The 70611-nt window shown below is 49.9% G+C and overlaps 2 protein-coding genes across 2 annotated transcripts; one reads left to right on the top strand and one right to left on the bottom strand.

The window, feature by feature from the left end:
• Positions 1-18218: 18218 nt before the first annotated feature.
• On the bottom strand, positions 18219-33945 carry LOC133626578 (nuclear pore glycoprotein p62-like). Its single transcript, XM_062006594.1, has 12 exons — positions 33862-33945; positions 31983-32377; positions 30392-30502; positions 29830-29958; positions 28412-28507; positions 27249-27357; positions 26965-27109; positions 26521-26570; positions 26265-26399; positions 25639-25750; positions 24702-24768; positions 18219-24278 (listed from the first exon to the last, which is right to left on the bottom strand). Exons 2-12 carry the CDS (start codon positions 32374-32376, stop codon positions 24199-24201), a joined length of 1428 nt encoding a protein of 475 aa, XP_061862578.1. The 5' UTR covers position 32377; positions 33862-33945; the 3' UTR covers positions 18219-24198.
• A 454-nt stretch (positions 33946-34399) lies between these two features.
• LOC133626593 (dynein axonemal assembly factor 6-like) lies at positions 34400-48297 on the top strand. Its single transcript, XM_062006687.1, has 5 exons — positions 34400-34617; positions 35073-35146; positions 37636-37699; positions 39105-39210; positions 48038-48297. The coding sequence occupies exons 3-5, from the start codon at positions 37657-37659 to the stop codon at positions 48207-48209; spliced, it is 321 nt and encodes a 106-aa protein (XP_061862671.1). The 5' UTR covers positions 34400-34617; positions 35073-35146; positions 37636-37656; the 3' UTR covers positions 48210-48297.
• Positions 48298-70611: the final 22314 nt, after the last annotated feature.

Genomic DNA, 70611 nt, shown 5'->3' with positions numbered 1-70611 from the left:
CGTGATCCCTTGAGATGGACAGTTCTTCACTCTCTCAGACTTTCCCCTCAGTGATGCCAAGATAGACTATTTTTAGAATGATGTGACTTAATTTGCCATCTCTCAAGACTGATGGTGAGAATACTTCCTTCTTTGGTGATGAAGTGCTCTGTTGGGACTTGAAGGGTTCTGGACTGCCAGGAAAAAAGTTGGGAAGCTGTGTTAAGCCCAGTTACAGGAGTTCATTCATCCATTGCTTTGTTCTGGTTTTGCTACTGTTGTTGGGAGCTTTAGATGCTAGTGTACAGTCCTGGCCGGTTCACACGGGTGCAAAAAGAATGTCATGATGTATCATGAAGTATTCAGGGGTTGGCTTTTAAGATGAAGTGTCATGAGCGTAACTTGGTCACCACCAAAAACTGCCTTAACATCAAAATGATTCACTGGTCTTGGAGTTTGATGGAGGTCTAAACTCTTTTCTTCCAGGGATGTTTCACAAAGTAAGGCAGAGTGTAACTCTGCTGACGATTGCTGGTTTTACTCTGATTACTGGTTGTGGATGACATCTGGGGATGTTCCCTCACTTTTCAGACCTGCTTGGAGAGAAGGTAAAGCATGCTGTCCTGCTCCATCCTACAGCCCGGATGTTGAATGGGTCTCAATCTGAAGTGAGTCTGGTTTTTATTTGTCTTTGTCTTTTTGTACTGAATTTTCTATATTGACCTGATTTTTCACTTAATGTTTCGACTTTAATTTTCCTTTCAAAGCCTCCATCTGTTTACCTTTTAAAATGGAAATGTAATATTCTTTATTTGATGAAGTATGATGAAGATTTTTACTTCAAGAAGTATTTCCAGTAATTTTGGATAAACTACTGGATCTAGTTGAAGCAAGAGAAGAGTGTACTAAGAAAAGTTGGCATCCCTTCAAAATAATTTACTGTGCAGGTTGATAAAGCATTCTCCTAGAAGTACCTGACTGACACTGGTCTAAGAAGCTCATCTTCCAGAGAGGCTGCAGAGATAAAGTTCAGGGAGATAAAAATATTTGGGAATTAATAGAGATATTTTAAGTATCTTTGAGTGAGACTGTTCTGGGATAGTCAGTACATGGCCCATAGGACTATGATTCCTTTACCAAAGGATTTATGGCAGGACAGGGATGACGTTTGTTAGTGCAAGTGAACATCTGTTTCTGTTGCATGCTGTGACTTTTCCAGTTGTGCGTGGTTAGGTAGGTAGTACAAGCACTTGATTAAAGTTGAATCTTCCTCTTGAGTCTGTAATGTTTAGCTCGACAAATAAGCAAGTCTAAGGTTTCTTTTTCATTGTGCAGGGGTTCTTCTTTGTTGCGTGAGACGAGAGTGACCAGACACCAATATGATGTGCATCAGTTCCATTTTATTGTCACATAATCATCACTTATATACCTTTTCCAAATCCTGTATAAGTGCTACAATTCATGGCATGTAGTTAATACTAAGGATCACGCTCTATGCATAAGACCTCAAAGTTTCATTTTTGTAACAACTTAGACACCGTCCTTATTGTGCTAAAATATCAGCCTTATTGTGCTTCAAATATCACCCCATCTGTTTGGTCTTCAGTTAGTTTTCTCTAACATTACACTGTGGTTATACTTACCTTATATTTACTTAACATTATACTAATGCGCTATTCAATCTTCTAACAATACTTAGTTTAATGCTCTGTCCCGTCTACTTGCTTGGACCTTGTTTCTGTTACAGTCTGCAGTTTCAGTTTCCCCATTGCTCAAGCTTGCTATCACAGAGGCATTCTTTTCCTTTTCTGCTGCAGAAGACGATTCAAAGACAAACTGCTGCCTTTCTCTGTTTCTGTCTGACTCCATAATATTCATTATAGCCCAGGCCCCAACAGACATCATAGCATATCTAGGCACTGGAAGGGGGCTGTGTGACATCACAGAACATCTTGGCATTACAGCAGTACTCCGTGAAACCACAGCACTCCAGGACACTGCAGCCGGGGTTCTGTGACGTCACATCAGCACTGGGCACTGCCACAGTTCTCTGTGAAATCACAGCACGTGTGCACTGCAACAGGAGTGTCTAACACAACAGCACATCTGGGCACTCCATCACTGCTCTGAGATATAACAGTATATCTGGGCAATGCAAGAGTGCTCTGTGACATCACAGGACATCTGGTCACTGTAGCAGTGCTCTGAGCCTTCACACAATATCTGGGCACAGGAACGGGACTCTGTGGCATCACAGCAGATGAGGGCACTTTAACAGTGCTCTATAACATCATATCTCAACTGCATATTGCTACAGTGCTCTGTGAAAACACAGCATATCTCGACACTGCACCAGTGCCCTGTAACATCATAGCATATCTAGGCACTGGAAGGGGGCTGTGTGACATCACAGAACATCTTGGCACTGCTGCAGTGCTCCGTGAAATCACAGCACTCAAGGACACTGCAGTGGGGTTCTGTGACATCACAGCACCACTGGGCACTGCAACAGGGCTCTGTAACATCACAGCATATGTGCACACTGCAACATGATTCTGTAAGAAAAAAGCACATCTGGGCTTTACAGCGGGGCTCTGTGACATGACAACACAGGACATCAGCGCACTGTAGCAGTGCTCGGAGACTTCACATAATATGTGAGCACTGAAACGGCACTGTGTGGCATCACAGCATATGTGGGCACTGCAACAGTGCTGTATGACATCATATCACAACTGCACATTGCTACAACGCTCTGTGAAAACACAGCATATCTCAGCACTAAACCAGTGCTCTGTGACATCATAGTATATCTAGGCACTGGAAGGGGGCTGTGTGACATCATAGAACATCTTGGCACTGCAGCAGTGCTCCGTGAAATCACAGCACTCCAGGACACTGCAGTGAGGTTCTGTGACGTCACATCACCACTATGTACTGCAACTGTGCTCCATGAAATCACAGCACTTCAGGACACTGTAGCATGATTCTGTGATGTCACATTACCAATTGGCACTGCAACAGTGCTCTGTGACATCACAGGACATCTGGGCACTGTAGCAGTGCTCTGAGACTTCAGATAATATCTAGGCACTGAAAGGGGACTCTGTGGCATCACAGCCCATGTGGGCACTGCAACAGTGCTCTATAACATCATATCACAACTGCACATTGCTACAGTGTTCTGTGAAAACACAGCATATCTCGATAGTGCACCAGTGCTCTGTGACATCATAGCATATCTAGGCACTGCACCAGTGCTCTATGACATCATATCTCAACTGCACATTGCTACAATGCTCTGTGAAAACACGGCATATATAGACACTGTAGCAGTGCTCTGTGACATCATAGCATATCTAGGCACTGGAAGGGGGCTATGTGACATCATAGAACATCTTGGCACTGCAGCAGTGCTCCGTGAAATCACAGCACTCCAGGACACTGCAGCGAGGTTCTGTGACATCACAGAACCACTGGGCACTGCAACAGTGCTCTGTGACAAGACATCTGGGCACTCCATCACTGCTCTGATATATAATAGCATATCTGGGCACTGCAATAGTTAGTTAAGTTAGTTTTCTTCTTAATACATACATTCTCCTCTTGCCTGCCAAAGGAGTTTTTTGGCCTTGATGTTTAAGGAGATGTGTAAATGAGGTGTTTGAGACTGCATCAATTACAGTGGATAAAGCTTCAGATTCTGTCAATATTTCCCTGTGGTAATGTGTATTGGTTCTCATTGCTACCAATTTCTGAGTTTCTAAAGGAAAATATTCTCTCTCTAAAGAGAAGAAATGTAGTGAACTAGAGAAAAAAGGAAACCTTAACACTAAAACAACACTTTAGTTTCTGTGAACTGAATTTCCAGCCCCCTGGAGACATTCTGTTGGTTACCACCCCAGTGTATTCTCCTGTCAGGCTAAATGGTCTTCCAGACAAAATTATGGCTTTGCATGTCATGGAAGAAAAGTCCACTGAAGATTTCTTAATACCTAATCATTGTTTTAGAATAGCAGTAAACCATTGATACCCCTAACTTTGTGTAGCAATGGGTTGTACATTTGAACTCCTTACTATGTGAAGAACAACCTGGCATCTTCTTTTGATGCCTCTGAGGCTTTCTCTTGGAAAGTTCGTCTCCTCAACTTTTTTGTCCTACCTTACTTTTAATTTGGTCATTTGTTTACCAGCTAAAGAGTACTTGTCTATTTCTCTTTCATAAAGAAGCTATTTATTATCTTAATTGCCTTTCTCTGAACCTTCACTAGTTCAAGTTTGTTTTCTGTGACAGGAGGAAGCAAAGCTCACACAATTTTCATGACACGGGTGCATTTTGAATTGCAGAGCTGCAAGATGGCATTTTTTTCTCTATTCCTTTTGCAAAAGGATATGAAATCCTGAGAAGGTACTCCCAAGCTGAGCAGCAATGGTCAGTATAGAGCCCATGATGGTGCATATAAAACTTGAATCCCCCTTTCAGCACGTTCCCTATAAACATGAATTTTCTCTCATTGAATTTAGTCGGCTGTTTTATTTCCCAGTCAAAGCTGAGGTATGACAGTTGCCTTAGGGGCAGACTGTCCTGATAGAACTGAGTGTGGAGATCTCTTATATTAAACAAATAGAGACTGATTACTGCTGGCCTTCATCTTGCCACTCAGAGAGTCAGACTATCTGCTTGACTTCTTGAAGAACACCTTTGGCAGGAGTTTTCTTGCCAGCTCCTGGAGCCGTCAAACCATTTCCGCTCACGCTGAGGGAGGAAATTGTAACCTGCCTTGGACTTGATGAAGCTGAAACTCCTCGTACTTCCAAATTCAGTTTTGAGGACTGATTTTAGTGAGGCAAACACCTTCACTCCAATAGAAGGATTTACTTGGGTCTCAAGCAGGAGGCTTACTTCCCATGCATGGGGAACACCTCTGAAGATTGCTTGCAGAAATTTCCCATTAAGCTTTCTGAAGAGTCAGCCGGCAGTGGTCAGCACCAGAAACTCACTGAGCACACCCTGAACTCAGTCTCAACAAGGGCTTGCAATCCTAGGGCCAAGGGCTACTCCCAAATAATGAGGAAGAGCTGGCAGCAGCTGCAAATTTGCCCTGTTGTGCCACAGGGAATCAGTCTTCTGGTCAAATAGTGATTTACATCCCATTTTTACACATCTTGCCTGTGTGTTGCTGAAGACCACGTGATCCCTTGAGATGGACAGTTCTTCACTCTCTCAGACTTTCCCCTCAGTGATGCCAAGATAGACTATTTTTAGAATGATGTGACTTAATTTGCCATCTCTCAAGACTGATGGTGAGAATACTTCCTTCTTTGGTGATGAAGTGCTCTGTTGGGACTTGAAGGGTTCTGGACTGCCAGGAAAAAAGTTGGGAAGCTGTGTTAAGCCCAGTTACAGGAGTTCATTCATCCATTGCTTTGTTCTGGTTTTGCTACTGTTGTTGGGAGCTTTAGATGCTAGTGTACAGTCCTGGCCGGTTCACACGGGTGCAAAAAGAATGTCATGATGTATCATGAAGTATTCAGGGGTTGGCTTTTAAGATGAAGTGTCATGAGCGTAACTTGGTCACCACCAAAAACTGCCTTAACATCAAAATGATTCACTGGTCTTGGAGTTTGATGGAGGTCTAAACTCTTTTCTTCCAGGGATGTTTCACAAAGTAAGGCAGAGTGTAACTCTGCTGACGATTGCTGGTTTTACTCTGATTACTGGTTGTGGATGACATCTGGGGATGTTCCCTCACTTTTCAGACCTGCTTGGAGAGAAGGTAAAGCATGCTGTCCTGCTCCATCCTACAGCCCGGATGTTGAATGGGTCTCAATCTGAAGTGAGTCTGGTTTTTATTTGTCTTTGTCTTTTTGTACTGAATTTTCTATATTGACCTGATTTTTCACTTAATGTTTCGACTTTAATTTTCCTTTCAAAACCTCCATCTGTTTACCTTTTAAAATGGAAATGTAATATTCTTTATTTGATGAAGTATGATGAAGATTTTTACTCCAAGAAGTATTTCCAGTAATTTTGGATAAACTACTGGATCTAGTTGAAGCAAGAGAAGAGTGTACTAAGAAAAGTTGGCATCCCTTCAAAATAATTTACTGTGCAGGTTGATAAAGCATTCTCCTAGAAGTACCTGACTGACACTGGTCTAAGAAGCTCATCTTCCAGAGAGGCTGCAGAGATAAAGTTCAGGGAGATAAAAATATTTGGGAATTAATAGAGATATTTTAAGTATCTTTGAGTGAGACTGTTCTGGGATAGTCAGTACATGGCCCATAGGACTATGATTCCTTTACCAAAGGATTTATGGCAGGATAGGGATGACGTTTGTTAGTGCAAGTGAACATCTGTTTCTGTTGCATGCTGTGACTTTTCCAGTTGTGCGTGGTTAGGTAGGTAGTACAAGCACTTGATTAAAGTTGAATCTTCCTCTTGAGTCTGTAATGTTTAGCTCGACAAATAAGCAAGTCTAAGGTTTCTTTTTCATTGTGCAGGGGTTCTTCTTTGTTGCGTGAGACGAGAGTGACCAGACACCAATATGATGTGCATCAGTTCCATTTTATTGTCACATAATCATCACTTATATACCTTTTCCAAATCCTGTATAAGCGCTACAATTCATGGCATGTAGTTAATACTAAGGATCACGCTCTATGCATAAGACCTCAAAGTTTCATTTTTGTAACAACTTAGACACCGTCCTTATTGTGCTAAAATATCAGCCTTATTGTGCTTCAAATATCACCCCATCTGTTTGGTCTTCAGTTAGTTTTCTCTAACATTACACACCTTATATTTACTTAACATTATACTAATGTGCTATTCAATCTTCTAACAATACTTAGTTTAATGCTCTGTCCCGTCTACTTGCTTGGACCTTGTTTCTGTTACAGTCTGCAGTTTCAGTTTCCCCATTGCTCAAGCTTGCTATCACAGAGGCATTCTTTTCCTTTTCTGCTGCAGAAGACGATTCAAAGACAAACTGCTGCCTTTCTCTGTTTCTGTCTGACTCCATAATATTCATTATAGCCCAGGCCCCAACAGACATCATAGCATATCTAGGCACTGGAAGGGGGCTGTGTGACATCACAGAACATCTTGGCATTACAGCAGTACTCCGTGAAACCACAGCACTCCAGGACACTGCAGCCGGGGTTCTGTGACGTCACATCAGCACTGGGCACTGCCACAGTTCTCTGTGAAATCACAGCACGTGTGCACTGCAACAGGAGTGTCTAACACAACAGCACATCTGGGCACTCCATCACTGCTCTGAGATATAACAGTATATCTGGGCAATGCAAGAGTGCTCTGTGACATCACAGGACATCTGGTCACTGTAGCAGTGCTCTGAGCCTTCACACAATATCTGGGCACAGGAACGGGACTCTGTGGCATCACAGCAGATGAGGGCACTGCAACAGTGCTCTATAACATCATATCTCAACTGCATATTGCTACAGTGCTCTGTGAAAACACAGCATATCTCGACACTGCACCAGTGCCCTGTAACATCATAGCATATCTAGGCACTGGAAGGGGGCTGTGTGACATCACAGAACATCTTGGCACTGCTGCAGTGCTCCGTGAAATCACAGCACTCAAGGACACTGCAGTGGGGTTCTGTGACATCACAGCACCACTGGGCACTGCAACAGGGCTCTGTAACATCACAGCATATGTGCACACTGCAACATGATTCTGTAAGAAAAAAGCACATCTGGGCTTTACAGCGGGGCTCTGTGACATGACAACACAGGACATCAGCGCACTGTAGCAGTGCTCGGAGACTTCACATAATATGTGAGCACTGAAACGGCACTGTGTGGCATCACAGCATATGTGGGCACTGCAACAGTGCTGTATGACATCATATCACAACTGCACATTGCTACAACGCTCTGTGAAAACACGGCATATCTCAGCACTAAACCAGTGCTCTGTGACATCATAGTATATCTAGGCACTGGAAGGGGGCTATGTGACATCATAGAACATCTTGGCACTGCAGCAGTGCTCCGTGAAATCACAGCACTCCAGGACACTGCAGTGAGGTTCTGTGACGTCACATCACCACTATGTACTGCAACTGTGCTCCATGAAATCACAGCACTTCAGGACACTGTAGCATGATTCTGTGATGTCACATTACCAATTGGCACTGCAACAGTGCTCTGTGACATCACAGGACATCTGGGCACTGTAGCAGTGCTCTGAGACTTCAGATAATATCTAGGCACTGAAAGGGGACTCTGTGGCATCACAGCCCATGTGGGCACTGCAACAGTGCTCTATAACATCATATCACAACTGCACATTGCTACAGTGTTCTGTGAAAACACAGCATATCTCGATAGTGCACCAGTGCTCTGTGACATCATAGCATATCTAGGCACTGCACCAGTGCTCTATGACATCATATCTCAACTGCACATTGCTACAATGCTCTGTGAAAACACGGCATATATAGACACTGTAGCAGTGCTCTGTGACATCATAGCATATCTAGGCACTGGAAGGGGGCTATGTGACATCATAGAACATCTTGGGCACTGCAGCAGTGCTCCGTGAAATCACAGCACTCCAGGACACTGCAGCGAGGTTCTGTGACATCACAGAACCACTGGGCACTGCAACAGTGCTCTGTGACAAGACATCTGGGCACTCCATCACTGCTCTGATATATAATAGCATATCTGGGCACTGCAATAGTTAGTTAAGTTAGTTTTCTTCTTAATACATACATTCTCCTCTTGCCTGCCAAAGGAGTTTTTTGGCCTTGATGTTTAAGGAGATGTGTAAATGAGGTGTTTGAGACTGCATCAATTACAGTGGATAAAGCTTCAGATTCTGTCAATATTTCCCTGTGGTAATGTGTATTGGTTCTCATTGCTACCAATTTCTGAGTTTCTAAAGGAAAATATTCTCTCTCTAAAGAGAAGAAATGTAGTGAACTAGAGAAAAAAAGGAAACCTTAACACTAAAACAACACTTTAGTTTCTGTGAACTGAATTTCCAGCCCCCTGGAGACATTCTGTTGGTTACCACCCCAGTGTATTCTCCTGTCAGGCTAAATGGTCTTCCAGACAAAATTATGGCTTTGCATGTCATGGAAGAAAAGTCCACTGAAGATTTCTTAATACCTAATCATTGTTTTAGAATAGCAGTAAACCATTGATACCCCTAACTTTGTGTAGCAATGGGTTGTACATTTGAACTCCTTACTATGTGAAGAACAACCTGGCATCTTCTTTTGATGCCTCTGAGGCTTTCTCTTGGAAAGTTCGTCTCCTCAACTTTTTTGTCCTACCTTACTTTTAATTTGGTCATTTGTTTACCAGCTAAAGAGTACTTGTCTATTTCTCTTTCATAAAGAAGCTATTTATTATCTTAATTGCCTTTCTCTGAACCTTCACTAGTTCAAGTTTGTTTTCTGTGACAGGAGGAAGCAAAGCTCACACAATTTTCATGACACGGGTGCATTTTGAATTGCAGAGCTGCAAGATGGCATTTTTTTCTCTATTCCTTTTGCAAAAGGATATGAAATCCTGAGAAGGTACTCCCAAGCTGAGCAGCAATGGTCAGTATAGAGCCCATGATGGTGCATATAAAACTTGAATCCCCCTTTCAGCACGTTCCCTATAAACATGAATTTTCTCTCATTGAATTTAGTCGGCTGTTTTATTTCCCAGTCAAAGCTGAGGTATGACAGTTGCCTTAGGGGCAGACTGTCCTGATAGAACTGAGTGTGGAGATCTCTTATATTAAACAAATAGAGACTGATTACTGCTGGCCTTCATCTTGCCACTCAGAGAGTCAGACTATCTGCTTGACTTCTTGAAGAACACCTTTGGCAGGAGTTTTCTTGCCAGCTCCTGGAGCCGTCAAACCATTTCCGCTCACGCTGAGGGAGGAAATTGTAACCTGCCTTGGACTTGATGAAGCTGAAACTCCTCGTACTTCCAAATTCAGTTTTGAGGACTGATTTTAGTGAGGCAAACACCTTCACTCCAATAGAAGGATTTACTTGGGTCTCAAGCAGGAGGCTTACTTCCCATGCATGGGGAACACCTCTGAAGATTGCTTGCAGAAATTTCCCATTAAGCTTTCTGAAGAGTCAGCCGGCAGTGGTCAGCACCAGAAACTCACTGAGCACACCCTGAACTCAGTCTCAACAAGGGCTTGCAATCCTAGGGCCAAGGGCTACTCCCAAATAATGAGGAAGAGCTGGCAGCAGCTGCAAATTTGCCCTGTTGTGCCACAGGGAATCAGTCTTCTGGTCAAAGAGTGATTTACATCCCATTTTTACACATCTTGCCTGTGTGTTGCTGAAGACCACGTGATCCCTTGAGATGGACAGTTCTTCACTCTCTCAGACTTTCCCCTCAGTGATGCCAAGATAGACTATTTTTAGAATGATGTGACTTAATTTGCCATCTCTCAAGACTGATGGTGAGAATACTTCCTTCTTTGGTGATGAAGTGCTCTGTTGGGACTTGAAGGGTTCTGGACTGCCAGGAAAAAAGTTGGGAAGCTGTGTTAAGCCCAGTTACAGGAGTTCATTCATCCATTGCTTTGTTCTGGTTTTGCTACTGTTGTTGGGAGCTTTAGATGCTAGTGTACAGTCCTGGCCGGTTCACACGGGTGCAAAAAGAATGTCATGATGTATCATGAAGTATTCAGGGGTTGGCTTTTAAGATGAAGTGTCATGAGCGTAACTTGGTCACCACCAAAAACTGCCTTAACATCAAAATGATTCACTGGTCTTGGAGTTTGATGGAGGTCTAAACTCTTTTCTTCCAGGGATGTTTCACAAAGTAAGGCAGAGTGTAACTCTGCTGACGATTGCTGGTTTTACTCTGATTACTGGTTGTGGATGACATCTGGGGATGTTCCCTCACTTTTCAGACCTGCTTGGAGAGAAGGTAAAGCATGCTGTCCTGCTCCATCCTACAGCCCGGATGTTGAATGGGTCTCAATCTGAAGTGAGTCTGGTTTTTATTTGTCTTTGTCTTTTTGTACTGAATTTTCTATATTGACCTGATTTTTCACTTAATGTTTCGACTTTAATTTTCCTTTCAAAACCTCCATCTGTTTACCTTTTAAAATGGAAATGTAATATTCTTTATTTGATGAAGTATGATGAAGATTTTTACTTCAAGAAGTATTTCCAGTAATTTTGGATAAACTACTGGATCTAGTTGAAGCAAGAGAAGAGTGTACTAAGAAAAGTTGGCATCCCTTCAAAATAATTTACTGTGCAGGTTGATAAAGCATTCTCCTAGAAGTACCTGACTGACACTGGTCTAAGAAGCTCATCTTCCAGAGAGGCTGCAGAGATAAAGTTCAGGGAGATAAAAATATTTGGGAATTAACAGAGATATTTTAAGTATCTTTGAGTGAGACTGTTCTGGGATAGTCAGTACATGGCCCATAGGACTATGATTCCTTTACCAAAGGATTTATGGCAGGGTAGGGATGACGTTTGTTAGTGCAAGTGAACATCTGTTTCTGTTGCATGCTGTGACTTTTCCAGTTGTGCGTGGTTAGGTAGGTAGTACAAGCACTTGATTAAAGTTGAATCTTCCTCTTGAGTCTGTAATGTTTAGCTCGACAAATAAGCAAGTCTAAGGTTTCTTTTTCATTGTGCAGGGGTTCTTCTTTGTTGCGTGAGACGAGAGTGACCAGACACCAATATGATGTGCATCAGTTCCATTTTATTGTCACATAATCATCACTTATATACCTTTTCCAAATCCTGTATAAGCGCTACAATTCATGGCATGTAGTTAATACTAAGGATCACGCTCTATGCATAAGACCTCAAAGTTTCATTTTTGTAACAACTTAGACACCGTCCTTATTGTGCTAAAATATCAGCCTTATTGTGCTTCAAATATCACCCCATCTGTTTGGTCTTCAGTTAGTTTTCTCTAACATTACACACCTTATATTTACTTAACATTATACTAATGTGCTATTCAATCTTCTAACAATACTTAGTTTAATGCTCTGTCCCGTCTACTTGCTTGGACCTTGTTTCTGTTACAGTCTGCAGTTTCAGTTTCCCCATTGCTCAAGCTTGCTATCACAGAGGCATTCTTTTCCTTTTCTGCTGCAGAAGACGATTCAAAGACAAACTGCTGCCTTTCTCTGTTTCTGTCTGACTCCATAATATTCATTATAGCCCAGGCCCCAACAGACATCATAGCATATCTAGGCACTGGAAGGGGGCTGTGTGACATCACAGAACATCTTGGCATTACAGCAGTACTCCGTGAAACCACAGCACTCCAGGACACTGCAGCCGGGGTTCTGTGACGTCACATCAGCACTGGGCACTGCCACAGTTCTCTGTGAAATCACAGCACGTGTGCACTGCAACAGGAGTGTCTAACACAACAGCACATCTGGGCACTCCATCACTGCTCTGAGATATAACAGTATATCTGGGCAATGCAAGAGTGCTCTGTGACATCACAGGACATCTGGTCACTGTAGCAGTGCTCTGAGCCTTCACACAATATCTGGGCACAGGAACGGGACTCTGTGGCATCACAGCAGATGAGGGCACTTTAACAGTGCTCTATAACATCATATCTCAACTGCATATTGCTACAGTGCTCTGTGAAAACACAGCATATCTCGACACTGCACCAGTGCCCTGTAACATCATAGCATATCTAGGCACTGGAAGGGGGCTGTGTGACATCACAGAACATCTTGGCACTGCAGCAGTGCTCCATGAAATCACAGCACTCAAGGACACTGCAGTGGGGTTCTGTGACATCACAGCACCACTGGGCACTGCAACAGGGCTCTGTAACATCACAGCATATGTGCACACTGCAACATGATTCTGTAAGAAAAAAGCACATCTGGGCTTTACAGCGGGGCTCTGTGACATGACAACACAGGACATCAGCGCACTGTAGCAGTGCTCGGAGACTTCACATAATATGTGAGCACTGAAACGGCACTGTGTGGCATCACAGCATATGTGGGCACTGCAACAGTGCTGTATGACATCATATCACAACTGCACATTGCTACAACGCTCTGTGAAAACACAGCATATCTCAGCACTAAACCAGTGCTCTGTGACATCATAGTATATCTAGGCACTGGAAGGGGGCTGTGTGACATCATAGAACATCTTGGCACTGCAGCAGTGCTCCGTGAAATCACAGCACTCCAGGACACTGCAGTGAGGTTCTGTGACGTCACATCACCACTATGTACTGCAACTGTGCTCCATGAAATCACAGCACTTCAGGACACTGTAGCATGATTCTGTGATGTCACATTACCAATTGGCACTGCAACAGTGCTCTGTGACATCACAGGACATCTGGGCACTGTAGCAGTGCTCTGAGACTTCAGATAATATCTAGGCACTGAAAGGGGACTCTGTGGCATCACAGCCCATGTGGGCACTGCAACAGTGCTCTATAACATCATATCACAACTGCACATTGCTACAGTGTTCTGTGAAAACACAGCATATCTCGATAGTGCACCAGTGCTCTGTGACATCATAGCATATCTAGGCACTGCACCAGTGCTCTATGACATCATATCTCAACTGCACATTGCTACAATGCTCTGTGAAAACACGGCATATATAGACACTGTAGCAGTGCTCTGTGACATCATAGCATATCTAGGCACTGGAAGGGGGCTATGTGACATCATAGAACATCTTGGCACTGCAGCAGTGCTCCGTGAAATCACAGCACTCCAGGACACTGCAGCGAGGTTCTGTGACATCACAGAACCACTGGGCACTGCAACAGTGCTCTGTGACAAGACATCTGGGCACTCCATCACTGCTCTGATATATAATAGCATATCTGGGCACTGCAATAGTTAGTTAAGTTAGTTTTCTTCTTAATACATACATTCTCCTCTTGCCTGCCAAAGGAGTTTTTTGGCCTTGATGTTTAAGGAGATGTGTAAATGAGGTGTTTGAGACTGCATCAATTACAGTGGATAAAGCTTCAGATTCTGTCAATATTTCCCTGTGGTAATGTGTATTGGTTCTCATTGCTACCAATTTCTGAGTTTCTAAAGGAAAATATTCTCTCTCTAAAGAGAAGAAATGTAGTGAACTAGAGAAAAAAGGAAACCTTAACACTAAAACAACACTTTAGTTTCTGTGAACTGAATTTCCAGCCCCCTGGAGACATTCTGTTGGTTACCACCCCAGTGTATTCTCCTGTCAGGCTAAATGGTCTTCCAGACAAAATTATGGCTTTGCATGTCATGGAAGAAAAGTCCACTGAAGATTTCTTAATACCTAATCATTGTTTTAGAATAGCAGTAAACCATTGATACCCCTAACTTTGTGTAGCAATGGGTTGTACATTTGAACTCCTTACTATGTGAAGAACAACCTGGCATCTTCTTTTGATGCCTCTGAGGCTTTCTCTTGGAAAGTTCATCTCCTCAACTTTTTTGTCCTACCTTACTTTTAATTTGGTCATTTGTTTACCAGCTAAAGAGTACTTGTCTATTTCTCTTTCATAAAGAAGCTATTTATTATCTTAATTGCCTTTCTCTGAACCTTCACTAGTTCAAGTTTGTTTTCTGTGACAGGAGGAAGCAAAGCTCACACAATTTTCATGACACGGGTGCATTTTGAATTGCAGAGCTGCAAGATGGCATTTTTTTCTCTATTCCTTTTGCAAAAGGATATGAAATCCTGAGAAGGTACTCCCAAGCTGAGCAGCAATGGTCAGTATAGAGCCCATGATGGTGCATATAAAACTTGAATCCCCCTTTCAGCACGTTCCCTATAAACATGAATTTTCTCTCATTGAATTTAGTCGGCTGTTTTATTTCCCAGTCAAAGCTGAGGTATGACAGTTGCCTTAGGGGCAGACTGTCCTGATAGAACTGAGTGTGGAGATCTCTTATATTAAACAAATAGAGACTGATTACTGCTGGCCTTCATCTTGCCACTCAGAGAGTCAGACTATCTGCTTGACTTCTTGAAGAACACCTTTGGCAGGAGTTTTCTTGCCAGCTCCTGGAGCCGTCAAACCATTTCCGCTCACGCTGAGGGAGGAAATTGTAACCTGCCTTGGACTTGATGAAGCTGAAACTCCTCGTACTTCCAAATTCAGTTTTGAGGACTGATTTTAGTGAGGCAAACACCTTCACTCCAATAGAAGGATTTACTTGGGTCTCAAGCAGGAGGCTTACTTCCCATGCATGGGGAACACCTCTGAAGATTGCTTGCAGAAATTTCCCATTAAGCTTTCTGAAGAGTCAGCCGGCAGTGGTCAGCACCAGAAACTCACTGAGCACACCCTGAACTCAGTCTCAACAAGGGCTTGCAATCCTAGGGCCAAGGGCTACTCCCAAATAATGAGGAAGAGCTGGCAGCAGCTGCAAATTTGCCCTGTTGTGCCACAGGGAATCAGTCTTCTGGTCAAATAGTGATTTACATCCCATTTTTACACATCTTGCCTGTGTGTTGCTGAAGACCACGTGATCCCTTGAGATGGACAGTTCTTCACTCTCTCAGACTTTCCCCTCAGTGATGCCAAGATAGACTATTTTTAGAATGATGTGACTTAATTTGCCATCTCTCAAGACTGATGGTGAGAATACTTCCTTCTTTGGTGATGAAGTGCTCTGTTGGGACTTGAAGGGTTCTGGACTGCCAGGAAAAAAGTTGGGAAGCTGTGTTAAGCCCAGTTACAGGAGTTCATTCATCCATTGCTTTGTTCTGGTTTTGCTACTGTTGTTGGGAGCTTTAGATGCTAGTGTACAGTCCTGGCCGGTTCACACGGGTGCAGAAAGAATGTCATGATGTATCATGAAGTATTCAGGGGTTGGCTTTTAAGATGAAGTGTCATGAGCGTAACTTGGTCACCACCAAAAACTGCCTTAACATCAAAATGATTCACTGGTCTTGGAGTTTGACGGAGATCTAAACTCTTTTCTTCCAGGGATGTTTCACAAAGTAAGGCAGAGTGTAACTCTGCTGACGATTGCTGGTTTTACTCTGATTACTGGTTGTGGATGACATCTGGGGATGTTCCCTCACTTTTCAGACCTGCTTGGAGAGAAGGTAAAGCATGCTGTCCTGCTCCATCCTACAGCCCGGATGTTGAATGGGTCTCAATCTGAAGTGAGTCTGGTTTTTATTTGTCTTTGTCTTTTTGTACTGAATTTTCTATATTGACCTGATTTTTCACTTAATGTTTCGACTTTAATTTTCCTTTCAAAACCTCCATCTGTTTACCTTTTAAAATGGAAATGTAATATTCTTTATTTGATGAAGTATGATGAAGATTTTTACTTCAAGAAGTATTTCCAGTAATTTTGGATAAACTACTGGATCTAGTTGAAGCAAGAGAAGAGTGTACTAAGAAAAGTTGGCATCCCTTCAAAATAATTTACTGTGCAGGTTGATAAAGCATTCTCCTAGAAGTACCTGACTGACACTGGTCTAAGAAGCTCATCTTCCAGAGAGGCTGCAGAGATAAAGTTCAGGGAGATAAAAATATTTGGGAATTAATAGAGATATTTTAAGTATCTTTGAGTGAGACTGTTCTGGGATAGTCAGTACATGGCCCATGGGATTATGATTCCTTTACCAAAGGATTTATGGCAGGGTAGGGATGACGTTTGTTAGTGCAAGTGAACATCTGTTTCTGTTGCATGCTGTGACTTTTCCAGTTGTGCGTGGTTAGGTAGGTAGTGCAAGCACTTGATTAAAGTTGAATCTTCCTCTTGAGTCTGTAATGTTTAGCTCGACAAATAAGCAAGTCTAAGGTTTCTTTTTCATTGTGCAGGGGTTCTTCTTTGTTGCGTGAGACGAGAGTGCCCAGACACCAATATGATGTGCATCAGTTCCATTTTATTGTCACATAATCATCACTTATATACCTTTTCCAAATCCTGTATAAGCGCTACAATTCATGGCATGTAGTTAATACTAAGGATCACGCTCTATGCATAAGACCTCAAAGTTTCATTTTTGTAACAACTTAGACACCGTCCTTATTGTGCTAAAATATCAGCCTTATTGTGCTTCAAATATCACCCCATCTGTTTGGTCTTCAGTTAGTTTTCTCTAACATTACACTGTGGTTATACTTACCTTATATTTACTTAACATTATACTAATGCGCTATTCAATCTTCTAACAATACTTAGTTTAATGCTCTGTCCCCAGGCTGCTGTTGGGATGCCCCCAGGCTGCTGTTGGCTTCCTGCCCACGAGGCCACGTTGCTGCTCATGGTCTGTTATCACCCAGCACTCCCAGGACGTGCAGCTGACCTGGGGCCTGTGCTGGAGGATGACTTCAAGCCCAGTCAAAACAGCTTTATGAAGGGCACGTCCTGCTGGACCAATCTGATCTCCTTCTATGACAAGGTGACCTGCTTAGTGGGTTAGGGAAAGGCACACAGGAACTTGTCCAGCTGGATTGGAATGTCTCCAGGGAATGAGCCTCCACAGCCCATCTGGGCAACCCCTGCCAGTGCTCCCTCACCTCAACAGGGAACAAGTTTGTCCTTGTGTCTCTTTGGCACCTCTTCAGTTACAGCTTGTGCCTGTTGCCTGTTCTTCTGTCTGTTCAAGCAACAACCAGCTGGGCTGCATCTGGGAAGTCACAAATCACATTTGAGGGCACTTGTGGGCATGGAGATGTTCTACAGGGCCCAAGAATCTCTTGCATGTGTTCTCCTGTGGGGCTCAGGGATGCTGCCAGTCCTGCAAAGGCTTCAGCAGAGCTCTTGTCCTCCACACAAAGGCGGGAAGCACTTGGTTGGGGTTTTTAATACAAAGTACATAGGTGTCGTGGTTTGGCCCAGCCAGCACAGAGGCACCACGACAGCCTCTCACTCGGTGCCCCCATCCACCCCCACCCTCGTCAGGATGGCAGAGGCCCCAGAGAAAAGGGAGGAGGAAGAGAAGCAAGGTTGTTGTGGATGGAGACAAGGGCAGGGAGGGCTGGCTGCCCGTTACGGTTCCCGGCAAAACAGGCTCCAGTGCTCGACTGAGAGAGGAAAGGAGGAAAGTTTATTATGCTACCAACATGAAACAGAACGGAACAAAAGCAAAAAGGGAGCAGGATGATGAGAAAATGACAACCACGGGACACAGTCCTTGGGGAACATCTCTGGCGTGGATTCTTCACACCTCCTCTCTTTCCTCACTGACCTTGGAGTCCGCGTGGTTGTTTCTCTCACTCTTCCCACTCCTTGCATCGCCAGCAGACAGAGAAGAAGGAGGGACAGGAGGAGGAAGAAACAGGAAGAACCGTCATTTTCCAGCTTCTCCAAAAGTGATGGTGGAGGCGGCTCATTGGCTCAGCCCCAGCAGTGGGGCTGGCTCAGAGCTGGGCAGGGTTTCCAGCGACTTCTTACAGGAGCCATCTTTACAGCCCCTTCCCCCTTCCCAGAAACGGCTGTCATGTCAAACCCTGACCACAAAACATCAAACTCAGTCACTTTCCCACAGGACTCCAGCTGAGGCCTCAGCAGCTGTGGCAGAGCAGAGGGGGAGCAGAAGCTCCCTGGCCCTGCTGCCCACACTCTGCTGGATGCCCCCAGGCTGCCATTGGCTTCTTGCCCACGAGGCCACGTTGCTGCTCATGGGCAGCTTCTTATCAGCCAGCACTGCCAGGTCTGTCTCCTGGAGCTGCTCTCCAGCAGGTCACCCCCAGACTGGCCTGGTGCAGGGGGTTGTTCCTCCCCAGCTGCAGGACTCTGCCCCTGCCCTTGGTGACCCTCAGCAGGTTCCTCTGTGCCCAACTCGCAGCCTGTCCAGCTCTCACTGGGGAAACCCCCTGCCAGGGCAGCACGACCTAGAGCAGGGCACTCAGGAACTCCTCCAGCTGGGTTGGAATGTCTCCAGAGAAGGAGCCTCCACAGCCCATCTGGGTAGCCCCTGCCAGTGCTCCCACACCTCAACAAGGAACAACTTTGTCCTTGTGTTGCTCTGGAACCTCTTCAGTTCCAGCTTGTTGCCCCTTGTCCTGTCACTGGCCATCCCTGAGCACAGCCTGGCTCCAGCCTCCTCACACCCACCCTTGATGCATCTGGAACCATTCCTGAGCTCACCCCTCAGGCTCCTCTCCTCCAAAACCCAGTTGTTGGCTGGTCACCAGTGTGTTCCTCAGGGCTCAGTGCTGGGCCCTGTTCTGTTTAACACCCTTCTCAATGATCTGGATGAGGGGATTGATGCTCCCTCGGTAAATTTGCCAGGTAGAGTCAGGACCCTGAACTTTAAGAGAGTGGATGAGATCCCCTGGGAAACTGCCCTGAGGGACAAAGGAGGTGAGCAGAGCTGGGAGCTTCTGAAGGACAGTTTTTTGAGCCCAAGAGCTCCCTGCCGTGCCCAGGCCCCATGTGAGTGACTGCAGGCAGCCCTGCTGTGGGCTCTGCCAGGGCCTGCACTGGGAGAGGGAGCAGGCAGGGCTGAGCGTCCATGCTTGTGGAGAAAAACTTGAGGGAGCACAGACATGGATCCCTGGGTATAATGCTGGGCCCGTTGGGGCAAAGCATCCTGGGCTCTAGTTATATGGATTTGATGCACAATCAAGACCAGAGTCAGAGCCATGGTTAAAGCAGTTGCTGTCACGTAGACAGCAGGCCGCTTTCTGTTCCCTCAAGGTCGGACTGTTTTCGGCTAAAGGTGGTTAACAACTTTGGGGAAAAACAAGACAGGAAGGGAGGCTTGCTTATCACAGGAACTGCAAGCAGGATGAACATGAAAATGTAACCTACCAGCTGCTGTTGCTGAGCTAGCTTTGAAGCTGCTGTGTATGTAAGTTAGAGCCTGCTCTCAATAAAGGGAAGAAGATTTCTGCTATCACTCACACTGAGTAGGATTGATTTCTTCCCACCCAGCTGAGAATCGGACCCTGGGTTGATCGCCGCATGAAGTAGGCTTGGAGCTGTTTTTCTTTTTCAGGCTTCGAGCTGGTTTTTTAGGCCACGAGCTGTTTTTTTTAGGCCAAGAGCCAAAAACTTCACGGCAAATGGCGCCCGAACAGGGACTCTCACTGGGTTTTACTGGGTAAAGAGCCGGCCTGCGGGGAGCTGAGACTTGAAAACCCGGAGGCAGAGGCAGTCGTCGGAGGAGGAAGCCTGCCGGATCCCAAGCGGAGGTTGCTGTACCCGGGGGAGTGACTACAGCTTGCGGTGAGACGAGGAGCCGGCAACATGGATAAGGAGGCAGCACTCTCACTTTTACATCGCTTGTTAGAAAAGCGGGGGGTGGACTTAAAACTGACCCATTTGTCTGGTCTGTACCTGTGAAACACAGCCCGGTGCGGCCCGTACCGCTGAAACACAGCCCGGTGCGGCCCGTACCGCTGAAACACAGCCTGGTGCGGCCCGTACCGCTGAAACACAGCCCGGTGCGGCCCGTACCCCTGAAACACAGCCCGGTGCTGTCGCTGATTGGGGTGTGCAGGATGATCAGAGGAGAAGGGGGGAGCACGACCCCATGTCAGACTGGGCACCATCGGGCACGCAAGGGGAGACAAAGAAAACACAGGAGAGAGTAACAGCGACTGTGCCGCCGGCGCCGGGCCCGGCACGGAGTGAGCCAGACTCCCTCCGCCCCTTCCATCCGCAGCCGCCGCCGCGCAGCCGCTTCCCGCGCCCGGTCGGTGTCTCCGGAGCCCCCCCCCACACACCACGCTGACGCCGCCGGCCCCGGCCCTCACGGACCGCTGGGCTCGTCCTTTCCATCCTCAGTCCCTTGCCTCAACGAGTGTAAAAACTGTTGGCCGTGATGCCGTGCATTTTGCTGTAAATGTGATGATGAACAGTGGTTTTCTGACAGTGGAAACTTTCTAAGGTGGTTTAGGTGTCAGGAATGGAACTTGGAAGAACAGAACATTTGACATTGAGAAGCTAAAAGGTGGTTTGTGTTTTAGACTCATTGGTGAAGGATTGTTTTTGATCAGGAGTAAAAAAAAAATGGATTTTGTCACACTGTTGATGTTTCAAATGATTGTGCTAAATGGTTTTAGGCAATTTCAACAACCCAAGCACAACATGTGGGTTACACTGGCCAAAGCAATCAATCAGTCTACAATATGTTTATCAATGGCCACTCCAGATAATCCTTTTTCTACCTGTTTGGTGGGAGTTCCATCAGATGTGGCACAATGGCCTGTACCAAAGGCATTAAAAACAAATCCCTTAGTTAGGGGTAATGGCAAAGTTGACAGCTGGGGTTTGATCATTTCATGGTTGCCAATAATGACAACAGAGCCACAGGAGTTAGAATTATTGGGATCTATAAAGATGGATTTTTGTGTTATGTTTAATTTTACCAGCAATACCAAAACATTTGGGACAGAATGTGGATCCCATCCTGGGCATGTATAAGAACACGACATCTTGGTGCAATTATACTGCACCAAAAAGATCCAGGCCTAGTCTTGTGCCTATGCAGTTACCAAAGGGAATGCTTCTGATCTGTGGGGACCAGGCATGGCCTGGAATAGCCTCGAGATCACAGGGGGGACCACGCAGTTTGGGACAACTGACGGTCTTGATGCCTGATCACACAATGATTTGGAAACACCATCATCCAAAACAATTTGTGCATGCATTTACTGGCAAATGTGATGACCATGTTACCTTTGGTCTCCCTCAGCAATAATAGCAACTAGTATATTTGCTCCAGGTGTAGGAGTATCTGCTTCATTAACTCAGCTATGCAAATTAGGATGCTGGCTTAGCAAACAAAGTAACCAAACCTCAATGACATTAGAAGGCTTGATTAGTGATGTAAGTAGTATTAGACATTCAGCTTTGCCAAATAGAGCTGCTGGGGTCTTTCATGGGCTCAAGTGCAGACACACACTGCCCTGGGGTTAGAGAGTCATAGAATCATAGAATGGTAGGGTTGGAAGGGACCTTTAGAGATCATCTAGTCCAACCCCCTTGCAGAAGAAGGTTCACCTAGGTCAGGTCACACAGGAACATGTCCAGGTGGGTCTCAAAGACCTCCAAGGAAGGAGCCTCCACAACCCCTCTGGACAGCCTGGGCCAGGGCTCCCTCACCTCAACAGGGAAATAGTTTTTTCTTATGTTTAAATGGAACTTTTTCTGTTCCAGCTTCATCCCATCACCCCTTGTCCTGTTACTAGCTACTACAGAACAAAGGGATGTCCCAACCTCCTGACACCCACCCTTGAGATATTTATAAATGTTAACAAGATCCCCCCTCAGTCTCCTCTTCTCCAGCCTGAACGGCCCCAGGGCCCGCAGCCTTTCCTCAGAAGGAAGGTGCTCCAGTCCCCTGAGCATCTGGGTGGCCCTGCACTGGCCTCTCTGCAGCAGTTCCCTGTCCCTCTGCAGCTGGGGAGCCCACAACTGGGCACAGGACTCCAGCTGAGGCCTCAGCACATGTGGCAGAGCAGAGAGGGAGCAGAAGCTCCCTGGCCCTGCTGCCCACACTCTGCTGGATGCCCCCAGGCTGCCATTGGCTTCTTGCCCACGAGGCCACGTTGCTGCTCATGGGCAGTTTCTTATCACCCAGCACTCCCAGGTCTGTCTCCTGGAGCTGCTCTCCAGCAGGTCATCCCCAGCCTGGCCTGGTGCAGGGGGTTGTTCCTCCCCAGCTGCAGGACTCTGCCCTTGCCCTTGGTGAACCTCAGCAGGTTCCTCTGTGCCCAATTCTGAAGCTGGTTGAGACCCCACTGACTGGCAGTGAGAAGTATACAGACATTTTCTGGCAAGGTGTCACACAGCCATAACAAGCTGTACACTGCATATCCAGCAAAAAGGAGGATGGTGTGAGTGCACAGAAAGGCTGCAGAGCACTAGCAGTCACAACACAGATCAGCTGTTATTTGCACATCTCTGCTTTGGATACACAGAAGACACTGACTGATCAGCAAGTTTAAATGCACCAGTCATGGCAAGGTACAAAACATCCTGGGCACAAGCTAAGGCAATTTCTAATTTCATTCTGTGAAAGCTTATCAGAGGCTCTCCAACAGGGCCACAGCATGATGTTACAGCCTGGGGCTTGGAGACAGCCAGTCCAGGCTGGGGTTTATGTTGTGCAGCATGCCAAACCCAGAATATGGCAGTAAGAGATGAAGCAACACATTTCAGTTTGTCACTTTTCAAGGACAAAGTTGTTCCCTGTTGAGGTGAGACAGCGCTGGCAGGGGCTGCCCAGATGGGCTGTGGAAGCTCTTTCTCTGGAGACATTCCAACCCAGCTGGTTCCTGTGTGCCCTACTCTAGGTGCTGCTGCTCTGGCTGGGGGGGTTGCACTGGATGAACTCTGCAGCCCCCCTCCAGCCCTTGAGACTCTGTGAATATGAGTGTGCCCAGAAACTGGCTGTTGGGAAACAGTCCTGGAGGTGTTCCACAGGAGACAAACCTGGTAATATCACCTACAGCACAGATGTCCTAGTTCTAGTTTTGTGGGGTTTTGATTTGGTTTCCTAAGACAAAAAACAAGTTAAGGAATGTTTCCTTCCCAGGCTGTGTGAAGGCTTACCCCAACATGGTATCATTTTTCCACTAAGTGCACACAGCAACAGAAGCTCCTCTCCAAGAACCCCACAGAAGCAGGCAGATGCATTAACCTCTTTTAAAACCTTGCAATTTCTTAGCCATATTGCTTCCTTCTTGTTTGAAGGTGAACCACAGCTCAACTCTTCCTTTAGTTGTACATTTCCCAGCAAACACAATGAATCACTGTTAACTGATAAGGCAGCTTCTTTGGTACTGAATGGGTGGAAAAAATGGGTCTCCCTTCTAGGGAAATCTAAAGGAAGCAGGTTGCTATTTGCACACAAGTTCTGTAAAGTCAGAATTCTGCTGCCACAGGAGCTGCAGCAGATTTCCCAGTGAAGGCAGGTTTGGAATGTGGGAAAGTTCACACATATGTTTCAGTCCCTGCCCTAAGCCAACACTCCTATTTGAACACAGCAGGATGCCCGCTTTCGCTCTAGAAGTGTACTGGGAGCGGGCACTTTCACAGCACTGCAGGCAGGCAGAGGGATGCCGTGCTGGTGAGAGGAGCCCTGCTTTGTCCTGCTTTGTTCTGCCATGCCCCCCTGTGGCGGCAAACATCACACCAAACCCGTGCACAATTCCCGAATCCCTCACAAGGAGGCGCTCCCTTCCGAAAACTTCCTTTCTTGATTGGGTATGGTACCGGGGTATACTAGTAAAGGGTGAATCCAGGACAAGAAACAACAGTAACTACACCATCGAGTTTTCACTGTTGAGTGCATCTCCTGCTTTGCATTTCATCTCCCACGACTTCTGTGCCATTTCCACACCTGCAGATAAATGCCTGCTGCTCAGGCTGGCCTGGAGGGGGCTTGCTGAAGGAGGGGGAAGCAGAGAACACTCACCACACACACACACATCCCTCACCAATTTTCCTACTCACAAACATTTTAGAAGCTGAAATATTCACCCTTAGCTTGAGAAAACACAGCACAGGGCTTTTCAGTCCTCTGCTCTGCACTGAGGCACTGCAAGCAGTGCTTTTTGTGAAACAGTAGCAGTTGCCAGGAATTACTTCTCAGCAGAGGCCTTTAATGCACATCAAGAGATTTTGAGCACAGAAAGGACAGTGTCATTGGAGGTGAGGAGAAGACTCCTCAGGGATCTTCAGAAACTCCTTCACATTCCAAACCCACTTGAAACACATGCTACCTTCTATTTACATTCCCCAAGAGCTGCAGGATGACACTCACCTGAGTTCTGGTCAATCCACTGCAGTGAATCCATGTGAGCATTCAAGATTTTACAGATCTGCTGAAGCTGAAGAGAAAGAGAAGGTACAAGTCCTTTGTTACACTACATAAAATCTAAAAGCAGTAAAAGCCAGCCTGCCTGTCCCTGCCTTTGGAATGTGATGCAATCAGATCTCTCATATGTACAGCTCCACTCACTGAGCAGCCACCTTCCCAGGGAAGTGTGCAGCAACTGTGTTGCTTTGCTTCTCTTTACCATCAAGAAAACAGACTGGCTTAGAGCACACACCTGTGGCTTTAGGCTAATTCCAATTCAGACATAGGAACCATCACCACATTAATCATCTTGGGCTTGAGGTGGCAAAAGCAAAAAGGAATGGGGAAAAAACCAGAATCAAGTCTGCAACACTGAAGGGAAATTGTGTCTGAAAAAGAGCTTCTCAGTAAACCCTCAAGGAATATTGAGATCCATTTAATACATATCAGAAAGAGCTGGTAATTCAGATCTTGTTTTCATGAGGATACAAAAGCAGTGTGAGGAAAAAGGATCAGCTGCTACAGATGGCACCCTGAACAAGATTTAGGTTTGCCCCAGAAAGATGCAGGCAGTGGAGGAGGTAACCACATCAACATTGAGACAGGCCTCTAAAACAAGTTGTAATCCAGGGTAAAATTAGACAAGCAAATAACCAGAGTTCACACCAGAATGAAAGACCTTGAAAACTCTTAAGAGGAGTGCAGAGCAAGTAGGTGAGTCAGCCTGGATTGTGTCAGAGTAGTTTTACCCAGAAGAGATCCAACTCAGGGACAAACTACTCCTCCAAGGTTAAAGCTACAAGCAGCATTCACCATGCATTCCATTCAGACAAATGGAAGAGTTAGAACTGTTTCAATATCCTCTGTCTCCAACCAACAAACAAGGAAAGGTGGTGTTTACCGGGTCGCTGGTGTCTGCTGGGCCTCGGGATGTGTTCAGGTGCTCAGTGATGTCCTTCAGGTCTTGTGCCATCCGCTTCAACTGAGCATCGATATTTTCCGCCAGTTTAAAGCTGCACAACATGTGGGAACAAAGGGCAGAATATTGTACTTCAGCAAACCCACTCCCAGTCACACCAGCTAAATAATCACCAGTTTTCTGAGACCATTTCCCAGACAGTCAGTTAGACCCAACATCTAAAGAGCTCTTCATGCCCACTCGAGGGTTTCCAGTCACCACTCCCCTGTTTCTAATGCATAAAATCTAAGTTGCCATGCATAAAACAGGATTACATATTTGACAAAGGCCACTGATGGATCAATACTGCACAGAGCAGTGGAACAGGCTGCCCAGAGCCTGGTTGTGGAGGCTCCTTCCTTGGAGGTCTTCAAGACCCGTCTGGACATGTTCCTGTGACCTGATCTAGGTTGACCTGCTTCTGCAGGGGGGTTGGACTGGATCATCTCTAAAGGTCCCTTCCAACCCTACTATTCTATGATTCTATGTATCCCAACACTGCTTCTTGCTGACTGATCCCCACCACATCAGCCTGCTCATCACACGCTCCAAGGAGCTTCCTGCCTTACGTCCTCTCCCGTTCTTCATCCGCATGCTGCAAGTAGATGGTCCCACTCTGTTCCTTCACAGACTCCTCCAGAGGGGTCAACAAGTCTTCAAGCTCTTTCTGCTGTGATAGAATGAAGTCTAGCTCCTGATCCAGTCTGAAAAGGAAAAACATTAACTAATCAACTCAAAAGTTCTGTGAGCTCTACATCTGCCACACCACAAACACAGGAGCATGCAAAAAGCAAACAATACCATCAAGTGTTCATAGTTTCATACCTCTTCTGATCAAGTTTCACTTTCTCTACTTCTCTGTGTAATGAAGTAATCTGGAAACACAAGACACTTAATTACATTGTGAAAACTCCAAAGTGAACTCGTGAGAGCAGTGGAACAGGAAGCCAGCACCATACCAACATCTACCAGACACAAGAAATGGTTCCATAAAGACTTCCAGACCAGAAATGGAACAGTGGAAGTTTGGCTTTGAAAGCTCCACCCTAAGGGAAGTTGTTAGCATGGTGTAAGCTCACAGAACAGACTTCCAAGCTTCAGTGCCTGTAGTCCAGTACAGACACACAAGGGAGTCTTTTAAAAGCACACAGATCCAATTCTGCTTGTAAAATACAGATGGGAAAGTCCCACTAGATGTTGCATCTCTAACCCTGAAGGCCTTTAAGGATGTAAGCAAGCAAAATCAGGTTCCTCTGGACATTGCCTGACCTTCTCTCCATTCTCTATCAGCGTCCGATCCCAGGCGTTCACTTGTGTGGCTTGGTGGAGGAAGTGTTTCTCTTGGTCTTCCAGTTCCAGGCTCCACTTGTTTATCAAACTCTCCAGCTGGGCATAAGTCATCACTGGAGGGGCACTGGGAGGAAGTGCCACAAAGGCAAAAAGATCAAACCCCAAACTATAAAGGTGATAAGATCCCTCCTTCCCCCCCAGGATCCCATCACTAATAACAGCTTCTCCTCCAAAGAGGCAGGGGCTGGCTGGAACACACTCACCTGCTGGCTGTGGTGGTGGTGATGGCAGCTGCAGAAGTCACAGCTCCAATGGCACCAGTTGTAGTTAATGGCTTAAGATTCAAAGCAAAGCCAGAAGCAGTAGTAGTGCCTGAAAGAAGAGATGCAAGTCAAGCAACAGGACACATCTGCTATCTAACACATGGAGAACAGGCCAGCACACACTTCCAAACACTGGGCAATATGAACTCAAATAGGTCCCTTACACAGAAAGCAAATCCCGTATCTGCCAGGAAGGGAATGAAGGGCACCTAGACACAAAGGCAGTGCACTGTACATACCCAACTAGTAGTTCCAGTAAAGTGAGGAACTGGCAGCCCTGGACATTTGCCCACACATCCCTCTCAGTCTCATGTTTTACTATTAGACCTAACAACTACCAGCAAACCCAGTTCCTCTCCTGCATCTTGGCAAGAGATGGGATCTCCAGGTTTTCACAAAACTAAGAGCAGCCATCAGACGCTACTGTCAGCCACTCACACAGCACTTTTAGGCACCGAGCTCGAACTCTTCACACTCACATCAGAAACAAGCTTGAGAAAGACCTTGAGAGCTGAGCAGCCATGTCATCATGCTGAAAACTGACTGGTAACCCCATGCAGGAAAGGATGTGCAGTCCCAAACCCAACCATTGTTCAGCAGCAGATGCCACTGCAGGTTTTCACACGAGGGCTAACACAAACAGCACTCATCTCTGCTTTGTTTGCTTTTGAAGGAGAGTTAATAAAACCCAACACTTCAGAACTCATCATATGGAAGAAACAGATGAATGGGGTGTAACTGAATCATAAAACCTCTCTCCCTAAAAGTCCCTCTCCCTTCCCCCATCTGGACACCTCTCCCTCATCCATCAGGGCAATTCTGTACTACACAGGCAGGCCAGAACAGGGGCAGTCAATCTATTTAGTTGACTTGATCCAGATTAAACATCAAAGCCCAGGGGCCTTCCTTCAACCCAGTCCCTTTGCTGTGTGTGGCCAGGCTCTCAGAAGTCATAGGTAACTGTGCCTTTGGGGAGATGGGAAAAGAGGATCAGGGAAAGATGTGGAGAGCATTGGAAATTAGAACTGCTGCACTGCTACATTAGTGTGGCCCCATTAGTGGAGCTCCCTTCTCTTCAGCTACTTGCAGCATCTAGTTCTTACTAGTGGCAGTGCTTGTTGTACCAGCTGTTGTTCCAGGAACCTTCAGTCCAAAGCCAAGTGATCCAAGACTGGCTGTCCCAGTGGAAGGGGCAGTAACTGGAAACAGAAGACAATATTAAGAGTTTGCATAACCCATTAAACACAGCATCCCATTGAAAAGCTCTACCCTTGCCTGCTCACCCATCTCTGTCTGCTCTGTATTTGTGTTAAGGAGGATCATTGTTATTCTTCCAGGCAACTTTATCAACCCTGGTGCCAAGCTACTATTGCTTCTCTTTACCTGTTTGGAATTATCTAACATTTAACTGCTATCAAATGCTAAGAGAAGCCAAGGGTGCTGGACACTGTCAGGCAGCAAAGGCAATCTCTGCACAAGCCTACAGCTAAAGCAATACCATTGCACATACTACAGGAAACACCCTGGTCACATCTCAGCTGCCTGGGAACAATCCCCCTATTAGCATCTAACAACAAATTTCAGATACCCTGATAAACAGAGAACACCCACTTGCTTAAAAGCATTCTTAAACACTAAGATTAAGGTCAGTTTTGGAATTAGAGTAGCAATGCAAGTGCTGCAGTGCTAGGCAAAACAGAAGTTATTAAACTGCTGCACGTGGCATCTACAAATTGCAGCAGCTCATCAGCTAAACATAATCAGCATGGCTTTAACATAAAACTTGTGAAGGGCCTTAGGAGCAGCTGCCTAAATTCTTAGAGGTAGGGGTAGGACAGCATGATGTATGGAACAGTAGCATTAACCCTGGTAAAGAGCAACACTGGCTGTAGCTAGTTTCCATAATCAAAAGAAACTGAAGTGTTAATACCTCACCGAAGACTCAGAAAGGGAGCTGTTAGGACTGTCTTCAAACCTGGGCTACTGCCTTTAAAGCTATCAGAAAACTGACACTACTTGCTGCCATGAAACTCATTTTGCAAGAGGAAACTTGCCAGTTATTAGCAGGGGAACTTGCAAGCACATAGTAGTGGGAATATTTGTTTTTGGCACCCTGCATCTCTACCATCCCAGGCCACCGTAAAGACGTGCAAACACTTAATGCAAGAGTCAAGGACTGACATAACCAGACTCAAGGACAAGTAGCTAAAACAAGACAGTAGCTAAAACACCACTAGAAAGCTAATTTGTGGTGGTACTACCCAGAGAAACACCAAAACAGCTAAAAGTGCCCTGTGTTGCTTGCCCACTCTGAATCTAAAGTGTGCTTGAGCTTAAACAAAACTCTCACGCCTCACCTTTGAAGACAGTTTGCAAAGAGGGGAGGTGGCAAACAGTGAGAAGAGCTGGTCTTCTGAATTCTCTATTACCCCAGCATCTACAGCTCCACCACTACCAGCTGCCACCAACCATGCTGCTCATTTATTCCCCTAACAGATGAAACCTGCATGTTGTGACTTACGTGAGAGGCCTGTGGCGGTAGACGACGTCGGTGCTGAAGAACTCACTATAGATGAAAACAGGGTAGGCCCTGTTGTGCCAAGAATGGAGGTTGTGGTGGTGGCTGCAGTTGTGGCAGCTGTGGATCTTACTGCAAACAGAAAAAGCATCTACCTTGTACAATCAGACCACAGCAAGCTCTCACCCATTTCAGATGAGGCGTGCTGAGGAGGGGACACACATCTGCCCATTTCCACCAGGCTTTTGAGGATGGAAGGGCTTCAAACTACTCCTCCTCGTTTTCTACTTCAGGCTTATCTTTATTACAATGTACCCCTGAAACCCCTGGCTCCTTCCCACTGCACTCAAGCAAGAATTACAGAAGAGAACAAGGCACAGGGAACACAATCAAAAGCATGGGATGCTCAGGTGAATGGCTGCATGAACTGCCACAGATCACTGATGCTCTTGCAAATTCACAAGCACTTCTAGCTCATTACCAGACTCCAGCTTAGAAAACTATTCCCAGAAGGACAGCAGATTCACCAAGTCTCAAGTAATTACTTCCTGAAACAATTTCCTACCTCCAGGTTTGCTTCCAAAGGCCAGAGTAGGTCCCTGGCTGGTACTGGCAGTCAGCGTTGCTGTGGGTGCACTAGTGGCTGCTGTTGAAGTCAATGATCCAAAGCTTAGACCTGCAACAAGCAGAAGGAAATGGAAATTACAGTTGTTTTACTACAGAGACACTGTGGGTTCTGCTGATCACAACAGTCAAGGTAGAAGGGGTAGGAGTATAAGAAAAACAATGTTATTCAGTCATAGACTCACGGCATGGTGGGGGTTGGAAGGGACCTTTAGAGCTCATCCAGCCCAAGCCCCTGCCAAAGCAGCTCCCGCCTACATCAGCTCACACAGGAACATGGCCAGGAGGGTCTTGAAGAGCTCCAGAGCAGGAGCCTCCACACCCTCCCCGGGCAGCCTGGGCCAGGGCTCCCTCACCTCAGCACTGAAACACTTTCTCCTTATGTTTCAATGGAACTGTTTGTGTTGCAGCTTCATCCCATCACCCTTTGTCCTGGCACTGGATACAACAGAAGGAAAGTGCTGCCCCAAGCTCCTGACACCCACCAGTGAGAGATTTGGAACTATGAATGAGTTGCCCCCTCAGTCTCCTCTTCTCCAGCCTGAACAGCCCCAGGGCCCGCAGCCTTTCCTCACAAGGAAGATGCTCCAGTCCCCTGAGCATCTGGGTGGCCCTGCACTGGCCTCTCTGCAGCAGTTCCCTCTGGAGCTGGTGTGGTAAGTACTCTTGTACTGTCCCAGAAATGAACTGGAGCTAACACAGGCATTGTGTAAAAAAGATTTCCAAGAATAATGCTGACACAGACAAGCATCACCCTGCCCCAGAGCTGCTGACCTTCCCTCCAAGGCAGGCACTGTCACCAACAAGTAGACCAAAAGCTCTGCAGGAGGGGGCGGGTTCCTGCCATCAGGGAGGTGACCTTTGGCATTGTGGGCCAGGCTCATCCTGCAGCACCTCCTCCCCATCACTGCCAGCCCCTTCCCTCTGCATCAGCAAACCCATCCAAAACACTTTAGAAGGGCTTCAAATGCAACAAGCACTTTCTACACACATTGGCAGAACTATTTCAGCCTCACTCTCTAAACCCAAAGGCTCACCAGCAGTTGTCATTCATCACAGGTGACCCCAGGCAAGCATCTCAGAAAACCCATCAATTGCAGCTTCATTTGTCACCAGCAGCAGCTGGAGGTTGAAGAATCTAATTCATGGTTACAAATGCATCAAGGGTGGGTGTGAGGAGGCTGGAGCCAGGTTGTGCTCAGGGATGGCCAGTGGCAGGACAAGGGGCAACAAACTGAGGTTCCAAAGAGACACAAGGACAAAGTTGTTCCCTGTTGAGGTGAGGGAGCACTGGCAGGGGCTGCCCAGATGGGCTGTGGAGGCTCCTTCTCTGGAGACATTCCAACCCAGCTGGATGAGTTCCTGTGTGCCCTGCTCTAGGTGGTGCTGCCCTGGCAGGGGGGTTGCACTGGGTGAGCTCTCCAGGCCCCTTCCAGCCCTTGAGACTCTGTGGATCTCCACACCATCCCCAGCTATCCTCTGTGCTGACAGGCTTCCGGACTACAGCAGCTATCTGAAGCCCTGGCACTCACCTGGGGTCTGTCCCCCAAGACTGAAGGGGGCTGCTGACTGGGTTGCAGTTCCCAAGGTGGCAGCAGTGGTGGCAGCAGTTGCTGTCCCAAAGGTCAGCCCGGTGGATGGTGCTTGGGGAGCTGCGGTGCCGATGTTGAAGGTGCTTGTGCCAGCCTGAGTTGTGCTACCACTGGAAAAAGTAAATCCTCCAGTTGTCCCAGACTGAGCTGTGGTGGTGCTGCTGCTGCTGCTGCTGGTGGTGGTGCCAGCAGATCCAAACACAAAGCCAGTAGTGGCTGCTGCTTGACTCGAGGCCACGCTGGTTGGTGCAGACCTACCAAATGCAAAGCCCCCTGCGATTCCAGTAGCTTGTGTTGTAGCACTGCCTCCAAAGCTTAACTTTGGTGCATTCATCCTAGAGAAGAAAAGAAGCCAATCTGTTGGAGATGAATATCTACTCAATTTCAAGGCTTTCTAACAGTTTGCTGCCAGCAGAAATCACCCTTCCAAAGGCCATGCACTCAGTCAGGGGTGTGTTGCAAGTTTGGCAATGTCTACACCACAACCCTTGTCATCTGAAGTCCTCTTCAGTCTCTTTATACTAACTCCCTCTTAAATTACCTTCACCCAGCCAGGCACCAGAAGACATTTATAGCAGTGTAAGTGAAGTTGCTTACTCTCTCAGCTCTCACATCCCCTTTTGCACTTCTTCTATATAAGACTATATTTTTCAACTAACTCTTAGTGCCAGTCCCCACTGCAGCTCCCTTCCCACTGCTCCCATCTGGCAAGCTTCAACAACAGCAGGTTGGAAGAATCACTTCCAAGCTTACAGTCCCTCCCAAGGACAAAATGGTCCTACTTGGCTGAAGAAACATTCTGAGTGCTCCACATTTGGATCAAAGGACAAGATGTTTCATGCTGAGACACAAAGCTGTATCATTTCTTCATGCAAGCATCCATACCCCAATTACAGACCAAAATGTGAAACAGCTCATTCTCAATGCCCATCTGAAAAAAGGCAGCACTGACACAAACACATTGCACTAAAGATGCTTCCCAGAGTGCTCCAGTCAATTGGGGCACAAGAGCAAGGGGTTTGCTGCCTGAGAATTACTTGCAATAATTACTTGCACTTCCCAGGGGCATCGCCCACAGAAACACAGAGTCTCAAGGGCTGGGAGGGGCCTGGAAAGCTCACCCAGTGCAACCCCCCTGCCAGGGCAGCATCACCTAGAGCAGGGCACACAGGAACCAGCTGGGTTGGGATGTCTCCAGAGAAGGAGCCTCCACAGCCCATCTGGGCAGCCCCTGGAAAGCTCAGCCAGTGCAACCCCCCTGCCAGAGCAGCATCACCTAGAGCAGGGCACACAGGAACTCCTCCAGCTGGGTTGGAATGTCTCCAGAGAAGGAGCCTCCACAGCCCATCTGGGCAGCCCCTGCCAGTGCTCATCCAGTGCAACCCCCCTGCCAGGGCAGCACCACCTAGAGCAGGACACTCAGGAACTCCTCCAGCTGGGTTGGAACGTCTCCAGAGAAGGAGCCTCCACAGCCCATCTGGGCAGCCCCTGCCAGTGCTCATCCAGTGCAACCCCCCTGCCAGGGCAGCACCACCTAGAGCAGGGCACTCAGGAACTCCTCCAGCTGGGTTGGAACGTCTCCAGAGAAGGAGCCTCCACAGCCCATCTGGGCAGCCCCTGCCAGTGCTCATCCAGTGCAACCCCCCTGCCAGGGCAGCACCACCTAGAGCAGGGCACACAGGAACTCCTCCAGCTGGGTTGGAACGTCTCCAGAGAAGGAGCCTCCACAGCCCATCTGGGCAGCCCCTGCCAGTGCTCCCCAGCGCCCAGGGCCGCCCAGCACCCCCTCCCCGGGGCCCGCCGGCCCCGCGCCCCTCACCCCAGAGGGAACACGGTGGTTGTGGGAGCCGCAGTCGCCGTGGTCGGCGTCCCGAAGCTGAAGCTGGGGGGCTGCGTGGCGGCGGCCGGCTTGCTGAAGGAGAAGGGCTGGCTGCTGGCCGGCGTCTGGGCCGTGCTGCCGAAGCTGAAGCCCCCCGAGGCGGCGGGCGTGGAGAACGAGAAGCCCGTCGTGGCCGTGGTGCCGGTCGTCTTCGGTGTGCCCAAACCGAAGCCGCTGCCCGCCGCGCCTGACCCGAAGCCGAAGCTCACGGCTGCTGCGGGACGGAGCCCCAGCCCCGGAGCCAGGCCCAGCCCCGGCCGGAAGCGGAAACCCAACCGCCCCGCGCGCGGCCCAGCAAAGCACCGCCCCCTCCCTCGCCGGCCAACCACCGGCCGCGTTTTCCCCGCCCTCAGCAGTCATTGGCCGCTCCAGCCGCCACTCCCGGGAAGCCCGGTCGGATTGGCTGGTGACGTCGAGGCGAGGCGCGAGGGGCGGCGGTTCCCCGTTGCCGTGGCGACGCGGACGCGGCGGCGGTTGGGCCGGGGCCTGGCGGCGGCTGGATCGGCGCGGAGCGGGGCCCGCCCGTGCGACACACGGTGCCCGTGCCGCGGGGTCGAGAGCTGCGGCGTGTCCGTCCCCCCGCGGCTGGGCACACAACCCGTGCGCGAACGCCTGCCCGGGCCCTCGGGGGCAGCGCTGGGCCGAGGCGACCCGCCGCCCTCGCTGTGGCTGCGGTGGCTACGGATGCGTGTGGAGGTGGGGCCTGCTGTTAGCTCGGTGGCCGCTGTGAGGCTTGGGCTGCGATTGCAATAGTGCTAAAGAGTCTATAAGCTGAGGCATTGGAAGGGGCTGCCCAGGGAGCTGCTGGAGTCACCGTCCCTGGAGGGGTTTCAGAGCTGGGTGGCTGTTGCACTGAGGGCAATGGGCTGGTGGGTGATGGGGCTGGGACAGAGGCTGCACCCCATGGGCTGAAAGATCCCTTCCAGCTGAGACCACTCTGTGATTCTAGGAAAGGTGGAGTATGTTCTGTTCTATATGTTTTAACATCATGCATGTAAAAGTTTGGCTGAACTTTATCCTTTGTAGAACACCCAGTAGGAAAATTGTGCTTTCCAAGTTGTACAGGACACATTTTGTTCCTTCTTCACGTGTCACTTGTTTTTTGGTGCATAGGTGAGTGGCAGGTATTGATATGGACAGTCTTTCCTCAGGCCCTTCTCTGCAGTTGCTTGCCAAACTGCTTCATGATACTCAAGAAGATGATGATGATGATGATGAACATGTGGTGAGTCTTTCATCAGAAGTACTGCTTCTTTTACATGTTGTACCATGACCTTATTAACTGAGGAGAAGTGAAGCTCTCTTTCCCAGAGCGTGTGAAAAGGAACTTTGAAGGTCTTGGACTGACTTGAAACACAGAAACACAGTGTCACAAGCTCTTGAGGGAGAGAATAGGAAGGTGCCCCAGGAAAACAAGGAGAGATTGTGACCACAAGATGGGAGGGAGATTTCGTTTTTCAGCTTGAAAGAAATGAGAACTTGTACTTGAAAGAGCTTTAGATACTTTACACTTCCCCCTACTTCTCCCTGAAGTCTGCTGGAGGTGAAGGCAATTGCAGCTGAATGCTGCATGTGGAGGGAAAAAAGTTGCTGCTCAACTTCTGAGTAAAGACTAAAATAGCCAGAGGCAGCCAAGTGAACTCATTCTGTGTGCCAGGCGTTGAAGGACTGTAGAGATAATTGGTCATTGAAGTACAATAGATATGTTGGTGATTGTAGAATAGGAAAGGGTGGGTAATCATTTGAAGGTGAGTGGTCTGAATCACTGATGAGAGAAGCATCTTTCCCTTCTCTATCCATTCACCTCAGGACTAGGTGAAAATCACAGCTTTTGGAAATGTCCTGGTTTAGCAAGGAGCAGCTTTTGGCTTGGTAACAGGGGGAGCGGGTTGCAGTGAAGACCCTCCCCCGGCTCCTAGGTTCAGACCCACCTCCGGCCCGGCTGGGCCAATCTGGCGCCTCTGCGATCACTATTTAGGGGACGGGAATTTGAAATGCGAGTCGGGAGGTGGAGAGTGATACAAGATGGAGGCCACCACGCGGACCCTTCAGCCAGAGAGGGAGGAAGGAACGAGAAGCAGTAGACCGGAGACCCCTCTGCAAGCCGTGGCGAGAATGCAAGCTGTGCCCCTGAAACCTATGGAGATTCGTGGCAAGACTGAGAGCCACCAACAGCTCCGTGTGGGTGAGCCCGGACGGGCGGGGGACTGTGTGGGAAGATGGCCATGGCCCAGGCCGTGCTGGAGAGCCTGCGCGCCACAGAGCAGCCCGTGCAGATCTGCCATGCTTGTGAGTTACCCCACGGACTTGCAGGGAGGACTGGCGTGGAGTTCACCCGTCCTGAGGAGGGACAAACGGCAGAAGCTCTCGGAAAACCGACTAACTGAAACCCCCCTGCCTGCCCCCCCGAACCGTTCGGGGGGGGCAAGGTGAAAACACTGGGATCAGGGCTCTGAACCTGGGAAGAGGGGAGGGGTGGCAAGAAGGTGTTCTTAAAAAGGCTGGTTGGACTCTTCATTGATGTATTACTCTGGGTTGTTTCATTTTGGTTATGTTTTGGTTGATTTTGCATTAAATTATTTTCTGTTTTCTTCCCCAAACCCAGTGGCCTGGTCTGTTTTGTCCTGAACCTTAAGCGGCAATTAAGCTCTCCCTGCCCTCGAGCAATCCTCAGCCTCTTCAGTACTCGAGGCTAATCGTGGCCTTTGTTCCCTGATGGGCCTAAACCACGACAGGAAACCATGCAGCTGCTGCTTTTCTCAAGGCCTGCATGGGAGGAATAGCCCAGGAGGGCCAGAGGTGCTGACAAACACAATGTAGAGGGCCTCTGTGAAGGCTCAGAGACTGCCAGGTCTCTTAAGAGTTTGAACAAGTGATGTTATGACATGGATAACAAAAACTGCAAACTGCTCAGTGTTCCTCTAATGCACTCAGCAAAGAGCCAGCTGGCTGCCCCAGCAGCTGTGGGCAAGTATTGGTAAAGATGGGAATGTTGGGCATCAAAGGGGTGCATATGCCTTGAAGTTTCCTTTCAGTAGGGGGTAGATGTGATCCTTCACACTCCAGCCACACTTTAGCTGCTTGCTGGCTGCCTTTTAAAAGTGGCATTATTGCTGTACATCTTTGCAGTCAACATCCTGATTTTGAAAGAATTTGTTTACATCTTATTAATGAAATGAGTGACACTTCAGAGACAGCAATGGCAAACTGCCACAAGGGATGGCAATTAAGTCTGAGTCAATCTGGGGAAATGGAAATCTTTATTTTGATTTAATTGAATGTTCTGTGCATGTGAGGCACTGTTATCAAACCAAAGGGATCTTCACATATAGAGGAATGCCTCACATAGGCCTATTAGCACTAAATTGATTCATAATTAGAGGGAAATGTTGTTGCCTCATATGACCTTGACTGTCAAAAGGAAACCTGTAGCACCCTCAGCTTCCTGGCAGGCAAAGCATGGAAGTTTTTGCCAGAGTGCTGTGGAAGCTAATGCTCAGAAAGCACAGCTGTCTGTAACACAGGGCTTTGGGGAGTACTGCTCAAACCCACTGGGGCAAGGTCACTTTCTGCTGGGTGAGTGTGACAAGGAAAGAAGGTTCAGTGGATCCTAGCAGGGATTTGTTTGACCTTATTTGGTATTTATTGACATAATTGTTACTGAGCTGGGCTCTATGTAGTTAATTGAAGCTGCGTTTGCCTTTTTTTCCTCAGCCTCACTGTTCAGTTAATGCCATGACTCCTGGGACTATTGGACCAGGAAAGAGAGAGACCACTGGTAAGGAGGAGTGTCTGTGTGGTTTAATGTTCAGTGCCATGGTAGCAGACTGTAACAGCTGTAGTAAGTTACCAGTAATAGGGTTTGCTTGAGTCAGAGAGAGGTCATTGACCTCCAAGATGGAAACAGCATTACATTTTACACTGTAAAATTCTTCTGGTCCTGAAAGTTTAGCTGCAAAATAACCCCCACAAAAACACACAGAAAAGGTAACTCCAGATCACAGCAGCCTCCAGTGATGATGAGAAACAGAGTACAGAGCACAGCCTGGACATGGGCTGAGGGGAATCATAACTGAGCAGCCAAAAGCTCCACATGGAGATGTTAGTGCTCACTCAGAGCAAACAAGGAAGATGGACTTCTAGGTACTCACCTGAAGGGGTCTTCATGGAGTCGACTGTGTGGATTTGAGCCTATGCCTATGATGAGGAGAAGCTAGAGAGTGTGTTGTGAAGCACAGTTGTGCCATGCTCCCTCACTGAAGTGTCACAACCCTATTTAGACCACATCTAGAAACAAGAGCTTTGTTCAGTGCTGCCCTCAACAGTCCAAGAGACATTTTTCAGTTCCTGCACCTACTTCTTTGCCTGGAAACACTGGACAATTCCAGACTTTACCTGACCACAGGTGTTCTGGCACTATGTGGAAAAGCAGACTCTCAGACAGTGAGAACAGATATGTTCAGGCTTCCTAAACTGGTGTGAATCATACTCAGGAAAGAAAAGAAGACAAGTTTAGCCTTGGCACAGTAAATGTAAAGTTGTTCCTGGAGCTTAGTTATGAGCTGTAAGAAAAGCCAGCAAGGACTAGGATGACTGTAGCAGCAAAGGAACTGTTGCAAATATAACAAATAGAGTAGTTTTGCTTGGGATTCCAACAATAGCCAGAGATTCTTACTACAAAAACCTTCAAGCTAGAGATTTACCAGCTTACCTTTCCATGTAGGACAGGCATAAACTAGGGTATCCTGCCTGTGAGCTGTCATGTGTCTTCTGTACTTTATCTGGTCTGTGCTCAATAATTAAGGGGAAGAGCTGGATTTCTGTGTGAGAAAGGAGGTCCTTTTGTAAATGACTCTGCCCACATAAAAATCTCATGTTGAGGGGCTTGGGGAGGATTACTATTTCACACTGCTACACTTCACCCATTTTTGAAGTGCTAGATATTTTATGCCTGAAAGGGGGATTTCCTTGACATGGAGGTTGGATAAAGCAGACTTAAAGGAAAGGAAAACATTCTGTCTTCCTTCTGCATTCTGAGCTGAAGGAGACTGTGAGCATTAACTAGAATGCTTTTAGTACAAAGGCTTTTTTCTGAAGCCTAGGAAAAGCTGAAGTTTTCAGCAAACCTAAAGGATCAGAGACATTCCAGTCTATGACAGGATGATTTTTCTCATCACTTGCAGATACTTTCCAAGTGAAACCTGGAAATGACAAAGCTATTTGGAATACAGAGGAAGTCCCAGAAGGATCTGAATTTGAGGATTCCTGGGACCCTAGAGAACAACCAGAGTAAGTGAGCTGAGACTACCTGTATGGGCTTTACAGGGCATTAGTGGAAACAGCAGTTAAACAGCATTGTTGTGGTTTAACCCCAGGCAGAAGCTATTACCCCACAGCTGCTCACTCACTCCTGGTGGGATGGTGAGGAGAACCAAAAGCAAGTAAAGCTCATGGGTTGGGATAAGAACAGTTTAATAATGGAAACAAATAATAAAATATATCTATGATTGTTACTATAATGAAAAGGAAGATGACAGGATCATGAAATAAAGCCCAAGAGAGACAAGTGGTGCCCAATGCAGTTGCACAATGCCCACTGACCCATGCTCAGCCAGTCCCTGAGCTGTGACCTGTCTCTCCCAGCCAACTCCCTCCAGTTTATATACTGGCCATGACCTCATATGGTATGGAATATTCCTTTGATCAGTTTGGGTCAGCTGTCCTAGCTGTATCTCCTCCCAGTTTCTCATGTTCCTCCAACCTTCTTGATGGCAGGCCATGAGAAGCCAAAAAACAAAATCCTTGACTTAGGATAAGTGCTACTTAGCAACAACTAAACCTCAGTGTGTTATCAACACACTAAATCCAAACCACAGCCTGTGCAAGCTGCTAGGGAGAAAATTAACTCTGTCCCAGCTGAAATCAGGACAAACATCTACTGCATTTGAGTGAAGCAGCCATCTGAAAAGCTCGTGTCATGGAAGGAGAAAGGAAGGATATCAGTGTTGCATCTAAAGCAACATGTGAGAAGCAGTTTTAATGTCTCCCTTGCAAGCCCTCTGATCTCATAATATACAGTTGGTTTTTCTTACCATAAGATTACTTGTAGTGTCAGTATAAAGTGGGATTAGGAGGGGAAGCTGGCCAGCCAAATGACTTACAGGCCTTCAAGTCTGCCATTTGTGTGCAATACCTGTCTTTTCCCACTGTAACTGAGATACATTCATTTTTCATACTCATAAATTCATAAAGTGCTCCAACTTAACATTTGCATTTCAAAGAATTAAGCTCTTTAAGTGACAAAGAGTACTCCAGGAAGGAAGGTTATATGCAGGCAGTTCTGAGCTTTCAGATCTTGTCATTCATTCTCAGTCTCTCAAGGGATAACCTAAAACCAGAGACTCTTCCCTCACTCCTAGAAAAACAACAACAAAAGCATTCTTGAAACAAATACAATCAGGCATGTCATCTGTAGTTTGTAAGGGTCAAAAAGCCTTCAGGGTCAGACCATCATTGTGTCCTGATGCCGTATCCTGGAGTGCCACAGGCTGGAGCAGATGGACTGAAGCCCATGAGGCTGCACATTGTACATTAGTTTGTAGTCCAGCATCCTCGTTTTCCTCTGCATCTAAGTCATGCCATGAAGCGCTTCATTTCCTGGGACTGGGACCTGAATTCAGACTCAGCTCAGCAAATGATTTGGCATTTACCTATAGCCTCATATATGGCTCTGCTTGAAACTGTCACCTGTGAGGTATAGAATCACTGAATGGGAGGGGTTGGAAGGGACCTTTAGAGATCATCCAGCCTAATCCCCCTGCAGAAGCAGGTTCACCTAGATCAGGTGTTGCTGTTGAGCAAGCAATATTCACTCAAAGACGTAGAGGGTCTAAGTAATGCACGTGCAGAGACGTACAGGGGCAACACAGTACAACCACCAGAGTTGACTCGAAGCCACCCTTCCTTTGCTAGCTACCTCCTTATATGCTGCTTCTGCCCATGAGATCACCCAGGGCCCAACTGATTAACTTGCAGCACCTGTTTCTGAAGTAGCATGCCAGCTACATTAACTTATCCCTACCATCTTTATTCAAGCTGGCTGGTCCAAGCTATGTCTGTGCCTACAATTCCCCCCTTTTTCTTTTTTGAACCAGCCAGCCTTTAGCAACACATTTCAAAATTAAAGGTACATGAAGAAAACATAAATATTTTTACCCATGGCCATGAGTTTACAACAAAAGGTCAATAACAGCTACATCGCTGAACAATACAATACAGAAATCCATAAAGTCAAAATAAACAATCTGATATGTGTTGGTAGGAGGGACGCACACTGGCAGAAAGGGATGAGGTCTTGGTAGCTCCACTGATATTTCTTTTTCCTGATGTAGTTCTGGACTTTTCTTCAGATCCTTTAGCATGCTGATCTGTGAGCATTATCAATAAGATGGAAGTATCTCTTCATCTGTTGGTCATCTTGAGTTCTTTAATTCTTTTATAGCTGAAGGAATTTACAGCAGCCTAAGTGGTGCCACAGTTGCGAGGGTTTACATTTTAATAGAGCGATGGATTGAGGGTGGATCACTTGGTTCTTTCCTCAAGATTGTTTTTTCCATTGGTCTTACAGTTAAGTCCTTTCTGTTGATGTGGCTTGATCCATTTTGCCGGAATCCATCGGGGACCTTGATCTGTAATGACACAAGCATAGCCTCTATCCCACGTTAACAGACCTGCAGGTCCTTGCCACTCTCCAGTAGTGGGATTCTTATACCAAACTTTAGGTTTGTCAGTAAAATCCAAATCCCGACTCATTTGGGCAAAGTGTGTTAATGCCGGTGGTTCATTCCGGTTTGCCACAATTCTGAGATGATTCATTGTATAAAGGGCTTTCATCAGTCTATCTTGAGGACTCACCCCCTCTTCCCCCGTTTTTTGTTTTTCTAGAAGGCCTTTTAAGGTTTGATGTGTCCGTTCAATAATGGCTTGACCGGTGGAATTTCCTGGGATTCCAGTAGTATGTTTAACACCCCATAAGTTTAGAAACTTACGTGTTTTACTGGCTATGTATCCCGAGCCATTATCGGTTTTTATCTCTCTTGGAACACCAAGGACTGCAAAACAACTCCTCCAATGTCTTATGACGTCTCTAGAACTGTCACTAGTTAAGGCTGTGGCCCAAACCATGGCTGAATAAGTATCAATAGTGACATGTATACGTTTAAATCGCCCAAAAGGAGCATAGACGGTGATATCTGATTGCCATATACCTAATGGTGCCAGACCCCTGGGATTGACTCCTACTCCTAGGCCGATCTGATTCTGGCATGCAGGGCACGTGGAAACAATACCCTGAGCATCTGATATGGTCAGGTCAAACTGCTTCGCCAGCATTTTCGCACTTTGATGAAAAAAATCGTGCGATCTTCGGGCTTGAGAAAATTTGTCAATTATTGGCCCCGTAGGTATCAATAAAGGAGCTGCCACTATCCTGTCAACAATTTCATTGCCAACTGATAGGCCATCTTTTAAGCCCGAATGGCTTCGAATATGTCCAATATAATAAGCAGTTTGCCGTTCATTTATCTGATGCCAGAGTCGCAGAAATAAGTTATACAAATTCTGATTAGAGATTTCTTTCAACAGTGCTCTCTCTAATCGAGTGACAGCATCGACCACATAGAGGGAATCGGAGATGATGTTTAATGGGACGTCTGACCATTTCTCAAAAGTTTTAACTACAGCCATCAGTTCCAGCAGTTGAACTGAACTGCCTGGGGAGTGGACAGTTAGATTTTGCCATTTTCCATTTTCCCACCAAACCACTCCTGCTTTGGCTTGGATCTTACTGGCGTCGGTAAAAACAGTCAGGCCTTTAACGGGTACTGCTGATCTCAACGGCCGGTCTTCCATTTGAAATTTAACAGAAAACAATTTATGGGCCGGATAATGATTATTTATAGTTCCTGGATATGACAATAAGGCCCACTGTAATTCATCAGATTGTTGCAGTGCCCAGTTCAAGAACTCATCTGTGAGAGGAACGAAAATGATGTCTGCCTCAATCCCTGCTATTTCCAGCAGACGTTTCCTGGCCTTAACTATTATTTTTGCAATTGCCTCAAGCCTCGTGGTAATTGTTTTTTGTAAATTATATGGCAAAAATATCCACTCCAAGATCCTCAATGGGTCTTTCGCTACTGAATCCCATTGCATCAAGATTGCCATTACATGCTGGTTTTGACTTATCACAGCAATGTTAATTGACAAGTCAGGATCGTATCGGTGACTGTAGTTATTGACTATCTTGCTTCCTATTTTTTCTATTGCTTGGATTTGCTGCCGAGACAGTCTTCGCGCACTATCAGCCTCTACTGAGCCCTTTAACAAAGGCATTAGTGGCGCAAGATCCTCATTTGTGATACCACATATGGTCCGTACCCATTGGATATCACCTATTAGCTTTTGAACGTCTGTTAAGTTAGCAATATCTGTTTTAATTGCCACCTTCTGAGGATAAATGCGCGCATCAGTGATAATATTACCTAAATATTTCCAAGAGGCGTGCATTTGTACCTTCTCTGGCGCGATCACCAACCCGGAGTTGCTTAACTGCCGGTTCACTTCTTGTAGAATGCGATGCTGGTCCAGGTCTTTTCCTGCAATCAAGATATCATCCATATAATGGTAAAATAAGACACGAGGGTATTTTTTGCGCAGAGGTGCCAGCGCCCAGGCAACATAAGTTTGACAAATAGTTGGTGAGTTCTTCATTCCCTGAGGTAAAACAGTCCATTGATATCGTTTTGCTGGCTCTTGTTTGTTAATCGATGGTACTGTAAAGGCAAACTTCTCACTGTCATCCTCATGTAAGGGAATTGTGAAAAAACAGTCCTTTAAGTCAATCACCAACAGGGGCCACTCTTTTGGAAGCATTGCAGGAGAGGGCAATCCTGGCTGTAAAGCACCCATGTCCTGCATCACTGCATTAACAGCTCTTAAATCATGTAACAGCCTCCACTTCCCTGATTTTTTAGGGATAGTAAAAATTGGTGTATTCCATGGACTGGTGGATGGCTTAATATGACCCTTCTCTAGTTGTTCATTTACTAATTCATGAATGTGGGCGAGCTTTTCTTTGCTTAGCGGCCATTGATCAATCCAAACTGGTTTATTTGTTAGCCAAGTTAACTTCAGGATTGGTCGCCCATCAATGGCCGCCATTAAAAATTTTCATTTGACAAACGAAAGCCCATTTGGCTTAAGGCATCTCTACCCAAAAGCCAAACTGAAGTATTCATTACATAGGGCCTAATTTGCACACATCTATTCTCTTCGCCCTGTATGCATACCGAAATCAGGTCTGTGCTAATTTTTGTCATCTGTATTCCTCCTAGTCCAACAACAGGGGTGTCTAAATTCTCTAAAGGCCAGCTTTTTGGCCAATAGGATAATGGAACAATAGTAACATCTGCTCCCGTATCCAGTAATGTGTTGTACCCAACCATGTGTTCACCATTTGGATGTTGGAATACAACCGTCTGAGTGGGCTTTCCCTGTGAAAGCGGCACCGCCAGTCTTACCTCAGGTACTCCAGTGGATCCAAAACCACCGTCTCGACGCTTACGACTTCCTGCGAAAGGAACTTTAGCTCTGAAAGGAACTATTTGAGCTATTTTAGTTCCTTTAGGTATATGAACTGGTGGCTGCCAAACTTTAACCATTATTCCAACATTTCCTTCATAGTCTGCATCAATTACACCGGGGAGCACAAAAATACCCTGTCGAGAGGCCGATGACCGTCCTAAAAGTAAAGCACTTAATCCATAGCCAAGGGGTCCATTAACGTTAGAGGAGATAATTGTTACCTCTGTGTTGTGGATGGTTACATCTACTGCTGTTTCCACATCCACTCCTGCGCTTCCTGCAGTGGCTGATCTGAGGCCATCCAGGCAGCTCTTGGTGTTGAAGGGCGTTTTTGTGTCATCGCGCTCACCCTTTTTGCGCTCGTCAACCCGTTTCCCTTATGCATTGTATGTCTGGCCACTCGAGAGCGGCACTCAGTGGCTCTATGGCCAAACTTGCCACATCTGTAACAATTACCATGAAATCTGCCATTGGACCCAGATGGCCTGGCGGAGCTGTTTGTCCATACCAATGGTCTGGACCGACATTGATTTTTCACGTGTCCTATTTTTCCACAGTTAAAGCACTTTGGCCTCCGATCTCCTTTGTGGGCTTGAACTAAAGGTTTCAATGCTGTTGCCATTGCCTCAGCTAAATGTGCTGACGATCCTACCCTAGAGCAGGCTTCTATCATGTCGACCAAAGTTGCTGTCCGCGGGAGAGCCTGCAGGATCTTTTTGCAATCATGGTTAGCGTTAGCAACTGCTAAGTGTAACCCTATTTCCGCCTTGACTTCAGCCAACATGTTTGGTATATGATCCAGAGCTGCTCTGAGACGGTCTAAGAAGGTCATGAAAGGCTCATTAGGTTTTTGAATAATAGTTGTATATGAGGGAACTGGCACCCCCATATCAGGAACAATCTTAAATGCTTGACGTGCCAGTGTCTGTGTTTGCTGCAAGATAGCTTCATGCAGTCGGGCTTGTACTTGAGGATCAGCAAATGGTCCTTTACCCAGCATCATGTCTGCTGTGACGACTCGCCGCGGATCTCCCTGTTCTAAGTCCATGTTTTCCACCACTGTCAGATCAACTCTTTTTTCCCATTCGGACTCCCATAGTAATACCTGAGTGGGCTTCAGGAAAGTTTCTGCAAGCTTCTGGCAGTCAAATGGAGTCATTAACCCACTGGCGAAAATATGATCCAGTAACGTTTGAACGTATGGGTTGGACAAGCCATATTGCATTACCGCTTTCTGGCCTTCTCTTACCAATTTCCAATCTAAAGGTGCCCATTGTCGTTTTCTTTGTGCTGTTATTACTGGAAAGGCTTGTGGAATAAATTCGCCTTCGATTACTGCATCACGTATGAGGCCTCTCCATTTCTTAGCCGGATCATAGTCATCTGGCCGGGGGTCTCTGAGTACCTGTGGGGATGAAACTCTAATCTTTGTTTTGGTTAATTCATTAATTCTTTCCAACAGCTGATTAGCTGTTGCTTTTGGTTTTTCTATCAGTTCCTCCAACTGGGCCAAAGTGTGTTTCATATCTTCTCCGTGTTGTATTAACTCTTCCTTTAATAATTGTCTTTGTTGATCTTCACTAGAAGTTGGGGGTGATGATGGCAGAGGAATACACTCAGGGATTGATGAGCTCAGGGGCAACGGCATATCCACAGTATCATTTGTAAAACGTACCTTTCGTTCTCTGTTAGGTACTCCTTCAGGTATAGCAGAAGGTTGGGATGGGGCAGGATGGTGAAGGGTGGGTGGGAGGGGAGGAGAAGCAATGCGTGTATTTGGCTCCTGGAATGGTGCTCTAGGGGGTTCTGGGGGAGGTGGGCTCACATCCATGCTCTCCTCTTCCAGGGGTGGAGCCGAGGGTATTACGACATTATCCCCTCCGAAGAATCTCTGAGTATTTTCTTCTAGAGGTGGAGCCGATGGTACTATAAAGTCACCACCTCCAAAGAATCTTTTAGCATCTACAGGGAACGCAGATGGTGCAGCAGCTTCTGCTTTCATGGCAGCAGCGGCAGCACGCTCAGCTTCTAGCTGGTGTATAATGGATGATACCAATTTACACAAGCCGATAGCATTATTCAACATGTCTCCTAGATTATCCCAGTGTCCCTTTTCATATACTTCTTGGGGGGAAGCAAAGAGACCTACTTCCTGTCCCCATCTTACAAGTCTTAGCAAAGGCTCTCTTTCATAATTGAATCCTTTTTCCACAAGGATATGCTGGAGGGTGTCAATAGGATTTTCCTCTTTGCTTAGCATTTTTCCCATTATATCAGTTTACTCAGCTCACTTGCCTTTTCTCCAGCAGGAATCCAAGTGCTTTTCTGCCGAGGATCAGCGAATCACGTCGGGGTCACCAATTGTTGCTGTTGAGCAAGCAATATTCACTCAAAGACGTAGAGGGTCTAAGTAATGCACATGCAGAGACGTACAGGGGCAACACAGTACAACCACCAGAGTTGACTCGAAGCCACCCTTCCTTTGCTAGCTACCTCCTTATATGCTGCTTCTGCCCATGAGATCACCCAGGGCCCAATTGATTAACTTGCAGCACCTGTTTCTGAAGTAGCATGCCAGCTGCATTAACTTATCCCTACCATCTTTATTCAAGCTGGCTGGTCCAAGCTATGTCTGTGCCTACAATCAGGTCACACAGGAATGTGTCCAGGTGGGTTTGAAGCCCTTCAGAGCAAGAGCCTCCACACCCTCCCTGGGCAGCCTGGGCCAGGGCTCCCTCACTCAAACACTCAAACAGTTTTCCCTTGTGTTTCAATGGAACTGTTTGTGTTGCAGCTTCATCCCATCACCCCTTGTCCTGTCACTGGATACAACAGAGAGAAAGTGCTGCCCCAAGCACCTGACACCCACCAGTGAGAGATTTGGAGCTATGAATGAGCTGCCCCCTCAGTCTCCTCTTCTCCAGCCTGAACAGCCCCAGGGCCCGCAGCCTTTCCTCAGAAGGAAGATGCTCCAGTGCCCTGAGCATCTGGGTGGCCCTGCACTGGCCTCTCTGCAGCAGTTCCCTGTCCCTCTGCAGCTGGGGAGCCCACAACTGGGCACAGGACTCCAGCTGAGGCCTCAGCAGATGTGGCAGAGCAGAGGGGGAGCAGAAGCTCCCTGGCCCTGCTGCCCACACTCTGCTGGATGCCCCCAGGCTGCCATTGGCTTCTTGCCCACGAGGCCACGTTGCTGCTCATGGGCAGTTTCTTATCAGCCAGCACTCCCAGGTCTGTCTCCTGGAGCTGCTCTCCAGCAGGTCACCCCCAGCCTGGCCTGGTGCAGGGGGTTGTTCCTCCCCAGCTGCAGGACTCTGCCCCTGCCCTTGGTGACCCTCAGCAGGTTCCTCTGTGCCCAACTCGCAGCCTGTCCAGCTCTCACTGCCTGGCAGCTCAGTCTCTGGGGAATCAGCCAGTGCTCCCAGTTTGGTGCCAGCAGGGAACTCACTGAGGGTCCCTCTGTCCCCTCATCCAGGTGCTTGATGAAGATGTTGAACCAGACTGGCCCCAGAACCCATCCCTGTGGAACTCCACTGGCCACAGGCCTCCAACCTGACTCTGTGCCATTGATCAGCACCCTCTGGGCTCTGTCATTCAGCCAGTTCTCCATCCACCTCACCTCCACTCATCCAGCCCACACTGCCTGAGCTTTCCGATGAGGGTGTTGTGGGAGACAATGTCCAAAGCCTTGCTGAACTCAAGGCAGATGACATCTGCTGCTCCCCTTAAACTAACCAGCCCATTATGTCCTGGTAGAAGGCATCAGGTTGGTCACACAGGATTTCCCCTTGGTGATCGATGTTGACTCCCCCTGGCAACCATTTGATCCTTCATATGTTTAGTGGTGACATTCAGGATGAGTTGTTGCATCACCTTTCCAGGGATGGAGGTCAGGCTGACCAGCCTGTGGTTTCCTGGCTCATCCTTCCAGCCCTTGTTGCAGCCTGCAGTGACATTGGCCTGTCTCCAGCCCTCAGGCACCTCGCCTGTGCTCCATGATTGATCAAAAATGATGGAGAGAGGCTCAGCAATCACATCAGCTGCTCCCTCAGCACTCTCAGATGCATCCCATCAGGACCCATTGACTTATGAGCCTCAAGCTTGGCCAGCAAATCTTTAACTTCTTCCTCTTCCACCCAGGCCAAGTGCTCTGCTGTCCAGGCCATCCTCCTGTCCTTGCTGGACTGGGCTTCCCGAGGGCTGGCCTTGTCTGTACAGACTGTAGCAAAGAAGGCATTCAGTAGTTCGGCCTCTGCATCCCCTGTCACCAGGGCACCCTCTGTGTTCAGCAGTGGGCCCACGGCGCCCCTCTTCTTCCTTTTGCTGTTGATGTCATGACAAACACCTTCTTGCTTTGCTTTACTTTCTTGGCCAGGTTGAATTCTAGAAGGGCTTTGGCCTTCTTGGTGGCACCCCTGCATGCTCTGGCAATGTTGTGTACTCTTCCCAAGAAGCCAGGCCCCGTTTCCACCTCTCAGAGATGGCTGCTTTCGGCCTGAGCTGTCCCAGCAGATCCTTGCTCACCCATGGAGGCCTCCAGCCTCCGTTCCTACATGTGGGGACACACTGATCCTGGGCTTGGAGGAAGTGGTGCTTGAAGCATAGAATTCAACTATTTCATGGCCAAAGCCTCTCATTGCCCCTCCCAGGACTCGTTTTGAGGGTGCAAAACCTTAGATTTCAAAACCATCACTTTCAGACACAAACCCTAATTTCAGAGTTCACAGCCTCAAGTTTAATTCCAAAGCCAAGTGCCCCCCATGATGCCATCCCCCTTGCCCCTTCCTGTGCCTCCCATGATGCCATCCCCCCTTCCCGTGCCCCTCATGATGCCATCCCCCCTTCCTGTGCCCCTCATGATTCCATCCCCCTTCCCGTGCCCCCCATGATTCCATCCCCCTTCCCGTGCCCCCCATGATTCCATCCCCCTTCCCGTGCCCCCCATGATTCCATCCCCCGTCCCGTGCCCCCCATGATTCCATCCCCCTTCCCGTGCCCCCCCATGATGCCATCCCCCCTTCCCGTGCCCCCCATGATTCCATCCCCCCTTCCCGTGCCGCCCATGATTCCATCCCCCTTCCCGTGCCCCCCATGATTCCATCCCCCGTCCCGTGCCCCCCATGATTCCATCCCCCTTCCTGTGCCCCCCATGATTCCATCCCCCCTTCCCGTGCCCCACACTGGGCGGCAGCTCAGAACGGGGCCCTTTGTGACGTCACCCCCAGCGCAGGGCCTTTGGCAGCAGCCGCCTGCCCCAGCCAGTGTCTGTTGAGACAGCCATGGGGCAGGTCAGGAGCAGGCAGGTGAAGAGCGCCCTGAGCCACTACAGCTCCTCTATGACACAGTCCCTGACAAGCTCCGAGAGACGAGGCGCCTTGCAAAGGCTTCGCCATTCCCGCCCTGACCGCATTCGTGCGCCCTCCCAGAGCGTGCCGACAGTCGCCAGCTCCTCGAAGGAAGCTGGGAAGGAGGATGGGGCTCCCGGCGCTACGAAAAAGAAAAGGGTGACATGGGACGAAACCCTGGTGTATGAGATGGGTTCTGACTCATCGGAAGAGGGTGAGTGAGGGGCTCCAGCATCGCCCTGGCAGGAGGGGTTCCTGGGGTGAACACAGGCTCTGATCTCAGCTCTGTTCCTCTCTGTTGCAGCCCTTGAAAACCTGCCAGAAGACACCATCTCGGCAGTAGCAAACCCGGCAGCTCAAACGCAGTGCACCCTGAGAGATGCAGAGAGAGCAGCTCCCTCCAGACTCAGCCTGCGAGAGTGGCTCCGCAGGGCCTGGAGCAGACGGCCTTCTCTCTGGGCCCGTCGCTGACCGGGCAGCTGGAGCTCTGAGCGGGGCCCATGCCAGGGGCTATTCCATGAGCTCCTCCCTGTGCTCCATGGCAAACCTTGGACCTACCAGCAGTTTTCTTTTGCATCGTTGCTCAGTAGTTTAGACACCGAGTTTAGCACTTGGGTTTCTTCCAGTTTGTGTACGTTTGATTTTCTGGCTTTCTTCACCCTGTGAGAACCATTTTCTACAGCTGGAAACTCTTTGTTACCCTTCGTGTCAACAAACCTGGATTTGTTCCCTGTTGTTTGAGGGACGCAAAGTGCTGTGGTAAAAACAATAAAGCTCCGTCATCAAACCTTAACCAGTGCTCCCCATGTCTGGCCTGTCACGTTTCAAGCAGTAGCTCAAGAAGTCCCAGGGACGGACAGAGTTCTTCAAACAGCATGACAGAACCAAATATTTGTAGGTACAAATATGACTTGGACCAGCCAGCTTGAATAAAGATGGTGGGGACAAGTTAATGCAGCTGGCAAGCTACTTCCAACTATCAGAAACAGGTGCTGCAAGTTAATCAGTTGGGCCCTGGGTGATCACATGGGCAGAAGCAGCATATAAGGAAGTAGCCAGCCAAGGAAGGCTGGCTTTGAGTCCCTCTGTTGGTTGCACTGTGTTGGCTGTGTATGTCTCTGCAGGTGCATTACCCAGCCTGTCTACATCTTTGAATGGATATTGCTTGCACCGTTACAACAGGAAGGTGTCCAAGTGGGTTTGGAAACCTGCCAAGAAGGAGCCTCCACACCCTCCCTGGGCAGCCTGGGCCAGGGCTCCCTCACCTCAACAGAAAAGAAGTTTTTCCTTAAGGGGAATTGTTTGTGTTACAGCTTTTGTTCAATACCCCCTGTCCTGTCACTGGACGCTACAGGAAAAACCCTCCCTGCTGCCTCATCTCCTTGGCATGCAGCTTTCAGCACTTGTAAGTCTTAACGAGGTCCCCCCTCAGTCTCCTCCAAGCTGAACTGTCCAAAGTCCAGCAGCCTTTCCTCAGAAGGAAGATGCTCCAGTGCCCTGAGCATCTGGGTGGCCCTGCACTGGCCTCTCTGCAGCAGTTCCCTGTCCCTCTGCAGCTGGGGAGCCCACAACTGGGCACAGGACTCCAGCTGAGGCCTCAGCAGATGTGGCAGAGCAGAGGGGGAGCAGAAGCTCCCTGGCCCTGCTGCCCACACTCTGCTGGATGCCCCCAGGCTGCTGTTGGCTTCTTGCCCACGAGGCCACGTTGCTGCTCATGGTCTGTTATCACCCAGAACTCCCAGGACGTGCAGCTGACCTGGGGCCTGTGCTGGAGGATGGCTTCAAGCCCAGTCAAAACAGCTTTATGAAGGGCAGGTCCTGCTGGACCAATCTGATCTCCTTCTATGACAAGGTGACCTGCTTAGTGGGTTAGGGAAAGGCACACAGGAACTTGTCCAGCTGGATTGGAATGTCTCCAGGGAATGAGCCTCCACAGCCCATCTGGGCAACCCGTGCCAGTGCTCCCTCACCTCAACAGGGAACAAGTTTGTCCTTGTGTCTCTTTGGCACCTCTTCAGTTACAGCTTGTGCCTGTTGCCTGTTCTTCTGTCTGTTCAAGCAACAACCAGCTGGGCTGCATCTGGGAAGTCACAAATCACATTTGAGGGCACTTGTGGGCATGGAGATGTTCTACAGGGCCCAAGAATCTCTTGCATGTGTTCTCCTGTGGGGCTCAGGGATGCTGCCAGTCCTGCAAAGGCTTCAGCAGAGCTCTTGTCCTCCACACAAAGGCGGGAAGCACTTGGTTGGGGTTTTTAATACAAAGTACATAGGTGTCGTGGTTTGGCCCAGCCAGCACAGAGGCACCACGACAGCCTCTCACTCGGTGCCCCCATCCACCCTGTCGTGGTTTGGCCCAGCTAGCACAACAGCACCACGACAGTTTCTCGCTCGATGCCCCCATTCACCCCCACCCTCGTTAAGATGGCGGAGGACCCAGTGAAATGGGAGTAAAAAGATAAGCAAGATTGTTGTGGATTGAGACAAGGGCAGGGAGGGCTCACTGCCAATTATGGTTCTGGGCAAAACAGACTCTAGTACTCGACTTAGAGAGGAAAGTAGGAAAGTTTATTCTACAAGAAACAGAACAGAATAAAAGCAAAAAGGGAGTAGGATGATGAGAAAATTATAACCAGCACTTTAAGATCTCCCTCCCCCATCCCTCCTTTCTTCCCGGGCCCAGCTCACTGCTCCCGATATCTCTACCTCCTCCCCCCCCCAACGACTCAGGGGGGCAGGGAGTGGGGGATGTGGTCAGTCTCTCACAGATGGGCTTTGCCGCTTCTGTCTTCTCAGATGAGGATGACTCCTGGCATTCTTCCCCTGCTCCAACACGGGGTTCCTCCCCCGGAACACAGTCCTTAACGAACTTCTCTGGTGTGGGTTGTTCCCAGCAGCTGCGGCTTCTGCCGATACAGGTTCCCTCACACGGGACACAGTCCTTGGTGAATATCTCTGACGTGGATTCTTCACCGCGGTTGCAGTTTCTGCAATTGCAAGGTCCCTCTCTCGGGACAAGGCCTCTTCTGGGCATAAGTTTAATGAGCTGCTTTGTCGTGGGTTCCTCCCCACAGTTGCAGCTGTGGATATTGGGTCCCTTCCTCGGGACAAGGCCTCCTCCGGCCACAGTGATAAAGGGTCCCTTCCTCGGGACAAGGCCTCCTCCGGCCATAGTGATAAAGGCTCCCTCCTTCGGGACAAGGCCTCCTCCGGCCAAAATCACCGTCCCTGGCTCGGGGCCTTTAATGAAGTGAATCACTGCCCCTGGTCCGGGGTCAGCTTTAGCAAAATGAGTTTCTGCCCCTGATGCGGGCTCATTATCAGAATGAGTCTGTACCGCTGATGCGGGGTCTTTAAAGAAATGAAAATAAATCTCAGCTTCACCAGTTCTCTCCATAGAATGCAGGGGAGTCTCTGCTACAGTACACCTCCTCCCTTTCATCACTGACCTTGGAGTCCGCATGGTTGTTTCTCTCACTGTTCCTACTCCTTGCACCACCACCAGACAGAAGAAGAGAAGAAGGGGCAGAAGCAAGAAAGAAGATGGAGGAAGACACCTCCCCTTCCGGCTTCTTCTTAAAAAGTGATCGTGGAGGCGTCTAATTGGCTCAGCCCCAGAAGTGAGCCTTTTCTGAGCTGGGGAGAGTTGTGAGCAACTTCTTGCAGGAGCCATCTTTGCAGCCCCTTCCCCCATACCAGAAAAGGCTGTCATGTCAAACCATGACACACCCCCACCCTCGTCAGGATGGCAGAGGCCCCAGAGAAAAGGGAGGAGGAAGAGAAGCAAGGTTGTTGTGGATGGAGACAAGGGCAGGGAGGGCTGGCTGCCCGTTACAGTTCCCGGCAAAACAGGCTCCAGTGCTCGACTGAGAGAGGAAAGGAGGAAAGTTTATTCTGCTACCAACATGAAACAGAACGGAACAAAAGCAAAAAGGGAGCAGGATGATGAGAAAATGACAACCACGGGACACAGTCCTTGGGGAACATCTCTGGCGTGGATTCTTCACACCTCCTCTCTTTCCTCACTGACCTTGGAGTCCGCGTGGTTGTTTCTCTCACTCTTCCCACTCCTTGCATCGCCAGCAGACAGAGAAGAAGGAGGGACAGGAGGAGGAAGAAACAGGAAGAACCGTCATTTTCCAGCTTCTCCAAAAGTGATGGTGGAGGCGGCTCATTGGCTCAGCCCCAGCAGTGGGGCTGGCTCAGAGCTGGGCAGGGTTTCCAGCGACTTCTTACAGGAGCCATCTTTACAGCCCCTTCCCCCTTCCCAGAAACGGCTGTCATGTCAAACCCTGACCACAAAACATCAAACTCAGTCACTTTCCCACAGGACTCCAGCTGAGGCCTCAGCAGCTGTGGCAGAGCAGAGGGGGAGCAGAAGCTCCCATGGCCCTGCTGCCCACACTCTGCTGGATGCCCCCAGGCTGCCGTTGGCTTCTTGCCCACGAGGCCACGTTGCTGCTCATGGGCAGTTTCTTATCAGCCAGCACTCCCAGGTCTGTCTCCTGGAGCTGCTCTCCAGCAGGTCACCCCCAGCCTGGCCTGGTGCAGAGGGTTGTTCCTCCCCAGCTGCAGGACTCTGCCCCTGCCCTTGGTGACCCTCAGCAGGTTCCTCTGTGCCCAACTCGCAGCCTGTCCAGCTCTCACTGCCTGGCAGCTCAGTCTCTGGGGAATCAGCCAGTGCTCCCAGTTTGGTGCCAGCAGGGAACTCACTGAGGGTCCCTCTGTCCCCTCATCCAGGTGCTTGATGAAGATGTTGAACCAGACTGGCCCCAGAACCCATCCCTGTGGAACTCCACTGGCCACAGGCCTCCAACCTGACTCTGTGCCATTGATCAGCACCCTCTGGGCTCTGTCATTCAGCCAGTTCTCCATCCACCTCACCTCCACTCATCCAGCCCACACTGCCTGAGCTTTCTGATGAGGGTGTTGTGGGAGACAATGTCCAAAGCCTTGCTGAACTCAAGGCAGATGACATCTGCTGCTCCCCTTAAACTAACCAGCCCATTATGTCCTGGTAGAAGGCATCAGGTTGGTCACACAGGATTTCCCCTTGGTGATCGATGTTGACTCCCCCTGGCAACCATTTGATCCTTCATATGTTTAGTGGTGACATTCAGGATGAGTTGTTGCATCACCTTTCCAGGGATGGAGGTCAGGCTGACCAGCCTGTGGTTTCCTGGCTCATCCTTCCAGCCCTTGTTGCAGCCTGCAGTGACATTGGCCTGTCTCCAGCCCTCAGGCACCTCGCCTGTGCTCCATGATTGATCAAAAATGATGGAGAGAGGCTCAGCAATCACATCAGCTGCTCCCTCAGCACTCTCGGATGCATCCCATCAGGACCCATTGACTTATGAGCCTCAAGCTTGGCCAGCAAATCTTTAACTTCTTCCTCTTCCACCCAGGCCAAGTGCTCTGCTGTCCAGGCCATCCTCCTGTCCTTGCTGGACTGGGCTTCCCGAGGGCTGGCCTTGTCTGTACAGACTGTAGCAAAGAAGGCATTCAGTAGTTCGGCCTCTGCATCCCCTGTCACCAGGGCACCCTCTGTGTTCAGCAGTGGGCCCACGGCGCCCCTCTTCTTCCTTTTGCTGTTGATGTCATGACAAACACCTTCTTGCTTTGCTTTACTTTCTTGGCCAGGTTGAATTCTAGAAGGGCTTTGGCCTTCTTGGTGGCACCCCTGCATGCTCTGGCAATGTTGTGTACTCTTCCCAAGAAGCCAGGCCCCGTTTCCACCTCTCAGAGATGGCTGCTTTCGGCCTGAGCTGTCCCAGCAGATCCTTGCTCACCCATGGAGGCCTCCAGCCTCCGTTCCTACATGTGGGGACACACTGATCCTGGGCTTGGAGGAAGTGGTGCTTGAAGCATAGAATTCAACTATTTCATGGCCAAAGCCTCTCATTGCCCCTCCCAGGACTCGTTTTGAGGGTGCAAAACCTTAGATTTCAAAACCATCACTTTCAGACACAAACCCTAATTTCAGAGTTCACAGCCTCAAGTTTAATTCCAAAGCCAAGTGCCCCCCATGATGCCATCCCCCTTGCCCCTTCCTGTGCCTCCCATGATGCCATCCCTCCTTCCTGTGCCCCTCATGATGCCATCCCCCCTTCCTGTGCCCCTCATGATTCCATCCCCCTTCCCATGCCCCCCATGATTCCATCCCCCATTCCCGTGCCGCCCATGATTCCATCCCCCTTCCCGTGTCCCCCATGATGACATCCCCCCTTCCCGTGCCCCCCATGATTCCATCCCCCCTTCCCGTGCCCACCATGATGACATCCCCCGTCCCGTGCCCCCCATGATTCCATCCCCCGTCCCGTGCCCACCATGATTGCATCCCCCTTCCCGTGCCCCCCATGATTCCATCCCCCTTCCCGTGCCCCCCATGATTCCATCCCCCGTCCCGTGCCGCCCATGATTCCATCCCCCCTTCCCGTGCCCCCCATGATTCCATCCCCCGTCCCGTGCCGCCCATGATTCCATCCCCCTTCCCGTGCCCCCCATGATTCCATCCCCCTTCCCGTGCCCCCCATGATTCCATCCCCCCTTCCCGTGCCCCACACTGGGCGGCAGCTCAGAACGGGGCCCTTTGTGACGTCACCCCCAGCGCAGGGCCTTTGGCAGCAGCCGCCTGCCCCAGCCAGTGTCTGTTGAGACAGCCATGGGGCAGGTCAGGAGCAGGCAGGTGGAGAGCGCGCTGAGCCACTACAGCTCCTCTATGACACAGTCCGTGACAAGCTCCGAGAGACGAGGCGCCTTGCAAAGGCTTCGCCATTCCCGCCCTGACCGCAGTCGTGCGCCCTCCCAGAGCGTGCCGACAGTCGCCAGCTCCTCGAAGGAAGCTGGGAAGGAGGATGGGGCTCCCGGCGCTACGAAAAAGAAAAGGGTGACATGGGACGAAACCCTGGTGTATCAGATGGGTTCTGACTCATCGGAAGAGGGTGAGTGAGGGGCTCCAGCATCGCCCTGGCAGGAGGGGTTCCTGGGGTGAACACAGGCTCTGATCTCAGCTCTGTTCCTCTCTGTTGCAGCCCTTGAAAACCTGCCAGAAGACACCATCTCGGCAGTAGCAAACCCGGCAGCTCAAACGCAGTGCACCCTGAGAGATGCAGAGAGAGCAGCTCCCTCCAGACTCAGCCTGCGAGAGTGGCTCCGCAGGGCCTGGAGCAGACGGCCTTCTCTCTGGGCCCGTCGCTGACCGGGCAGCTGGAGCTCTGAGCGGGGCCCATGCCAGGGGCTATTCCATGAGCTCCTCCCTGTGCTCCATGGCAAACCTTGGACCTACCAGCAGTTTTCTTTTGCATCGTTGCTCAGTAGTTTAGACACCGAGTTTAGCACTTGGGTTTCTTCCAGTTTGTGTACGTTTGATTTTCTGGCTTTCTTCACCCTGTGAGAACCATTTTCTACAGCTGGAAACTCTTTGTTACCCTTCGTGTCAACAAACCTGGATTTGTTCCCTGTTGTTTGAGGGACGCAAAGTGCTGTGGTAAAAACAATAAAGCTCCGTCATCAAACCTTAACCAGTGCTCCCCATGTCTGGCCTGTCACGTTTCAAGCAGTAGCTCAAGAAGTCCCAGGGACGGACAGAGTTCTTCAAACAGCATGACAGAACCAAATATTTGTAGGTACAAATATGACTTGGACCAGCCAGCTTGAATAAAGATGGTGGGGACAAGTTAATGCAGCTGGCAAGCTACTTCCAACTATCAGAAACAGGTGCTGCAAGTTAATCAGTTGGGCCCTGGGTGATCACATGGGCAGAAGCAGCATATAAGGAAGTAGCCAGCCAAGGAAGGCTGGCTTTGAGTCCCTCTGTTGGTTGCACTGTGTTGGCTGTGTATGTCTCTGCAGGTGCATTACCCAGCCTGTCTACATCTTTGAATGAATATTGCTTGCACCGTTACAACAGGAAGGTGTCCAAGTGGGTTTGGAAACCTGCCAAGAAGGAGCCTCCACACCCTCCCTGGGCAGCCTGGGCCAGGGCTCCCTCACCTCAACAGAAAAGAAGTTTTTCCTTAAGGGGAATTGTTTGTGTTACAGCTTTTGTTCAATACCCCCTGTCCTGTCACTGGACGCTACAGGAAAAACCCTCCCTGCTGCCTCATCTCCTTGGCATGCAGCTTTCAGCACTTGTAAGTCTTAACGAGGTCCCCCCTCAGTCTCCTCCAAGCTGAACTGTCCAAAGTCCAGCAGCCTTTCCTCAGAAGGAAGATGCTCCAGTGCCCTGAGCATCTGGGTGGCCCTGCACTGGCCTCTCTGCAGCAGTTCCCTGTCCCTCTGCAGCTGGGGAGCCCACAACTGGGCACAGGACTCCAGCTGAGGCCTCAGCAGATGTGGCAGAGCAGAGGGGGAGCAGAAGCTCCCTGGCCCTGCTGCCCACACTCTGCTGGATGCCCCCAGGCTGCTGTTGGCTTCTTGCCCACGAGGCCACGTTGCTGCTCATGGTCTGTTATCACCCAGAACTCCCAGGACGTGCAGCTGACCTGGGGCCTGTGCTGGAGGATGGCTTCAAGCCCAGTCAAAACAGCTTTATGAAGGGCACGTCCTGCTGGACCAATCTGATCTCCTTCTATGACAAGGTGACCTGCTTAGTGGGTTAGGGAAAGGCACACAGGAACTTGTCCAGCTGGATTGGAATGTCTCCAGGGAATGAGCCTCCACAGCCCATCTGGGCAACCCGTGCCAGTGCTCCCTCACCTCAACAGGGAACAAGTTTGTCCTTGTGTCTCTTTGGCACCTCTTCAGTTACAGCTTGTGCCTGTTGCCTGTTCTTCTGTCTGTTCAAGCAACAACCAGCTGGGCTGCATCTGGGAAGTCACAAATCACATTTGAGGGCACTTGTGGGCATGGAGATGTTCTACAGGGCCCAAGAATCTCTTGCATGTGTTCTCCTGTGGGGCTCAGGGATGCTGCCAGTCCTGCAAAGGCTTCAGCAGAGCTCTTGTCCTCCACACAAAGGCGGGAAGCACTTGGTTGGGGTTTTTAATACAAAGTACATAGGTGTCGTGGTTTGGCCCAGCCAGCACAGAGGCACCACGACAGCCTCTCACTCGGTGCCCCCATCCACCCCCACCCTCGTCAGGATGGCAGAGGCCCCAGAGAAAAGGGAGGAGGAAGAGAAGCAAGGTTGTTGTGGATGGAGACAAGGGCAGGGAGGGCTGGCTGCCCGTTACGGTTCCCGGCAAAACAGGCTCCAGTGCTCGACTGAGAGAGGAAAGGAGGAAAGTTTATTCTGCTACCAACATGAAACAGAACGGAACAAAAGCAAAAAGGGAGCAGGATGATGAGAAAATGACAACCACGGGACACAGTCCTTGGGGAACATCTCTGGCGTGGATTCTTCACACCTCCTCTCTTTCCTCACTGACCTTGGAGTCCGCGTGGTTGTTTCTCTCACTCTTCCCACTCCTTGCATCGCCAGCAGACAGAGAAGAAGGAGGGACAGGAGGAGGAAGAAACAGGAAGAACCGTCATTTTCCAGCTTCTCCAAAAGTGATGGTGGAGGCGGCTCATTGGCTCAGCCCCAGCAGTGGGGCTGGCTCAGAGCTGGGCAGGGTTTCCAGCGACTTCTTACAGGAGCCATCTTTACAGCCCCTTCCCCCTTCCCAGAAACGGCTGTCATGTCAAACCCTGACCACAAAACATCAAACTCAGTCACTTTCCCACAGGACTCCAGCTGAGGCCTCAGCAGCTGTGGCAGAGCAGAGGGGGAGCAGAAGCTCCCATGGCCCTGCTGCCCACACTCTGCTGGATGCCCCCAGGCTGCCGTTGGCTTCTTGCCCACGAGGCCACGTTGCTGCTCATGGGCAGTTTCTTATCAGCCAGCACTCCCAGGTCTGTCTCCTGGAGCTGCTCTCCAGCAGGTCACCCCCAGCCTGGCCTGGTGCAGGGGGTTGTTCCTCCCCAGCTGCAGGACTCTGCCCCTGCCCTTGGTGACCCTCAGCAGGTTCCTCTGTGCCCAACTCGCAGCCTGTCCAGCTCTCACTGCCTGGCAGCTCAGTCTCTGGGGAATCAGCCAGTGCTCCCAGTTTGGTGCCAGCAGGGAACTCACTGAGGGTCCCTCTGTCCCCTCATCCAGGTGCTTGATGAAGATGTTGAACCAGACTGGCCCCAGAACCCATCCCTGTGGAACTCCACTGGCCACAGGCCTCCAACCTGACTCTGTGCCATTGATCAGCACCCTCTGGGCTCTGTCATTCAGCCAGTTCTCCATCCACCTCACCTCCACTCATCCAGCCCACACTGCCTGAGCTTTCTGATGAGGGTGTTGTGGGAGACAATGTCCAAAGCCTTGCTGAACTCAAGGCAGATGACATCTGCTGCTCCCCTTAAACTAACCAGCCGATTATGTCCTGGTAGAAGGCATCAGGTTGGTCACACAGGATTTCCCCTTGGTGATCGATGTTGACTCCCCCTGGCAACCATTTGATCCTTCATATGTTTAGTGGTGACATTCAGGATGAGTTGTTGCATCACCTTTCCAGGGATGGAGGTCAGGCTGACCAGCCTGTGGTTTCCTGGCTCATCCTTCCAGCCCTTGTTGCAGCCTGCAGTGACATTGGCCTGTCTCCAGCCCTCAGGCACCTCGCCTGTGCTCCATGATTGATCAAAAATGATGGAGAGAGGCTCAGCAATCACATCAGCTGCTCCCTCAGCACTCTCAGATGCATCCCATCAGGACCCATTGACTTATGAGCCTCAAGCTTGGCCAGCAAATCTTTAACTTCTTCCTCTTCCACCCAGGCCAAGTGCTCTGCTGTCCAGGCCATCCTCCTGTCCTTGCTGGACTGGGCTTCCCGAGGGCTGGCCTTGTCTGTACAGACTGTAGCAAAGAAGGCATTCAGTAGTTCGGCCTCTGCATCCCCTGTCACCAGGGCACCCTCTGTGTTCAGCAGTGGGCCCACAGCGCCCCTCATCTTCCTTTTGCTGTTGATGTCATGACAAACACCTTCTTGCTTTGCTTTACTTTCTTGGCCAGGTTGAATTCTAGAAGGGCTTTGGCCTTCTTGGTGGCACCCCTGCATGCTCTGGCAATGTTGTGTACTCTTCCCAAGAAGCCAGGCCCCGTTTCCACCTCTCAGAGATGGCTGCTTTCGGCCTGAGCTGTCCCAGCAGATCCTTGCTCACCCATGGAGGCCTCCAGCCTCCGTTCCTACATGTGGGGACACACTGATCCTGGGCTTGGAGGAAGTGGTGCTTGAAGCATAGAATTCAACTATTTCATGGCCAAAGCCTCTCATTGCCCCTCCCAGGACTCGTTTTGAGGGTGCAAAACCTTAGATTTCAAAACCATCACTTTCAGACACAAACCCTAATTTCAGAGTTCACAGCCTCAAGTTTAATTCCAAAGCCAAGTGCCCCCCATGATGCCATCCCCCTTGCCCCTTCCTGTGCCTCCCATGATGCCATCCCTCCTTCCTGTGCCCCTCATGATGCCATCCCCCCTTCCTGTGCCCCTCATGATTCCATCCCCCTTCCCATGCCCCCCATGATTCCATCCCCCATTCCCGTGCCGCCCATGATTCCATCCCCCTTCCCGTGTCCCCCATGATGACATCCCCCCTTCCCGTGCCCCCCATGATTCCATCCCCCCTTCCCGTGCCCACCATGATGACATCCCCCGTCCCGTGCCCCCCATGATTCCATCCCCCGTCCCGTGCCCACCATGATTGCATCCCCCTTCCCGTGCCCCCCATGATTCCATCCCCCTTCCCGTGCCCCCCATGATTCCATCCCCCGTCCCGTGCCGCCCATGATTCCATCCCCCCTTCCCGTGCCCCCCATGATTCCATCCCCCGTCCCGTGCCGCCCATGATTCCATCCCCCTTCCCGTGCCCCCCATGATTCCATCCCCCTTCCCGTGCCCCCCATGATTCCATCCCCCCTTCCCGTGCCCCACACTGGGCGGCAGCTCAGAACGGGGCCCTTTGTGACGTCACCCCCAGCGCAGGGCCTTTGGCAGCAGCCGCCTGCCCCAGCCAGTGTCTGTTGAGACAGCCATGGGGCAGGTCAGGAGCAGGCAGGTGGAGAGCGCGCTGAGCCACTACAGCTCCTCTATGACACAGTCCGTGACAAGCTCCGAGAGACGAGGCGCCTTGCAAAGGCTTCGCCATTCCCGCCCTGACCGCAGTCGTGCGCCCTCCCAGAGCGTGCCGACAGTCGCCAGCTCCTCGAAGGAAGCTGGGAAGGAGGATGGGGCTCCCGGCGCTACGAAAAAGAAAAGGGTGACATGGGACGAAACCCTGGTGTATGAGATGGGTTCTGACTCATCGGAAGAGGGTGAGTGAGGGGCTCCAGCATCGCCCTGGCAGGAGGGGTTCCTGGGGTGAACACAGGCTCTGATCTCAGCTCTGTTCCTCTCTGTTGCAGCCCTTGAAAACCTGCCAGAAGACACCATCTCGGCAGTAGCAAACCCGGCAGCTCAAACGCAGTGCACCCTGAGAGATGCAGAGAGAGCAGCTCCCTCCAGACTCAGCCTGCGAGAGTGGCTCCGCAGGGCCTGGAGCAGACGGCCTTCTCTCTGGGCCCGTCGCTGACCGGGCAGCTGGAGCTCTGAGCGGGGCCCATGCCAGGGGCTATTCCATGAGCTCCTCCCTGTGCTCCATGGCAAACCTTGGACCTACCAGCAGTTTTCTTTTGCATCGTTGCTCAGTAGTTTAGACACCGAGTTTAGCACTTGGGTTTCTTCCAGTTTGTGTACGTTTGATTTTCTGGCTTTCTTCACCCTGTGAGAACCATTTTCTACAGCTGGAAACTCTTTGTTACCCTTCGTGTCAACAAACCTGGATTTGTTCCCTGTTGTTTGAGGGACGCAAAGTGCTGTGGTAAAAACAATAAAGCTCCGTCATCAAACCTTAACCAGTGCTCCCCATGTCTGGCCTGTCACGTTTCAAGCAGTAGCTCAAGAAGTCCCAGGGACGGACAGAGTTCTTCAAACAGCATGACAGAACCAAATATTTGTAGGTACAAATATGACTTGGACCAGCCAGCTTGAATAAAGATGGTGGGGACAAGTTAATGCAGCTGGCAAGCTACTTCCAACTATCAGAAACAGGTGCTGCAAGTTAATCAGTTGGGCCCTGGGTGATCACATGGGCAGAAGCAGCATATAAGGAAGTAGCCAGCCAAGGAAGGCTGGCTTTGAGTCCCTCTGTTGGTTGCACTGTGTTGGCTGTGTATGTCTCTGCAGGTGCATTACCCAGCCTGTCTACATCTTTGAATGGATATTGCTTGCACCGTTACAACAGGAAGGTGTCCAAGTGGGTTTGGAAACCTGCCAAGAAGGAGCCTCCACACCCTCCCTGGGCAGCCTGGGCCAGGGCTCCCTCACCTCAACAGAAAAGAAGTTTTTCCTTAAGGGGAATTGTTTGTGTTACAGCTTTTGTTCAATACCCCCTGTCCTGTCACTGGACGCTACAGGAAAAACCCTCCCTGCTGCCTCATCTCCTTGGCATGCAGCTTTCAGCACTTGTAAGTCTTAACGAGGTCCCCCCTCAGTCTCCTCCAAGCTGAACTGTCCAAAGTCCAGCAGCCTTTCCTCAGAAGGAAGATGCTCCAGTGCCCTGAGCATCTGGGTGGCCCTGCACTGGCCTCTCTGCAGCAGTTGCCTGTCCCTCTGCAGCTGGGGAGCCCACACTGGGCACAGGACTCCGGCTGAGGCCTCAGCAGATGTGGCAGAGCAGAGGGGGAGCAGAAGCTCCCTGGCCCTGCTGCCCACACTCTGCTGGATGCCCCCAGGCTGCTGTTGGCTTCTTGCCCACGAGGCCACGTTGCTGCTCATGGTCTGTTATCACCCAGAACTCCCAGGACGTGCAGCTGACCTGGGGCCTGTGCTGGAGGATGGCTTCAAGCCCAGTCAAAACAGCTTTATGAAGGGCAGGTCCTGCTGGACCAATCTGATCTCCTTCTATGACAAGGTGACCTGCTTAGTGGGTTAGGGAAAGGCACACAGGAACTTGTCCAGCTGGATTGGAATGTCTCCAGGGAATGAGCCTCCACAGCCCATCTGGGCAACCCGTGCCAGTGCTCCCTCACCTCAACAGGGAACAAGTTTGTCCTTGTGTCTCTTTGGCACCTCTTCAGTTACAGCTTGTGCCTGTTGCCTGTTCTTCTGTCTGTTCAAGCAACAACCAGCTGGGCTGCATCTGGGAAGTCACAAATCACATTTGAGGGCACTTGTGGGCATGGAGATGTTCTACAGGGCCCAAGAATCTCTTGCATGTGTTCTCCTGTGGGGCTCAGGGATGCTGCCAGTCCTGCAAAGGCTTCAGCAGAGCTCTTGTCCTCCACACAAAGGCGGGAAGCACTTGGTTGGGGTTTTTAATACAAAGTACATAGGTGTCGTGGTTTGGCCCAGCCAGCACAGAGGCACCACGACAGCCTCTCACTCGGTGCCCCCATCCACCCCCACCCTCGTCAGGATGGCAGAGGCCCCAGAGAAAAGGGAGGAGGAAGAGAAGCAAGGTTGTTGTGGATGGAGACAAGGGCAGGGAGGGCTGGCTGCCCGTTATGGTTCCCGGCAAAACAGGCTCCAGTGCTCGACTGAGAGAGGAAAGGAGGAAAGTTTATTCTGCTACCAACATGAAACAGAACGGAACAAAAGCAAAAAGGGAGCAGGATGATGAGAAAATGACAACCACGGGACACAGTCCTTGGGGAACATCTCTGGCGTGGATTCTTCACACCTCCTCTCTTTCCTCACTGACCTTGGAGTCCGCGTGGTTGTTTCTCTCACTCTTCCCACTCCTTGCATCGCCAGCAGACAGAGAAGAAGGAGGGACAGGAGGAGGAAGAAACAGGAAGAACCGTCATTTTCCAGCTTCTCCAAAAGTGATGGTGGAGGCGGCTCATTGGCTCAGCCCCAGCAGTGGGGCTGGCTCAGAGCTGGGCAGGGTTTCAAGCGACTTCTTACAGGAGCCATCTTTACAGCCCCTTCCCCCTTCCCAGAAACGGCTGTCATGTCAAACCCTGACCACAAAACATCAAACTCAGTCACTTTCCCACAGGACTCCAGCTGAGGCCTCAGCAGCTGTGGCAGAGCAGAGGGGGAGCAGAAGCTCCCATGGCCCTGCTGCCCACACTCTGCTGGATGCCCCCAGGCTGCCGTTGGCTTCTTGCCCACGAGGCCACGTTGCTGCTCATGGGCAGTTTCTTATCAGCCAGCACTCCCAGGTCTGTCTCCTGGAGCTGCTCTCCAGCAGGTCACCCCCAGCCTGGCCTGGTGCAGGGGGTTGTTCCTCCCCAGCTGCAGGACTCTGCCCCTGCCCTTGGTGACCCTCAGCAGGTTCCTCTGTGCCCAACTCGCAGCCTGTCCAGCTCTCACTGCCTGGCAGCTCAGTCTCTGGGGAATCAGCCAGTGCTCCCAGTTTGGTGCCAGCAGGGAACTCACTGAGGGTCCCTCTGTCCCCTCATCCAGGTGCTTGATGAAGATGTTGAACCAGACTGGCCCCAGAACCCATCCCTGTGGAACTCCACTGGCCACAGGCCTCCAACCTGACTCTGTGCCATTGATCAGCACCCTCTGGGCTCTGTCATTCAGCCAGTTCTCCATCCACCTCACCTCCACTCATCCAGCCCACACTGCCTGAGCTTTCTGATGAGGGTGTTGTGGGAGACAATGTCCAAAGCCTTGCTGAACTCAAGGCAGATGACATCTGCTGCTCCCCTTAAACTAACCAGCCCATTATGTCCTGGTAGAAGGCATCAGGTTGGTCACACAGGATTTCCCCTTGGTGATCGATGTTGACTCCCCCTGGCAACCATTTGATCCTTCATATGTTTAGTGGTGACATTCAGGATGAGTTGTTGCATCACCTTTCCAGGGATGGAGGTCAGGCTGACCAGCCTGTGGTTTCCTGGCTCATCCTTCCAGCCCTTGTTGCAGCCTGCAGTGACATTGGCCTGTCTCCAGCCCTCAGGCACCTCGCCTGTGCTCCATGATTGATCAAAAATGATGGAGAGAGGCTCAGCAATCACATCAGCTGCTCCCTCAGCACTCTCGGATGCATCCCATCAGGACCCATTGACTTATGAGCCTCAAGCTTGGCCAGCAAATCTTTAACTTCTTCCTCTTCCACCCAGGCCAAGTGCTCTGCTGTCCAGGCCATCCTCCTGTCCTTGCTGGACTGGGCTTCCCGAGGGCTGGCCTTGTCTGTACAGACTGTAGCAAAGAAGGCATTCAGTAGTTCGGCCTCTGCATCCCCTGTCACCAGGGCACCCTCTGTGTTCAGCAGTGGGCCCACGGCGCCCCTCTTCTTCCTTTTGCTGTTGATGTCATGACAAACACCTTCTTGCTTTGCTTTACTTTCTTGGCCAGGTTGAATTCTAGAAGGGCTTTGGCCTTCTTGGTGGCACCCCTGCATGCTCTGGCAATGTTGTGTACTCTTCCCAAGAAGCCAGGCCCCGTTTCCACCTCTCAGAGATGGCTGCTTTCGGCCTGAGCTGTCCCAGCAGATCCTTGCTCACCCATGGAGGCCTCCAGCCTCCGTTCCTACATGTGGGGACACACTGATCCTGGGCTTGGAGGAAGTGGTGCTTGAAGCATAGAATTCAACTATTTCATGGCCAAAGCCTCTCATTGCCCCTCCCAGGACTCGTTTTGAGGGTGCAAAACCTTAGATTTCAAAACCATCACTTTCAGACACAAACCCTAATTTCAGAGTTCACAGCCTCAAGTTTAATTCCAAAGCCAAGTGCCCCCCATGATGCCATCCCCCTTGCCCCTTCCTGTGCCTCCCATGATGCCATCCCTCCTTCCTGTGCCCCTCATGATGCCATCCCCCCTTCCTGTGCCCCTCATGATTCCATCCCCCTTCCCATGCCCCCCATGATTCCATCCCCCATTCCCGTGCCGCCCATGATTCCATCCCCCTTCCCGTGTCCCCCATGATGACATCCCCCCTTCCCGTGCCCCCCATGATTCCATCCCCCCTTCCCGTGCCCACCATGATGACATCCCCCGTCCCGTGCCCCCCATGATTCCATCCCCCGTCCCGTGCCCACCATGATTGCATCCCCCTTCCCGTGCCCCCCATGATTCCATCCCCCTTCCCGTGCCCCCCATGATTCCATCCCCCGTCCCGTGCCGCCCATGATTCCATCCCCCCTTCCCGTGCCCCCCATGATTCCATCCCCCGTCCCGTGCCGCCCATGATTCCATCCCCCTTCCCGTGCCCCCCATGATTCCATCCCCCTTCCCGTGCCCCCCATGATTCCATCCCCCCTTCCCGTGCCCCACACTGGGCGGCAGCTCAGAACGGGGCCCTTTGTGACGTCACCCCCAGCGCAGGGCCTTTGGCAGCAGCCGCCTGCCCCAGCCAGTGTCTGTTGAGACAGCCATGGGGCAGGTCAGGAGCAGGCAGGTGGAGAGCGCGCTGAGCCACTACAGCTCCTCTATGACACAGTCCGTGACAAGCTCCGAGAGACGAGGCGCCTTGCAAAGGCTTCGCCATTCCCGCCCTGACCGCAGTCGTGCGCCCTCCCAGAGCGTGCCGACAGTCGCCAGCTCCTCGAAGGAAGCTGGGAAGGAGGATGGGGCTCCCGGCGCTACGAAAAAGAAAAGGGTGACATGGGACGAAACCCTGGTGTATCAGATGGGTTCTGACTCATCGGAAGAGGGTGAGTGAGGGGCTCCAGCATCGCCCTGGCAGGAGGGGTTCCTGGGGTGAACACAGGCTCTGATCTCAGCTCTGTTCCTCTCTGTTGCAGCCCTTGAAAACCTGCCAGAAGACACCATCTCGGCAGTAGCAAACCCGGCAGCTCAAACGCAGTGCACCCTGAGAGATGCAGAGAGAGCAGCTCCCTCCAGACTCAGCCTGCGAGAGTGGCTCCGCAGGGCCTGGAGCAGACGGCCTTCTCTCTGGGCCCGTCGCTGACCGGGCAGCTGGAGCTCTGAGCGGGGCCCATGCCAGGGGCTATTCCATGAGCTCCTCCCTGTGCTCCATGGCAAACCTTGGACCTACCAGCAGTTTTCTTTTGCATCGTTGCTCAGTAGTTTAGACACCGAGTTTAGCACTTGGGTTTCTTCCAGTTTGTGTACGTTTGATTTTCTGGCTTTCTTCACCCTGTGAGAACCATTTTCTACAGCTGGAAACTCTTTGTTACCCTTCGTGTCAACAAACCTGGATTTGTTCCCTGTTGTTTGAGGGACGCAAAGTGCTGTGGTAAAAACAATAAAGCTCCGTCATCAAACCTTAACCAGTGCTCCCCATGTCTGGCCTGTCACGTTTCAAGCAGTAGCTCAAGAAGTCCCAGGGATGGACAGAGTTCTTCAAACAGCATGACAGAACCAAATATTTGTAGGTACAAATATGACTTGGACCAGCCAGCTTGAATAAAGATGGTGGGGACAAGTTAATGCAGCTGGCAAGCTACTTCCAACTATCAGAAACAGGTGCTGCAAGTTAATCAGTTGGGCCCTGGGTGATCACATGGGCAGAAGCAGCATATAAGGAAGTAGCCAGCCAAGGAAGGCTGGCTTTGAGTCCCTCTGTTGGTTGCACTGTGTTGGCTGTGTATGTCTCTGCAGGTGCATTACCCAGCCTGTCTACATCTTTGAATGGATATTGCTTGCACCGTTACAACAGGAAGGTGTCCAAGTGGGTTTGGAAACCTGCCAAGAAGGAGCCTCCACACCCTCCCTGGGCAGCCTGGGCCAGGGCTCCCTCACCTCAACAGAAAAGAAGTTTTTCCTTAAGGGGAATTGTTTGTGTTACAGCTTTTGTTCAATACCCCCTGTCCTGTCACTGGACGCTACAGGAAAAACCCTCCCTGCTGCCTCATCTCCTTGGCATGCAGCTTTCAGCACTTGTAAGTCTTAACGAGGTCCCCCCTCAGTCTCCTCCAAGCTGAACTGTCCAAAGTCCAGCAGCCTTTCCTCAGAAGGAAGATGCTCCAGTGCCCTGAGCATCTGGGTGGCCCTGCACTGGCCTCTCTGCAGCAGTTGCCTGTCCCTCTGCAGCTGGGGAGCCCACACTGGGCACAGGACTCCGGCTGAGGCCTCAGCAGATGTGGCAGAGCAGAGGGGGAGCAGAAGCTCCCTGGCCCTGCTGCCCACACTCTGCTGGATGCCCCCAGGCTGCTGTTGGCTTCTTGCCCACGAGGCCACGTTGCTGCTCATGGTCTGTTATCACCCAGAACTCCCAGGACGTGCAGCTGACCTGGGGCCTGTGCTGGAGGATGGCTTCAAGCCCAGTCAAAACAGCTTTATGAAGGGCAGGTCCTGCTGGACCAATCTGATCTCCTTCTATGACAAGGTGACCTGCTTAGTGGGTTAGGGAAAGGCACACAGGAACTTGTCCAGCTGGATTGGAATGTCTCCAGGGAATGAGCCTCCACAGCCCATCTGGGCAACCCGTGCCAGTGCTCCCTCACCTCAACAGGGAACAAGTTTGTCCTTGTGTCTCTTTGGCACCTCTTCAGTTACAGCTTGTGCCTGTTGCCTGTTCTTCTGTCTGTTCAAGCAACAACCAGCTGGGCTGCATCTGGGAAGTCACAAATCACATTTGAGGGCACTTGTGGGCATGGAGATGTTCTACAGGGCCCAAGAATCTCTTGCATGTGTTCTCCTGTGGGGCTCAGGGATGCTGCCAGTCCTGCAAAGGCTTCAGCAGAGCTCTTGTCCTCCACACAAAGGCGGGAAGCACTTGGTTGGGGTTTTTAATACAAAGTACATAGGTGTCGTGGTTTGGCCCAGCCAGCACAGAGGCACCACGACAGCCTCTCACTCGGTGCCCCCATCCACCCCCACCCTCGTCAGGATGGCAGAGGCCCCAGAGAAAAGGGAGGAGGAAGAGAAGCAAGGTTGTTGTGGATGGAGACAAGGGCAGGGAGGGCTGGCTGCCCGTTATGGTTCCCGGCAAAACAGGCTCCAGTGCTCGACTGAGAGAGGAAAGGAGGAAAGTTTATTCTGCTACCAACATGAAACAGAACGGAACAAAAGCAAAAAGGGAGCAGGATGATGAGAAAATGACAACCACGGGACACAGTCCTTGGGGAACATCTCTGGCGTGGATTCTTCACACCTCCTCTCTTTCCTCACTGACCTTGGAGTCTGCGTGGTTGTTTCTCTCACTCTTCCCACTCCTTGCATCGCCAGCAGACAGAGAAGAAGGAGGGACAGGAGGAGGAAGAAACAGGAAGAACCGTCATTTTCCAGCTTCTCCAAAAGTGATGGTGGAGGCGGCTCATTGGCTCAGCCCCAGCAGTGGGGCTGGCTCAGAGCTGGGCAGGGTTTCAAGCGACTTCTTACAGGAGCCATCTTTACAGCCCCTTCCCCCTTCCCAGAAACGGCTGTCATGTCAAACCCTGACCACAAAACATCAAACTCAGTCACTTTCCCACAGGACTCCAGCTGAGGCCTCAGCAGCTGTGGCAGAGCAGAGGGGGAGCAGAAGCTCCCATGGCCCTGCTGCCCACACTCTGCTGGATGCCCCCAGGCTGCCGTTGGCTTCTTGCCCACGAGGCCACGTTGCTGCTCATGGGCAGTTTCTTATCAGCCAGCACTCCCAGGTCTGTCTCCTGGAGCTGCTCTCCAGCAGGTCACCCCCAGCCTGGCCTGGTGCAGGGGGTTGTTCCTCCCCAGCTGCAGGACTCTGCCCCTGCCCTTGGTGACCCTCAGCAGGTTCCTCTGTGCCCAACTCGCAGCCTGTCCAGCTCTCACTGCCTGGCAGCTCAGTCTCTGGGGAATCAGCCAGTGCTCCCAGTT

The sequence above is a fragment of the Colius striatus genome, chromosome 13 (genome assembly GCF_028858725.1).
Source record: "Colius striatus isolate bColStr4 chromosome 13, bColStr4.1.hap1, whole genome shotgun sequence".
Classification (NCBI taxonomy): domain Eukaryota; kingdom Metazoa; phylum Chordata; class Aves; order Coliiformes; family Coliidae; genus Colius; species Colius striatus.
This window is presented reverse-complemented; position numbering and strand designations above follow the sequence as displayed.

Coding starts and splice junctions, on each gene's coding strand:
- LOC133626593 (XM_062006687.1), top strand. CDS start 37,657: ATGACTCCTGGGACTATTGGACCAGGAAAGAGAGAGACCACTG. Junction 37,700..39,104: donor AGGAAAGAGAGAGACCACTG/GTAAGGAGGAGT, acceptor CATCACTTGCAG/ATACTTTCCAAGTGAAACCT. Junction 39,211..48,037: donor GACCCTAGAGAACAACCAGA/GTAAGTGAGCTG, acceptor CCCCTCATCCAG/GTGCTTGATGAAGATGTTGA.
- LOC133626578 (XM_062006594.1), bottom strand. CDS start 32,376: ATGAATGCACCAAAGTTAAGCTTTGGAGGCAGTGCTACAACACAAGCT. Junction 30,503..31,982: donor TCTTGGGGGACAGACCCCAG/GTGAGTGCCAGG, acceptor TGCTTGTTGCAG/GTCTAAGCTTTGGATCATTG. Junction 29,959..30,391: donor CTTTGGAAGCAAACCTGGAG/GTAGGAAATTGT, acceptor TTCTGTTTGCAG/TAAGATCCACAGCTGCCACA.